Raw genomic sequence first — 72089 nt, 5'->3', positions numbered from 1 at the left:
TAGGACCCATGTGACAGAGTCTGGCTCCAGAGTCCACGTGCTGAATCACCACGCTTAGTCTCCGAAAGCCTATAGAAAGCGCCAGCCTTAATCGAAAAGTTTGGTTTTCCCCACCCTACAGTCCCTACGCGGCCCCAGTCTCCAGGGCATGCTTTCAGCTCCTCTGACAGGCCATCCTCCTCCCTTGCCCTGTCCCAACGCTCTCCCGCACAAGTCCTCCTTTGCTTTTAGGCATCTGCTCTCAGCTTAAACATCACTGCCTAAGTCACAAAGTCTAACAGTAAATGCCGTATTTCTCAGCACTCAACACAGAATGGCTTTTACGTATCTCCTAGGTAATTAGTTGCTGCCTATCTGTCCTTTCCAACTAGGCTGCGAGGTCCAGTACGTCAAACACCCTGTCAGTCTTGCCCACCAAGTGTCCAGACCACTGAACACGCACCGACCCGAGGAAAGGAAGTCCCTAAGTCAACTCTCCAGACTTTCTGTGGAAGGAGGGAACGAACGGAGCACCCTCCAGCCTCACGCTTTCTTTGCCAGACTTTCAAGTGTGGGACACACACCTGTGCTCACAATGCTCCCCGGACAGCCCCCACTGCACCCCTAACAGGTAGACTTCTGCCCAGTCAAGGCCTTTGGAAAGCACTGGCTCTGCACACGAATATTATGCGGCCCTCCACAGGCCACTTCCCCTGAACCGGCCTGAGCTTCAGGGCCACGACAGGCTTCGTGAAAACCCCAACGGAACGTAGCCTCGAAAAGAGGGAGACCTGCACCCCTCAGAACGCATCGAGACCAGTGTCGTTACCGACGTCGCGTCTGGCCTTCCAAGAAGCCAAGACCACGGGCGCCGCTTCAGCGCCCGACTCCCGGGCACCGCATCCCCAGGCTGGCCCCTGGGCAGGTGCCCGGCACACACCGCCCGTTCCACGAACGCGTGAAGCGCACGAAGAGACCCCCTCGCTGCCCGCGCCGCGCAGCTGTCCCGCGGCCTGACGGGCACCTCTCGGCGCACCAGCCTATTCCTCAGGGACACGCTCGCCTCCCACCAGCCCCCAGGCCCACGCCCCCAGGTACCTCTCCCAGATGGAATCCTCTTCGCAGGCGCCCTGGTCGTCCGTGTCCGGCGAGCAGGAAGAGCGGGAGCTGAAGGAGGGCCTCCTCAGGCTAGCGGCCGTGGCTGTGGAGGGCCCGGGCTGCTGTGCGCAGCGGGGACACGGAGCGGCGTCCAGGGACGCCGGGGGAACGGGCGAGCCCGGCCCAGGAGAGAGCAGCAGAGCGCGGCCGGACTCCGCCGGGCTCGGCTCTGGGCAGGCAGGCGCGGCTGGCCGACGCCTCCCCGGACGGCGGCCCAGCAGCCGTGCGCGCTCCCCGCGCGCGCGCGCGCGCGCCGCCGCCCAGAGGCTCCCTGGCCGCTGCCCCGCCCCACCCCCCCCCCCTCAGGCGGTGGACTGCGGACAGGGACAGGGACACCCTCCTGGGAGAACTGCTGGGGCCCCGCCCACACGCTCGCTCTCGGGGAACTGCAGCCTCCTCGGGTCTGACTGCAATGCCACACCCGAAACCATGCAACGTCTAGAAGAAAACATAGGCAGTATGCCCTTTGACAGCAGTCTTAGCAGCCTACTTTCAAGTACCATGTCTGACTGGGCAATGGAAACACAGTACAAAATGAACAAACGGGACTACATCAAAGTGAAAAAAAATCTTCTGCACGGCAAAGGAAACCATCCACAAAACCAAAACACAACCTAACAACTGGGAGAAGATACTTGCAAACCATATATCGGATAAGGGGTTTATATCCAAAACACAGAAAGAACTCCGACAGCTCAACAACAACAAAAAATCAACAACCCGATTAAAAAGACGGGCAAAAGATCTGAGCAGTGACTTCTCCAAAGAAGGTATACGGGTGGCCAACAGGCATATGGAAAGGGGCTCAACATCATTAGCGATCAGAGGAAGGCAAATCAAAACTACAAGGAGAGGTCACCTTCCTCTGGTCAGAATGGCTCTAATTAACAAGACAGGAGACAAGTGTCGGAGAGGATGTGGAGAGAAGGGAACTCTCCTACACTGCTGGTGGGAGTGCAGACTGGTGCAGCCACCATGGAAAGCCGTATGGAGTATCCTCAGAAAACTAAGAATACATCTACCATATGTATGATCCAGCTAGCCCACTGCTGGGTATTTATCCAAAGAACTGGAAAACACCAATGCAGAAAGACACATGCACCCCTAGGTTCACTGCAGCATTATTCACAACAGCCAAAACTTGGAAGCAACCTAGGTGCCCATCAAGGGAAGTATGGACAGAGAAGATGTGGTGTGTATACACAATGGAATGCTACTCGGCCCTAAGAAACGATGAGATCCGGCCATTTGTGACAACGTGGATGGACCTTGAGGGTATTATGCGAAGTGAAATAAATCAGAGGGAGAAAGTCAAACACCGTGTGATCTCACTCATGAGTACATGATAAAAACAATGACGAACACGCACAGAGCAACGGAGATTGGATTGGTGGTTACCGTAGGGGGAGGGGGGGAGGGGAGAGAGCCAAAGGGGCGATGAGGCTCACATGTGAGGTGACGGACTATAATTAGTTTTTGGGCGGTGAACACGACGTAATCTACACAGAATTCGAAATGTATTACAACGTACCTCTGGAAAGCTACGTGATGTTAGAATCCACTGTCACTGCAATAAAGTAAAATAAAATAAAATAAAACAAAATAAAATAAAGAAGTGTAGGAGCCTCAAGAGGCTAACAGGCTTTTGCAAAGTTATTCTAGGGATTTTTACGGCTTGGCTCAGGGCGGCAGACACCAGCCTGAGACACAGCTGTGACATAGCCACGAACTTCAACTCGACTATATTCCGACTGGAGGGAAGTCAAAACTACTGTAATCATAATTTATTGAAGGCTTCGCTTTGTGCCAGATCCTGCGCCGACTGCTTTGCACCAACTGTCTCGTTTAATCCTCACATCCAAAAGGTAGGTTACCGTTATTCTCCCCATTGTAAAGGTGAGGAGAGGAGGCGGAAGCAGAAAGATGGCAACCTGCCTGGAATTCACAGAAGGATTCTCTAGGTAATGACATGACTTTTGGACAAGACTTAAAGGTTTAACACATGACAGTGAAGACGCAGATCCCAGTATCACAGAACGTGAAAAACACTGAGTCCTGCCAAATGGATTAAAACACTAACTATGGATCCTCACAATCTCTTGGCCTGTTTTCTCAGGTGAGGGAAAACCCGGTGTGGAAAACCGTTGAGGAGATGTCTGCAGATGAGGACTATGGCTGGTCTTTAAAGCCGGGAACTATCCCAGTAGATTCTGAGTCAGTGGGTCCAGAGTAGGCCTCGAGCGTCTCCGTTCTTTGACAGAGCCCCACAGGCTACACTCCCGTGCCCTTGGAGTTGGGAAGTACCGTCAGGCGCTACATCAGGACGTTTCAGTCAACAACGGGGGTCCCAAAAGATTAGTCCCATAGAGCCAAGGTGTATAGGAGGCTCTGCCATCTAGGTTTATGAACTCCGTGGTGCTTGCACGCTCACGAGATTGCCTGACCGTGACGCACTCCTCAGAACCTAGCCCCACTGTTAAGCAAAGCATGACTGCACTGCCTTAGATTCTCCACGGTTCCGGACCCTGCACGGTTTAGATGACTGCACACGCAGAGGGCACCGCGTCTGAGGCAGAGAGCGGCTGGAGTCACAAAAGCTCTCGACAGAGAGTCAAGGAAAGGCGTGCTCTGCTTACACGACTCTCTACTTTTCCCTGGGTCTGAACTATTTTACAGCTAATCTACTTTTTTTAACCGAGCAGCTTTGCCAAGAAAAAGTTACCAACAAATACCAGCCAAACCAATATAAGCGATACCTATTAAATAAGCCTGACCCTACTAGGCTACTGACAAGGCTTTTATTTCCCTGGGATAATCTGGACAGCATTAGATTCTGTTACCAAGAGCAGCCAAGTCGAGGGAGATTATTTCTAATTCCACAGTGCCACAGATGCGGTCAGTAGCAACTGCAAGCTGGAAAGGAAACAAAGCCGGGTGTAATCCATTCCAGTTCACACGTTGCACGAGGGACAGCCTCCAAGCCTTGAATACTTATGTATGCATTTATCCATTTATTTAATCAACCACTACTAACGCCTACTGAAGGCCAGACACTGCTCTAAGTACTTTACGGACATGAAATAGCCTCTAACCTTTACACTCACCTATGGAGTGTGTGTTATAATCATCCCCGTTTTACAGATCAGGAAACTGACACACAGAATGGTACAGTAACTTGCCCAAGTTCACACAGCCCGTAGGTGGCAGAGCTAGGACCCATGTGACAGAGTCTGGCTCCAGAGTCCACGTGCTGAATCACCACGCTTAGTCTCCGAAAGCCTATAGAAAGCGCCAGCCTTAATCGAAAAGTTTGGTTTTCCCCACCCTACAGTCCCTACGCGGCCCCAGTCTCCAGGGCATGCTTTCAGCTCCTCTGACAGGCCATCCTCCTCCCTTGCCCTGTCCCAACGCTCTCCCGCACAAGTCCTCCTTTGCTTTTAGGCATCTGCTCTCAGCTTAAACATCACTGCCTAAGTCACAAAGTCTAACAGTAAATGCCGTATTTCTCAGCACTCAACACAGAATGGCTTTTACGTATCTCCTAGGTAATTAGTTGCTGCCTATCTGTCCTTTCCAACTAGGCTGCGAGGTCCAGTACGTCAAACACCCTGTCAGTCTTGCCCACCAAGTGTCCAGACCACTGAACACGCACCGACCCGAGGAAAGGAAGTCCCTAAGTCAACTCTCCAGACTTTCTGTGGAAGGAGGGAACGAACGGAGCACCCTCCAGCCTCACGCTTTCTTTGCCAGACTTTCAAGTGTGGGACACACACCTGTGCTCACAATGCTCCCCGGACAGCCCCCACTGCACCCCTAACAGGTAGACTTCTGCCCAGTCAAGGCCTTTGGAAAGCACTGGCTCTGCACACGAATATTATGCGGCCCTCCACAGGCCACTTCCCCTGAACCGGCCTGAGCTTCAGGGCCACGACAGGCTTCGTGAAAACCCCAACGGAACGTAGCCTCGAAAAGAGGGAGACCTGCACCCCTCAGAACGCATCGAGACCAGTGTCGTTACCGACGTCGCGTCTGGCCTTCCAAGAAGCCAAGACCACGGGCGCCGCTTCAGCGCCCGACTCCCGGGCACCGCATCCCCAGGCTGGCCCCTGGGCAGGTGCCCGGCACACACCGCCCGTTCCACGAACGCGTGAAGCGCACGAAGAGACCCCCTCGCTGCCCGCGCCGCGCAGCTGTCCCGCGGCCTGACGGGCACCTCTCGGCGCACCAGCCTATTCCTCAGGGACACGCTCGCCTCCCACCAGCCCCCAGGCCCACGCCCCCAGGTACCTCTCCCAGATGGAATCCTCTTCGCAGGCGCCCTGGTCGTCCGTGTCCGGCGAGCAGGAAGAGCGGGAGCTGAAGGAGGGCCTCCTCAGGCTAGCGGCCGTGGCTGTGGAGGGCCCGGGCTGCTGTGCGCAGCGGGGACACGGAGCGGCGTCCAGGGACGCCGGGGGAACGGGCGAGCCCGGCCCAGGAGAGAGCAGCAGAGCGCGGCCGGACTCCGCCGGGCTCGGCTCTGGGCAGGCAGGCGCGGCTGGCCGACGCCTCCCCGGACGGCGGCCCAGCAGCCGTGCGCGCTCCCCGCGCGCGCGCGCGCGCGCCGCCGCCCAGAGGCTCCCTGGCCGCTGCCCCGCCCCACCCCCCCCCCCCAGGCGGTGGACTGAGGACAGGGACAGGGACACCCTCCTGGGAGAACTGCTGGGGCCCCGCCCACACGCTCGCTCTCGGGGAACTGCAGCCTCCTCGGGTCTGACTGCAATGCCACACCCGAAACCATGCAACGTCTAGAAGAAAACATAGGCAGTATGCCCTTTGACAGCAGTCTTAGCAGCCTACTTTCAAGTACCATGTCTGACTGGGCAATGGAAACAAAGTACAAAATGAACAAACGGGACTACATCAAAGTGAAAAAAAAATCTTCTGCACGGCAAAGGAAACCATCCACAAAACCAAAACACAACCTAACAACTGGGAGAAGATACTTGCAAACCATATATCGGATAAGGGGTTTATATCCAAAACACAGAAAGAACTCCGACAGCTCAACAACAACAAAAAATCAACAACCCGATTAAAAAGACGGGCAAAAGATCTGAGCAGTGACTTCTCCAAAGAAGGTATACGGGTGGCCAACAGGCATATGGAAAGGGGCTCAACATCATTAGCGATCAGAGGAAGGCAAATCAAAACTACAAGGAGAGGTCACCTTCCTCTGGTCAGAATGGCTCTAATTAACAAGACAGGAGACAAGTGTCGGAGAGGATGTGGAGAGAAGGGAACTCTCCTACACTGCTGGTGGGAGTGCAGACTGGTGCAGCCACCATGGAAAGCCGTATGGAGTATCCTCAGAAAACTAAGAATACATCTACCATATGTATGATCCAGCTAGCCCACTGCTGGGTATTTATCCAAAGAACTGGAAAACACCAATGCAGAAAGACACATGCACCCCTAGGTTCACTGCAGCATTATTCACAACAGCCAAAACTTGGAAGCAACCTAGGTGCCCATCAAGGGAAGTATGGACAGAGAAGATGTGGTGTGTATACACAATGGAATGCTACTCGGCCCTAAGAAACGATGAGATCCGGCCATTTGTGACAACGTGGATGGACCTTGAGGGTATTATGCGAAGTGAAATAAATCAGAGGGAGAAAGTCAAACACCGTGTGATCTCACTCATGAGTACATGATAAAAACAATGACGAACACGCACAGAGCAACGGAGATTGGATTGGTGGTTACCGTAGGGGGAGGGGGGGAGGGGAGAGAGCCAAAGGGGCGATGAGGCTCACATGTGAGGCGACGGACTATAATTAGTTTTTGGGCGGTGAACACGACGTAATCTACACAGAATTCGAAATGTATTACAACGTACCTCTGGAAAGCTACGTGATGTTAGAATCCACTGTCACTGCAATAAAGTAAAATAAAATAAAATAAAACAAAATAAAATAAAGAAGTGTAGGAGCCTCAAGAGGCTAACAGGCTTTTGCAAAGTTATTCTAGGGATTTTTACGGCTTGGCTCAGGGCGGCAGACACCAGCCTGAGACACAGCTGTGACATAGCCACGAACTTCAACTCGACTATATTCCGACTGGAGGGAAGTCAAAACTACTGTAATCATAATTTATTGAAGGCTTCGCTTTGTGCCAGATCCTGCGCCGACTGCTTTGCACCAACTGTCTCGTTTAATCCTCACATCCAAAAGGTAGGTTACCGTTATTCTCCCCATTGTAAAGGTGAGGAGAGGAGGCGGAAGCAGAAAGATGGCAACCTGCCTGGAATTCACAGAAGGATTCTCTAGGTAATGACATGACTTTTGGACAAGACTTAAAGGTTTAACACATGACAGTGAAGACGCAGATCCCAGTATCACAGAACGTGAAAAACACTGAGTCCTGCCAAATGGATTAAAACACTAACTATGGATCCTCACAATCTCTTGGCCTGTTTTCTCAGGTGAGGGAAAACCCGGTGTGGAAAACCGTTGAGGAGATGTCTGCAGATGAGGACTATGGCTGGTCTTTAAAGCCGGGAACTATCCCAGTAGATTCTGAGTCAGTGGGTCCAGAGTAGGCCTCGAGCGTCTCCGTTCTTTGACAGAGCCCCACAGGCTACACTCCCGTGCCCTTGGAGTTGGGAAGTACCGTCAGGCGCTACATCAGGACGTTTCAGTCAACAACGGGGGTCCCAAAAGATTAGTCCCATAGAGCCAAGGTGTATAGGAGGCTCTGCCATCTAGGTTTATGAACTCCGTGGTGCTTGCACGCTCACGAGATTGCCTGACCGTGACGCACTCCTCAGAACCTAGCCCCACTGTTAAGCAAAGCATGACTGCACTGCCTTAGATTCTCCACGGTTCCGGACCCTGCACGGTTTAGATGACTGCACAGGCAGAGGGCACCGCGTCTGAGGCAGAGAGCGGCTGGAGTCACAAAAGCTCTCGACAGAGAGTCAAGGAAAGGCGTGCTCTGCTTACACGACTCTCTACTTTTCCCTGGGTCTGAACTATTTTACAGCTAATCTACTTTTTTTAACCGAGCAGCTTTGCCAAGAAAAAGTTACCAACAAATACCAGCCAAACCAATATAAGCGATACCTATTAAATAAGCCTGACCCTACTAGGCTACTGACAAGGCTTTTATTTCCCTGGGATAATCTGGACAGCATTAGATTCTGTTACCAAGAGCAGCCAAGTCGAGGGAGATTATTTCTAATTCCACAGTGCCACAGATGCGGTCAGTAGCAACTGCAAGCTGGAAAGGAAACAAAGCCGGGTGTAATCCATTCCAGTTCACACGTTGCACGAGGGACAGCCTCCAAGCCTTGAATACTTATGTATGCATTTATCCATTTATTTAATCAACCACTACTAACGCCTACTGAAGGCCAGACACTGCTCTAAGTACTTTACGGACATGAAATAGCCTCTAACCTTTACACTCACCTATGGAGTGTGTGTTATAATCATCCCCGTTTTACAGATCAGGAAACTGACACACAGAATGGTACAGTAACTTGCCCAAGTTCACACAGCCCGTAGGTGGCAGAGCTAGGACCCATGTGACAGAGTCTGGCTCCAGAGTCCACGTGCTGAATCACCACGCTTAGTCTCCGAAAGCCTATAGAAAGCGCCAGCCTTAATCGAAAAGTTTGGTTTTCCCCACCCTACAGTCCCTACGCGGCCCCAGTCTCCAGGGCATGCTTTCAGCTCCTCTGACAGGCCATCCTCCTCCCTTGCCCTGTCCCAACGCTCTCCCGCACAAGTCCTCCTTTGCTTTTAGGCATCTGCTCTCAGCTTAAACATCACTGCCTAAGTCACAAAGTCTAACAGTAAATGCCGTATTTCTCAGCACTCAACACAGAATGGCTTTTACGTATCTCCTAGGTAATTAGTTGCTGCCTATCTGTCCTTTCCAACTAGGCTGCGAGGTCCAGTACGTCAAACACCCTGTCAGTCTTGCCCACCAAGTGTCCAGACCACTGAACACGCACCGACCCGAGGAAAGGAAGTCCCTAAGTCAACTCTCCAGACTTTCTGTGGAAGGAGGGAACGAACGGAGCACCCTCCAGCCTCACGCTTTCTTTGCCAGACTTTCAAGTGTGGGACACACACCTGTGCTCACAATGCTCCCCGGACAGCCCCCACTGCACCCCTAACAGGTAGACTTCTGCCCAGTCAAGGCCTTTGGAAAGCACTGGCTCTGCACACGAATATTATGCGGCCCTCCACAGGCCACTTCCCCTGAACCGGCCTGAGCTTCAGGGCCACGACAGGCTTCGTGAAAACCCCAACGGAACGTAGCCTCGAAAAGAGGGAGACCTGCACCCCTCAGAACGCATCGAGACCAGTGTCGTTACCGACGTCGCGTCTGGCCTTCCAAGAAGCCAAGACCACGGGCGCCGCTTCAGCGCCCGACTCCCGGGCACCGCATCCCCAGGCTGGCCCCTGGGCAGGTGCCCGGCACACACCGCCCGTTCCACGAACGCGTGAAGCGCACGAAGAGACCCCCTCGCTGCCCGCGCCGCGCAGCTGTCCCGCGGCCTGACGGGCACCTCTCGGCGCACCAGCCTATTCCTCAGGGACACGCTCGCCTCCCACCAGCCCCCAGGCCCACGCCCCCAGGTACCTCTCCCAGATGGAATCCTCTTCGCAGGCGCCCTGGTCGTCCGTGTCCGGCGAGCAGGAAGAGCGGGAGCTGAAGGAGGGCCTCCTCAGGCTAGCGGCCGTGGCTGTGGAGGGCCCGGGCTGCTGTGCGCAGCGGGGACACGGAGCGGCGTCCAGGGACGCCGGGGGAACGGGCGAGCCCGGCCCAGGAGAGAGCAGCAGAGCGCGGCCGGACTCCGCCGGGCTCGGCTCTGGGCAGGCAGGCGCGGCTGGCCGACGCCTCCCCGGACGGCGGCCCAGCAGCCGTGCGCGCTCCCCGCGCGCGCGCGCGCGCGCCGCCGCCCAGAGGCTCCCTGGCCGCTGCCCCGCCCCACCCCCCCCCCCTCAGGCGGTGGACTGCGGACAGGGACAGGGACACCCTCCTGGGAGAACTGCTGGGGCCCCGCCCACACGCTCGCTCTCGGGGGAACTGCAGCCTCCTCGGGTCTGACTGCAATGCCACACCCGAAACCATGCAACGTCTAGAAGAAAACATAGGCAGTATGCCCTTTGACAGCAGTCTTAGCAGCCTACTTTCAAGTACCATGTCTGACTGGGCAATGGAAACAAAGTACAAAATGAACAAACGGGACTACATCAAAGTGAAAAAAAATCTTCTGCACGGCAAAGGAAACCATCCACAAAACCAAAACACAACCTAACAACTGGGAGAAGATACTTGCAAACCATATATCGGATAAGGGGTTTATATCCAAAACACAGAAAGAACTCCGACAGCTCAACAACAACAAAAAATCAACAACCCGATTAAAAAGACGGGCAAAAGATCTGAGCAGTGACTTCTCCAAAGAAGGTATACGGGTGGCCAACAGGCATATGGAAAGGGGCTCAACATCATTAGCGATCAGAGGAAGGCAAATCAAAACTACAAGGAGAGGTCACCTTCCTCTGGTCAGAATGGCTCTAATTAACAAGACAGGAGACAAGTGTCGGAGAGGATGTGGAGAGAAGGGAACTCTCCTACACTGCTGGTGGGAGTGCAGACTGGTGCAGCCACCATGGAAAGCCGTATGGAGTATCCTCAGAAAACTAAGAATACATCTACCATATGTATGATCCAGCTAGCCCACTGCTGGGTATTTATCCAAAGAACTGGAAAACACCAATGCAGAAAGACACATGCACCCCTAGGTTCACTGCAGCATTATTCACAACAGCCAAAACTTGGAAGCAACCTAGGTGCCCATCAAGGGAAGTATGGACAGAGAAGATGTGGTGTGTATACACAATGGAATGCTACTCGGCCCTAAGAAACGATGAGATCCGGCCATTTGTGACAACGTGGATGGACCTTGAGGGTATTATGCGAAGTGAAATAAATCAGAGGGAGAAAGTCAAACACCGTGTGATCTCACTCATGAGTACATGATAAAAACAATGACGAACACGCACAGAGCAACGGAGATTGGATTGGTGGTTACCGTAGGGGGAGGGGGGGAGGGGAGAGAGCCAAAGGGGCGATGAGGCTCACATGTGAGGTGACGGACTATAATTAGTTTTTGGGCGGTGAACACGACGTAATCTACACAGAATTCGAAATGTATTACAACGTACCTCTGGAAAGCTACGTGATGTTAGAATCCACTGTCACTGCAATAAAGTAAAATAAAACAAAATAAAACAAAATAAAATAAAGAAGTGTAGGAGCCTCAAGAGGCTAACAGGCTTTTGCAAAGTTATTCTAGGGATTTTTACGGCTTGGCTCAGGGCGGCAGACACCAGCCTGAGACACAGCTGTGACATAGCCACTAACTTCAACTCAACGATATTCCGACTGGAGGGAAGTCAAAACTACTGTAATCATAATTTATTGAAGGCTTCACTTTGTGCCAGATCCTGCGCCGACTGCTTTGCACCAACTGTCTCATTTGATCCTCACATCCAAAAGGCAGGTTACCGTTATTCTCCCCATTGTAAAGGTGAGGAGAGGAGGCGGAAGCAGAAAGATGGCAACCTGCCTGGAATTCACAGAAGGATTCTCTAGGTAATGACATGACTTTTGGACAAGACTTAAAGGTTTAACACATGACAGTGAAGACGCAGATCCCAGTATCACAGAACGTGAAAAACACTGAGTCCTGCCAAATGGATTAAAACGCTAATTATGGATCGTCACAATCTCTTGGCCTGTTTTTTCAGGTGAGGGAAAACGCAGTGTGAAAAACCGTTTGGGAACCTTGTATAGGCTCTCAGTGAACTGTAATTTTAATTTTCAACCTGGCAATAAAGCAGTAGACATCAAATTTCTCTTTCTTTCTGCTTTCTGAGGAATTAACTGCTTTTGTAATTCAGCCACTGTGCATACCTTCCTTGATTTCCCCTCCTTTCCATATGCTCCTCCATGTATTTAACAAATGTACATGAATTCTGTGTTGTTTTTTATTAGTGTGATGGCAACAATCAGAAGATTTTTGAATATCATCTTACTTTGAAGTTTAGCCTGGAAGCCACCACTTCTCCCATTGGTGTATGTATGGGAACATTTTCGCAAATAATTCCATGATCCACATCAATAACTTCTCCTATAAGTTAAGGAACGACTTAAGTTACAAAAGCTATCACACGTTATTCTTAACTACGTAAATAACTTAAAGTATAATGCAACATAGATAAATTCGTTATAAAGATAATTCACAGTAACAAATCAGAAAACCAAGTGAAATATAGATATCTATATCTAAAGAAAAGTTTAACGTAAATTTGGACGTTTTGACACATCTACTTGGAAAATCTTTCTCAGAAACATTACTTACCAATAACCTAATGTCAACATCATAATGAGAGCAAAGCTAAACTCTATCTGATATAACCCAGCCATACTCTTTACAACTACTTGTTTCTCTAAATTAACTTTTCTTACAGAAAAAACACGGTGCCCCAGAAAGGGAATTAAGACATTTATATATAATTTTTAAAAATATGATAACCAAATAAGTTTAAAAACATAGGATGATGAAGAACAATATGACATTAGTTCTAATTCTGTTATTTGATTTTTAAAAGCAAACAATTCATTCTGCCATATGTGCAGTTTCCAAAAATAATTCTAGAAATTTTGTTCTAAATAAAGGTAACAATTTTTTTTTAATGGTAATGTTAGTCACCACTCCTCACACTGCAATACTAAGTTTAGGAATAACTATTTAAATAAATAAATGTTGGTTTCTTTTATCTGTTAAAGACTAGCTTCTAAAAAACTTTAGTTCTGTTGATAAACACTTAAATACAGGAAAAATACAAAAAAATTTGAGTCTAATACCTTTGATTTCCAACGTATCACTGAGGGATAATTCTATGTTAGCTCCATTCTTGCTATGGTTTTCAGACTCTTGCATGACAGCAGTTCTCTTATAAATGCCTCTTTTCACTTCATCAAAGACCCAAAACATATTGTACACTCGAGCAGTATAGCCTGCTAATTCAGTGATCTAAAACCAACACAGAGAAATAAAATAGAGTTAATATACTCAAGACAGACTTAAAAAAATATGCAATCATATAAGCTTTTTGATTTAATATTAAAGATCCTATTTTATTATACATGAAAAATAAATAACATATCTGATAACTAAAACAAGTAACGGTAAAAAGTTTCTCAAGAGAGCAACATAGCAACGTGTCAATGTAAGTTTGATTGGGATTATAAAACACATAAAAAATTATTCATTCAAGTCACGGTTAAAAACAAAATGTAAAGATTTCAGAATATTAGTGAGACTTAAAAATCTTTGGTCAAGGGGCTGGCCCCATGGCCAAGTGGTTAAGTTTTCACGCTCCACTTCAGCGGCCCAGGGTTTTGCCGGTTTGGATCCTGGGTGCAGACCTAGCACCGCTCATCAAGTCGTGCTGAGGTAGCATCGCACATAGCAGAACCAGAAGGACCTACAACTAGAATATACACTGTGTACTGGGGGGCTTTGGAGAGAAGGGAAAAAAAAGATTGGCAGCAGATGTTGGCTCAGGTACCGATCTTAAAAAAAACAAATCTTTTGGGGCCAGCCCCGGGGCCGAGTGGTTAAGTTTGTACGCTCTGCTTCAGCGGCCTAGGGTTCACCAGTTGGAATCCTGGGCACAGACACGGCACTGCTCATGAAGCCATGCTGAGGCAGCGTTCCACATAGCACAACTAGAAGGACCCACAACTGAAAATACACAACTATGTACGGGGGGCTTTGGGCAGAAAAAGGAAAAAATAAAATCTTCATAAATAAATAAATCTTTAGTCAAATTTCTGATTTGACTCGTTCAAATGACAGATTTCATTTCCAGAAAATTAGAAATTTTGTGAAAAGCTTAAGTTCATTCAATGAAATTATGATCCTTTATTTTGATATCTTTTTTCAATTTAAAATAGGGTTTAAATAGAAGAAAAATACATATTTTTCTTATTAGAAATGAATGCTTCTGAGTCAAATTGATTGTCAAAATTCCTAAGCTTGGCAGAGAAAATATCCCTGCTAGAGGATACCAAAATTGGGAGTGAGCTCAATGTAAATCTTCAACTCCTTTTCAGTCCAAATTCCACAATTCAGCTTCTTTTCAAGCCAAACATGATTTATATGCCCAAAGAAAAACATTAAATATGACTGTTTTCTAGGTGAGATTAAAGATAAGATGAGATAAATCTCTGCTTTAGTCCATAAGGCTCAATAGAGTGGTACCTTGCTCCTATCCTGCCAGTGATCCAATTTAGGCTGAATCTCCTGCTGTTTTTCTATTAAAAGAACACCTTGTTGTCAGGGTACTGTGAAAGGTGACTCATCTCCTGTCAAGACCATCTTTCTCAGTGAAAAGGAAAGCACAAAAACCATTCCCTTACAGAAATGTTTACTAGGAAACTGGAACCAGTAAGCGAGGCAGGTCACTAGTAAATGTCTCTTAAACAATAAATTGTGGAATAATACAACAATGCTGACATTTGTGTAAGATTTTTGTGTGTGCAAAACAAGCAGTAAAAGAGTGCATATTACTGTCAAAAGCTTTCTACCGTGTTTCTACTGTGTGAGAGGTCTGTAGCTGGATTAGTATCGCATTTCTATATGTTAATGTTATAGCTATTTAAAGGGTAATTTCTCAAATGTTATCCACAAAAATCTCCTGAGTTCTCAAGCAGAGGAAAACAGAGCTAAGGATTAACAAAATATGGATTCAAAAGAAACCTGGCTAAATATATTTGCATAAAAAAATAAAAAGTCCAAAACCAAATGTAGAGGTCAATTAAAGAAAAGCAGGAGGCAAGGAGTTAGTAGACCAGGAGTCAGGGTGGAGCGGGCCAAGAGTGTCTGAAAAAACCTGAGAATGTGACTGTGGACAAATTACTTTGGGATATAAGACAGGGGGTTTGCCCTTGAACTCTAACTCTAAAAAGGACCCTTGCTCCCTCTGGAGCTAGCAGAGAATGCATGATGCTTTCATGTGCTGTCATAGCAGCAATAAGATTCTTTAGAAGTGAACATTCTGTGATTCAAAGCACAGTCAGCCAAAATAAAGCAAAATGCAATCAGTTTTTGTGTCGGAGACAATGTAGAAAAACTAATTGATATTCTTTCTGTGACTTAGATACCAAAGTATTTTAATGTGAGATGGCCAAAATTTTGATTTGTCATTTAATTTTAATAAGTAATTTATTAATCAAAAAACCTATCCTCAAAACTGTGTCTTCAGATTATCAAAATTACTATTTGAAAAATTTTTTAAAATTGAGTTGGTTTGGTACGTGGCCCTAAACAACTGGTTTTACTTTTATTTTTTTAACCCAATTCAAGAAATCAGTTGTTGAATGAGACTGAAAAGTTTTGTGGGTAAATCACAAACTTTGTAACTCTTTTATATGGCTTATTCGAGGCTTATTTAATAGGCAGCTAAATTTATAAAGATGCTCTGGCAATTTATATTGATACAAAAGCCACAAGAGTAATTAATAGTGAGAATGTCTGTCCATGGGAATATTATGTAACATCTGAACTGAATAAAATGATTTCCAGTCTTAACACTGTGATATTTGCAGGTCATTACCATTCTTTCAGCAAGTATTTATTGACCACGTACAACATTCCAAGCATTAAAATGGATATTAAGAATGTAAAGCTGAGTAAGACAGTTCCTGCTTTCCACTCAGGGCCTGGTGCAGGGGATAGTCAATTACAATGTGGTAAAGCACCAGGTGTACTGTGAACACAGAGAAGGTAGAGCCAGACTCTGCAACGAAGGCGGAAAGAAGGTGGAATCACAAGAGGGTTTTAGAGGTGGTTGGTGAGGCTTGACTTGTCAGGAAGGATGAGTAAAAGTTTGCAAGGTATATAAGTAATATTATTGGCTAACATTTAGTGACTGCTTAATATGTATTGTTTTAAACATTCTACATGTATTAACTCACAACAACCCTACAAAGTCAATGCTATCATTATCCTTATTTCACAGATGATGAAACAGACACAGACAGGTTAAGGAATTTGAGTAAGTTCATATAATTTGTAAATACTGGAGCAAGAATTTAAATTTAGGCACTCTGGCTCCAGAATCCACACCTAGGGGTGTGGGTTTTTTTTTTAATTAAAAACAAATACATCATACTATAGACAGAAAAAGAGGAGTTATAATTGAAAGTGTAAAAATTAAAGGTTATTAGCAGCAATATACTTGGGAGGGCTGCCTTACTCTTAGCAATGTTTGGTAGAGAAAAATGTTTCCAAAATACTAAGTATATCTTGTAATTTACATTTTGCTTGATTTTCATATATCTTATTTTAATCAAATTGATGATGAGAAATGCAAGTACCTCTTTGTATGAAGACATAATCCTTTCAATAGCATCAGCTCCAGAGGCCAATAAAGTTCGAGCAGTAGTAAAGGCTTCTGTCCGTTCACTAACCATAGCTTGTTTGGGGCCATCCTCTAGATCTAAAAGCAAACTACAAAACTATTGAGTTTTTTCAAGTAACTAAATGTTTTATTTTATACAGATGAAATTATGGCCAAAACAACCACATGTAAATTTTTCATTAGTACCAGCAATTTCTTAGAAATTTAATGAATTATTGAAAATACAATATTTGTACGAGATTTTATTTAAAGCTTTCTTTTGTTTCATTATTTTTTTAGAAGGAGACTTGGAACAAAAGTAAGTCTATAGGAATTATGACTATTTTCACTTAGCATTCTTTTAACTTTTTCCAAATTCAACTCCCTGCCCTTATTAGAGCTAGGCAATCAAATACTATGGATTTGGTCAATAAAATACTACTAATAGGAATACAAGCAAATATTTCTAGTGTAGTTCCTTTAATAGAAATGCAAGTTAGCTGACCCTCATAATCCAGCCTCTGTCTACCTGTTTCAACCAACCCTCACTCTACAGTCTAGCGGCAGCCCAAACATGCAACACTCTATTTATCCTCTGCTATTTGCATACATGATTTCTTCTGACTTCAATATACTTCTCTTCCTTCTTTGTCTAGCTCTTTCTTCAAGAGTTAACTCTTTAGTAAAGGTTTCCCTGGAAACTTTTGCTGGCCTTTCCAATGGACTTTAAGTTTCTTAAGGGTCAAGAATGTGTGTTTTATTCTTTATTCCTAGTACTCAGCAGAGTCTCCAGCACATAGTACTCCTTAATGTGTATTGAATGGATGCATGGATGCACGGATGGGATGGATAGATGAATGAACATCCTAAATTACTGTCAATGCAGAATTACAGTTAAGAGGAGTCAGACTAGGTTTGAATCCAGGCTTTACTACTTATTGGCAGGTAGTAAGGTAAGTAGAACTTGCCACTTATCCTCTCCATGCCTATTTTCTCATTTGTAAATGAGGGAGACAATAATACTATCTCAAACAATTCTATCTCAAAGAGTTGTTTTAAGGTGAAATACAAATGAAGTGTTAGTCTAATCTATGGCCTATAATAAGTTCTCTAAATGTTAGCTGTTATTATTTTCTCTAGTTATTATCGCATATCTATTTAATTTAGTCTCATTCTTCAAAATTGTTCTCTCCAAGTCATTATTTTAATCTTTCCAACAATTTGAGTCTCTATCTGGCCCGTCTATAGATTATTTCCAAAGTTCTAAATTAAATGCTGAAAATTAATGAAGAAATTAGAGTGATATAGATAGTCATAGTCTAACTTTGATATTTATTGTTCTCTGACTTATCTCAGTGCAAAGGTTTTTTTTCTCCATATCAGTGCAAATATTTAACTTATGCCCTATTATGACTACCAGATAATTTCATATTTACTTGCTCACAGACAGCTCAGCTGGGTTTGAAAGAGATCCACGCATAATATAAGGTAAAATGCACTCAGCAGATATTTACTGAACACCTAGATATGCAAGAAATTAGGCAAGGTGCTATAGGACATGCAAGGATAAATGTGATTTTCAGACTCTTTCCTTAGGGAGCCTACAGTTTGGTAGGAGAGAGAAGATAAGTTCCCAAATAACTATGCAGGGCAGCCTATGAAGAGAGTTAATGGGAGGTGTTTAGAGGAGGCAAAGATCATTTCTTGCTGCAAGAGACAGGAAATGCTTCATGGAGGAGTAGACTGTGAGTGAGGCCTTGAAGACCACATATAATTTCAATAGATCATAAGTATAGTATAAGCAACAGGACAGAGAAGGGAAACTTCAAGCAATGCCAACTGAATGATAAACAGCTTGATCAAGTTACAGCATGGGTTGGTGTCAGGCACTGATTTCACCCGAGTATGAGAATCACCATGAGTTCATGGGGCCCTTTTACAATAGTCTAGGGGCCACCCGGTGGCCGAGTGGTTAAGTTCCTGAGCTCCACTTTGGCAGCCCAGGGTTTCGCTGGTTGGGATCCTGGGCGCGGACACGGCACCGCTCAGCAGGCCACGCTGAGGTGGTGTCCCACATAGCACAGCCAGAGTCACTCACAACTAGAATATACAACTATGTACTGGGGGGTTTTGTGGAGGAGAAGAAGAAGAAGGAAAAAAAGAAGATTGGCAACAGTTGTTAGCTCAGGTGCCAATCTTTAAAAAAAAAAAAGAGGACAAATAGTCCAATGTGGTTCCTCCTAGCCCTACTATTGTCACTGCTCTAGAGGACTCCTGTTAGCCCCCTTGAAGTGAGTGAGTTTCCCTGAGGAATGAAAAAAGAAAGGCTTTGAGTGCTGGTATAAGTGAGGAGTGAAAAATGTGATTGAATAAATAGACTGGAAACAGAATGTAGATATTCTTACATTTAAATGTGTGACAAAATTTAGATAGACACAAAAAAATTACCGAAAGATTCTCAGCAAGCTACCAAAATAGTGAATTGCTGAATCAGTTAAAGCACTAAGAATAGTTTTGGCTCATAGAGAATCTGGCTGGTGATCTAAAATAATCATGGGATTTTATGAATTTGGGTTAAAAGCGGTTTAAATAGTAGCTTTTACTGACAGTCTCTGTTAAGAAGTAAAAACACTAGCACAGATGAACTGGTGTTTGACATGGCATGGTACTTTCCACGTCGCTTTAGCAGATTAATGCCTATTGGGTTTTCTTCGTGCTTTTAGCAACAAAATTACAAATAGCTCTGGACAGATTTCATTTGACTTTTATTCTACGGATTGTTCTTTGGAAAGTACTGTGAGAGCAGTGCCAGTAGTATTTTGCCATGCTCATAACAGCCAACTGCATAGCCTCTGTGAGAAGGGTACATTCCTCAGTGTCAGAGATATAAATTCATGACCTAAAGCACTCACCTATTTTGTATCCCAGATCAACACATTTTATCTTCCTCACCAAATATTTTGAATACGTTGTCAAAAGTGCCTCACTTAAGGATTTAATATTTAACATTATATCTTCTCATTTTACTGCTATTTTCAGCTCTGCTAATAAAAGGATATATTGAAACACGGTCACATCTGTTGCTATTTCACTGAAAAGGTGAGAAAGGATTTAAAACTAAGGTTATGTAATACATTTGTGAAAACCCATAGAACTGTATAATACAAAGAGTGAATCCTAATGTAAACTATGGACTTCAGTTACTAATGTATAAATATTGGTTCATCAGTTATAACAAAGGTATCACATTAATACAAGATGTAAATAACAAGGGAAATTATGGGAGGAGGGGAAATTTGGGAACTGAACACTTTCTGCTCAATTTTTCTGTAAACCTAAAACTATTCTAAAGAAAATTGTCTATTAATTTTTTAAAAATTAAAAAAGCAGGCTACCCTTCTGTACTTTTTTCTTTGGACTTACAATCTGAGTTTATTTCTTGTCATTTATGTTTTATCTTTGCCACCTTGACAAATCTGAATCTTACCCTACCTCATACCATATATAAACATCAATTCTAACTGATGATCTTAATGTGAAATGAAAAACCAATAAATTTCTAGAAGATAAAATAGGAGAGGGCCGGCCCAGTGGTGCAGCGGTTAAGTTGGCACGTTCTGCTTCTCGATGGCCTGGGGTTCGCTGGCTCAGATCCCGGGTACAGACATGGCACCGCATGGCAAACGCCATGCTGTGGTAGGCGTCCCATGTATAAAGTAGAGGAAGGTGGGCATGGATGTTAGCTCAGGGCTAGTCTTCCTCAGAAAAAAAAAGAGGAGGATTGGCAGTAGTTAGCTCAGGGCTAATCTTCCTCAAAAAAAAAAAAAAAAAAAAAATAGGAGAATAACTCTATGACCTTGGGTGACACAAATATTTCTTAAACAGGACAAAAAAAGCACTAACAACAAAGAAAATGATTGATAAATTGAACTATATTAAAATTATGAACTTCTCTTAGACACTTAAGAGACTGAAAAGGCAAGAATAGAGTGGGAAAAGAGATTTGAGTGTGTGTGTGTGTGTGTGTGTATCTGACAAACTACTCATTACAGAATACACAAGAGCTTTACAAATGAACAAGCAAAAACCAGATAAGCCAGTTTAAAAATGAAGAAAAAACTTATCGGTACTTCATAAAAAAGGCTATCCAAGTAGCCAATAAACAAATGAAAAGTGCTTAACCTCCTCAGTCATCAGAGAAATGCAAATTAAGACTACAATGAAGCACGCTTATACACTCATAAGAATGCCTAAAAGGAAAAAGACTCACATCAAACATTGACAAAGATGTGGAGCAACTAAAACTCTCATACGTACTGCATGATACTATTTATATAAGGCTCAAAACCCAGCAAATACTAATGAATGATCGGTAAAATGCCTGCCTTTGCTGTGGCATGGGGGCAGGGGCAGGAGGAAGTGGGGATGGGGGTAGGAGGCTGAAGATGAGGATAAGACTGGGAAGGGGTTTCTGGGATGGGAGCTTCTAGGATGAAGGTAAGGTTCTGTTTCTTCTCAGTGGTGCTTACGTGTATGGGTTGACTTTGTGACAGTTCACCGAGTGGTACACTAATGATTGTGCCGTTGTGGGCATGTATGTTATACTTTAAAAATTATAGCTCCTGACACGAATAGCTAATTACAGCTACAAAGTATGTCTTTGATATGTACTGATAATTACTGTGACAATAATTGGTCAACAAGAGAGTAGTCATATGTAAACTGACCCAAATACAAAATTATATTTCAACAATTTGGCATTTGAATATGAGACATACTCCTGCAGCAGGAGCTATGGAGATCATCTTGTTGGAAGTACATTTTAGGAATAAAATATCACCCATGTTATGAGGGTTATGGTAGAGTTCAGTTCCATTCCTAAGAGTGCTTTCAGTTGCTACTTCTGAGGTGCCACCTCACGTTAGCAGATCACCAACATGTGGACGCTACTGGCAGTGCTAGTGGCTTAGGTGCACTGTTCACTGCCTGTCAGGTGTCTGTGATAAGGTCCGGCAGAAGGGACCTATAAGTAGCTTTCCCTGGCCTTGCCCAGAACTGCTTTTGATATGAAGAGAAGAAAAGTGGCCTATAATATTAAAAAATTGAGATACAGCTCCCAGGTAACTATTTTCTTGACATAATTTCAGTCTTTCTCTTAATACAAAGCAAAGAAAGGGGTAATGTCCTCTAAGAAAATATAACAGAAACTATATATAATTAACTATTTCAATGCCTCTATTTCAAGCATTAGCTCCCACGATTGCTTGGTCTCAAACTAAGTTAAGTCCCTTATAGACTAAGTTCCAATATAGCTAAACGGAGGTAGCGTGATGAAGGTAAGAAAAGTAACACACTAGGAATCACATAATGTCTTCTATCCTTAGTGCTTCCACTAACCATCTGTGTGCCCTGAGGCAAATCTGGGGCTCCAGACTGGATGACCTCTAAGCTCCTCGTCTGAGTGAAAATGGCATGATTCCACATGCAATTTTGTAATGTGAACTTGAATATAAACATAATCCTGTCCTAACCATAAGATTTCACTTGAAGTTGTAGGTGGGTGGTATAACAAATCTACTACAAAACTATTTTTCTTTTCTCCTCCAAAAAAACTATGCAGGCTCTTCCTCCTATCTGCACTTTTACCTCTGACTTCCTAATCACTTTTAAATATCTTGCTCTCTTAACAACAATAATCGTGCCAGCAAATGTCTATTGAGCATTTTCGATGAAGCAGGCATTGTTCTAAGTTTTACACATGTACTCTTCTTTAATCCTCCTAACAACCCTGCTATAATTTCTCCCATTTCAGAAATGAGGAAATTGAAGCACAAGAAGGTTAAATGACTTGCCCATAGTCATAGCCTAGTAAGCAAAAGAGTAAGCATTTGAACCCAGGCAATCTGATGCCAGAGCCCACATGGTAAGAATAGAATAAATATTAACAATGATCCACCTAAATTCTTACTACTTGCTGAGAACTGTTTCAAAGCACATTAAATACATTATATACAATTTCATAATTCTGTAAGATATATATTACTATACCTATGGTTAAGAGAGGAAAACTGAGGCATATAAAGTTTATGCAAATTTCTCAAGGATGGATAACTACTAAATAGCTGAGTCAAGATCTGAACAGTGGCCTGCTTCTTTATTGTATTGTCTTTTTTTCCTCTATCCTACTTTTTCTCCCTTTTCTCTTTGCCATTCTTCTCTCATTCACCCACTTTTTCCACCTATTTTTGCTTTAAAATATACAGTATCATGTATTTAATTCATCTCTAACATAAGGGACAACTCAGGGCATAAGTGTAAATTAAGACTGAAGATTAGATTAGAATATATGATATGTAATTCCAAGACCTAAAGCCTCAAAGATATATCATTATTTAGAAAAAATAATTTTGTATGAGTAAAATGCTAACAATATTTTCATGTGTTAAATCATTGTAGGTCAAATGTCTTTAGTAAATACGTACAAACGTTATAAGCGTATATATAGTAACATTAGAAATTACAGAAGATATTGAAGCACCTTCTCATAATAATGCTGTCATACGAATTTATTTTTTTCTTCTATGACATTCTTATACTGCTTCTCTTTGTATAAAATCCTCTTTTGAAAAGAAGCTTTAAGAATTACTTTATTTTACTTGCATCACTGTGATTATCATAATTTCAATGTGAAATTTTAATGTTGTTTCTTTAATTTAATATGATATTTTCAGGATTTATTTTTAAATATCTTATTACATCACCCATAGAAATAAGATTGTTAGATTCTTTGCATATACTGTTTACTTCTTACTGGTCTCTGTGGGGTTAATTTGTCACCATTAATAGCTGCATTTTCTCTGCTCTATGTTGAATACTCTGGGGTTTTGTAATAAGACCCGTGCTTCCAAGCACTAAGAGAACTACACCATGATCTTGTCATTGGTGTTGTCTCTATACGTTATATACGAACCTTTTAAAACATCCATATACTTAGACCCACTATGAATATCTGATAATTTTGTTGTGTCTTACTAAAACTAATCTCAAGACCATAAATTTTTGTGTCATTTTTTTCTCCAATACTTTTTTGAAAAAGCAATTTATTTTATCTTATAATGAAAGGATTATGTCTAAAAATACTATTACCAACAACACCTTATTCAATATAAACTTTTTAAATGATTTTTTGAAAAATAAAACTTTGAAAACATAAAAATAGATAAAATTCAGTTTCCCAGTGGTCTAAACACAGTATTAGACAGTTGAGTTGTGGAGTATATTTGGTATATCTACAGTCTTATCACATGGGATTGACAAATTCCAATTTACTAAAATGAACAATTTTAGGTTAAGAATGACTCAAATTTGACAAGTTTTTTTGTAATAATTGGTTAAAGCATTGAAGCACTGTTTCAAAATATTAAAGTATAGGGTAATTCTTTTACTTGTTTTTATTAGATGACTTCAAACAAATAACTTAATTCTTAATTCTACACCAAAAATAGCCGTAAAATAGTGTGAATTCTGTTACCTTATTCTCAGTGTTGCCTTTTGTTTCCTAGGTAATAATTGTCACTCTATATCAAGAACGTCAAGAGCATGCTCTGTACTTTATAAACATTATTCTGTTAAATCCTCCCAACAGTCCTCTGAAGTAGCCTTTCCAATTCTCCTTTTACAGATGAGGAAATGGAGGTTCAGAGTTTAATTAACATGACTGAGAGGATACAGGCAGGAAGAGGGAAAGCCAAGAGTTGAGCTAAGCTCTGTCTTACTACAAAGCCCATGCTTTTATTTAGTTACTTCAACACTAAGGCCAATTTTGACCAAGTGGTTTTTAAAGAGAAGGGGGAACGTTTTATTTTGGAGGAAGAGCAGAAAATGCTGCTAATTTAATTAACTCCCCTTTGTCTCTGCCCATTAAGACCCAAACTCCCATCTCAAGTATTACAGAACGTTTTAATATTGTTCTTGTTGTCCTTATCTTTCTTAGTTATCCCAAAGATGAAAAATGTTGGTAAAAACCACTGGGGTGGTGATAGCTAGAATTAGACAGGGGCAGCTTGACAACCCCTACCCCCACAATGCCACCAAATCATGCTACATAGGAGCTTTATCTATGTTACCTACAAGTAGAGGAGATCTCCTTCCATGGTGTGAAGCACTTCCTAAAACAATATTCCTAGTTGCCTAATGTAGTCAACCAACTCTTCAAATCACAAAACAGGGCAGATCCAGTTATAGAATATTTATAGACTAAATACATGGGATGTGCAGAACTGAAGTTTAAAACACATGGAGAGAACTTACACTGCTTTTCAAGATATTAATTTGAAATATCTCACAACTGGAAAGGACTTTTGAGCCACTTATCTCCTTTCACATTGCAGGTATTATTATTGGATGTTGCAAAGTCTGCCTTTGTTTCTGACCATTAATGACCACAGAAAAATGGCTACATATTCAGTTTCACTCACACAAAACCAGCAGTGACACCTTCAAGAGAAATAATCCTAAACATATATTGAAGATTAAGCATAAATGTCATTACCACCATCTGCAAAGCCAGTTGCAGTGATAATAGGTACAGCCACCATAATCAGTCCACTGCTGCTCCAAACATACTTCATCAAGAACTGCTCTATCATGATGCACCACAAACGTTTGGATAAAATGAGGTTCATCTGATCGGCTAAAGCTTTGTAACTTTTCTGGAGTTGCTTCATTTCCACCTATAGAGGGAAAAAGAGGCAAGAACCCAGCATGAGTTACAAAAGTAAATACTGTATGTCTGAAGGCTTTCTTTAAAGATAGGTACACATTATTTTGTTTTACTTAGTATAGTATGATCTATGATTCTAACAACTAAAAAATACAGATTAATATAAGAATGAGTCATTATTGTTTAATTTGGTCACACCTATATTATTGAAAAAAACCCATGATACTTAGTAAATATAAAGTACATGTCAGTGATTTATAATTTTTATTTCAAAATTACATGCATGAGGTTAAAATTAAACGATATTCTATAAGACATGAGTAAACAATGTTAGAACTTTATCCTTCTTGATCACACCAAAAATATTTGAAAATAAACACATGACACACATATGTGTAATTAGATTCCATTTTCGAACTAACTCAATTTGCTGGATTTTGTCTTAAATGCCGGAAGCCTACAGCATGGTATAATTTAAATCACTGAGTTCAATGATTCAAGAAGAATCACAAGTCAATATGACTAATACAACATATAAGGACAATTTTCAAGGGGGAGTAGAAGTCCTAAATTTGCTTTAAATTTTCTTCTTCAGATTCCTACTACTGTAAACGTTTGTCTTGATAACTAATGATGCTTCAAAAAGTAAATAATTCTGCTTGGGAATTAAAATACCATTTCAACTTAAGAATACCTGAATATTTCATTTGTACTAAGTCATTTGTATTAAGATTTCAGATGCATCACCTTAAAAAATTTGGTCGTATTTAATATTCTGAGGTTACTTCAATGCTCTGGAAGTTTATGTAATTAGGCTAACTATTTTAGGGATCTGCTTAATGTCGAAAATCTTTAGTATTCAGAAATAACGTTCTGAAATTCCTTTTCTCCTCCTCATTTCTTCTCTAATCTTAGCTTTTCTCTCAAAGCCAGACAAAATTTCATTTCACTGCCTCTTTTTATTTGTGTCAAACATGGTGCTGAACATTAACTAAGAGTTGGAAATGCCATTTGTGAGACACACTCTCCTGCACTTCTTAGGACTGAGGACCCTCCATTGCTGACCAGGCATGCAAAATTGTTAAACTTGTCTTTCATGTAAAAGGACAGGGTCTTTTTTCCTCTTAAAAACAAAGGGCCCTCAATAGTAACACCAAGAGAATACCATCCTAAATTTTCCATCTCAATGGACATGTGTTTACTCAGTTTCCAAACACATTTTCTTCTAATGTTCTACAACCAATTAGGATTTAAGTTTTAAGAAAATGCTTCAGAGATAATTCTGAGCATGTTTGGGTAACTGAGGCTAAGTAGACTGAGTGCTGAAAATTTTATTCTCATGAAACTTTAGAAAAGTTTGCACTCTATAATTCTTTAACAACTTGTGAGTAAAAAGGGTAAGGAAGCATACATTCTAGTACAGGTTTAGATGTCATCGGAGTCTAAAACGCTAAAGAAGTGGGTCCATCAACAGTACAACAGATGGTATCTAGCACTGCAGTGGCAGCTCGAACAGTCTCACATTTCACCCATCATCTTAATTTCTATCTTACCTTATGTCCTCTGTAAAAGGCAATTTCTTCAACCTTGGCTATAATTCTGGAGTGCACATACTGCAAACAGCCTTTTCTATGAGCTTCTTCAGCCACCAATTTACCAAATTTGGGAGAGCAGGCTTTCAACACTGTAGCAGTGGCATATACCACAAGCCCTGCTAATAGGGTGGGCCCAATTGGGCTAGCTCCTCTGGATGTAGCAGTCTGGATGAGCGTATAGGAGGTCAGGATTACATCTAAAATAGGTTTGGTCAGATTAGAATACAAGTGAGCCACAGATTGGGAGAACATCATAATATCCTCAGTAAGAGACTGGTCAGGGTTTGCCAGCCTCCCATCCATATTGATCACCTTATAATAAGTCTGATTTGTAAAATAGGTTTCACAGGCATGGTCTACTAGGCGAGTTCTGAAGGCCAAAGCCAGTTTGCACTCCAGGTACCTTATCGCACTGTTCACAGAGGCAGCAGGGATGGCAATCATAAGCCACTTGAGTAATTTGATGATGAAAGCCAGTTTGCACTCCAGGTACCTTATCGCACTGTTCACAGAGGCAGCAGGGATGGCAATCATAAGCCACTTGAGTAATTTGATGATGAAAGCCAGTTTGCACTCCAGGTACCTTATCACACTGTTCACAGAGGCAGCAGGGATGGCAATCATAAGCCACTTGAGTAATTTGATGATGAAAGCCAGTTTGCACTCCAGGTACCTTATCGCACTGTTCACAGAGGCAGCAGGGATGGCAATCATAAGCCACTTGAGTAATTTGATGATGAAAGCCAGTTTGCACTCCAGGTACCTTATCGCACTGTTCACAGAGGCAGCAGGGATGGCAATCATAAGCCACTTGATTAATATGATGATGAAAGCCCGAGGCTTCTTTTCCACAATGCTTTTCACGATTTGTCCATCCAGACCAGCCACATAGATAGACAGAAATGTTCTCGAGATCAGAGCCACCGAGTGGAGGCAGAGCCACCCTGTTTCAGTGGTCACAAGTTTTGGAAAGAGAATTTTCCGAAGTTCTAGTAGCTGTTTGAAAAAATCTGCATTCACTCCAGGCGAAGAATTTTTACAAGTGGTCTCGGTGCAATGCAGTATTTCTCTGTTCTCTGCAGTCGGGTAAGCTGCTTCTTTTCTCTTCCTGTGGCCAGATTGCTTTAAACGCCTGCTAATGATGGGATAGAGGGTTTTCAGAGCATATGCCGCAGCCACCAGGCAGGCAGCCCTTTTAGCAGCGCTAGATCTGGTCCATTTCATTAGATCAGCTGCTGCATTTAGCATATGTGTCATTTTCCCAATTACCCAAACCGGCTTCAAAAAGAATTGGTTTTAAAAGATCATGATCCACCAGAATCCCCAGCAAATGTTTCAGAAAGTCCTACAGGGTTCCATAGTCCGCAGCATTTCTTCTCTTCTTTTCTTAAATTTTGCTTTTGTTTTTTTCAATTTTGTTCTGCTGTGACAGGTGCAGCGGAGCTCAGACTCCACTGCACCTACTGAGGATGATTCCCTCAGAAGCTCAAGCTGCACTAAGCTGCCCCAAGCTCCTCCCTCACAGGCCCCTCATTGGCTGTGAGGATGGTGGGACCTTGGAATCCTCGCCACTTCCCTTTGAACCTTGAAAATGAGGAGAAAGCAAAGCGAATTACATCCTTAGGCAGGAGTCCAAAGAGTTAAATGTCTATTTTGGGAAAGGTCGAATCAGGGCAGCTGCGGGCGACAAAACCTGCCCCAGCTACTGAGCATGCTCAGCGTCACTTAGAAACGCACAGAAGTTTCAGAATATACATCACTCCTCTAAGGTTTTAGTAGATACCACAAGGGGAAGAGCAGAAAGAAAAGGAAATTTCCAAGCGCTATAAAACGAGATGAGGCAGAAGGAGCTAGGGAGATGAGGGAGGAGGGGCAAGAGGACCAACATGAAATGAATGTGAAAAGGATATGGAATGAATGTGAAAGGGTATGGACTGAATCTGAAAGGGAGAGAGAGGAAAGAGACAAGCGGGAGGGACACTGGAGAAAGCAAACTATCAAATACTTAGATCTGTTTTTCAGTCCCATTTTATTTTATTTTTTCTGCCTGTGTTTCTCATGAAGTCCCAGAATCTATCAGACAAGTCGTAATTGAGGGCATATTTTGTAAATAAATAGGAGAGAAGTCTTCTGCATTATAGAAAATAGTTCTTTGCTATATCTCCATCTCTATGTTTACTTGTCCTTACAATAAAAATCTTCCAGCCCCACAACTGCTATTTTTAGCAATGGAGATCTGATGCACTGGTATTTATTTACAAGGTGACTATTGAATAAAAAAGAGCAGTGTTTCACTTCTACCACCCTCTTGCGTCCTTTAGATAGTTGTTACTTGGAGGTGTGTGACTTTATAACCTAAAGTTAACCATTTGGGAATCCAACTGGAGTTAGATGGTGGAAATAGCTTCTCTGGGACCTTTTTTGAGAGTTCTTTGTCTTTTGCAAACTTTTGTTTTGCTTGTTTTGTTTAGGCTTAGAGATAATCTATTGGCTACTTCCCACTTTGGTTATTTGATTCAAACAAAGAGTGTTAAAAAAATTTTCCCTACATCCCTAATAGAGGACTTAAACTGCTAAACAGTCAAGCAAAATTCTGCATACTTTTAAATATGTAAAATGTTTAGGTAAGGATGAGTGTGTTTTCGAATATGCAAAAGCATTTTTGCTTCCCCACACCCACCACCCCCCACAACATACATACACATTTCTAGTCAACTGGAAGCCTGGGAAGATATGCATTAAATTAGAACAGAGGTTGGCAAATTATAACCCAACCAGTGGGCCAAATTTGGCCTGCCACCTATTTTTTTATGGCCCTTGAGATAAGAACAGTTTTTACATTTTAAAATGGTTGAAAACACATCACAAGAATAATAATATTTTGTGGTGCATGAAAATTACATGAAATTTTTATTTCAGTGTCCATAAATAAAGTTTTATTGGAACACAGCCACACCCATTTATTTATTTACTTATTTTCTATGGCTTGCAAGCCACAGAGCCAGAGCTGGATAGATGAAACAGAGCCTAAAATATTCACTATCTGGCCCTCTTCAGAAGAAGTTTGCCAACCCTTGTGCTAGAATATAAAACCTGTTTCAGTGTTGAATGATCTTCATTATTCAGTTTACTGTGAATAAAGAACTATTCTCCTTTTCATAAGTAACAATAGCCTTAAACTTTTAAAACTCCTTTCCCATGTACCTATATGAATTTCAAGAATCATCACAGGTCTCTTTTCATTTGTTTGCATTCAATTCAGCAGACTGACTAATACATGAGTGGCAAATTCATGCAAATTTCTTTTATAGCTGACCATATTAGCAGCACAATCTATCATTCATTCCATTGAGACTTTCTAAGTCTGTATGTAGAGATCATAGTGTTATAGTGGTTATTTTCAAAATCTTTTATTCCTAATCTCACGTTTCTCACGTGTCAAAGTAAGGATCTCTTACCCTTATAAACTTTAATTCTTTATGTCACATCTCCTGACTGTGATAAGACAGGTGGAGGGCCAGGGTAAACTTAGCTGGGGGTGATAGGAGGATGTTCAGCCAGGCAGAACACTTACACAGAGGGTTACGCCGGTCAGCAAGCAGCTGGCAGTCGAGGCAAGTGGCCTGCATCACTGGCATAGGACAGCCACATCAGGGGAGGAGCAGGGCAGTGGGAAATCTAGAAGCAAAGAAGGTTAGAGATCAAATCAGGCCTGCACTTAGTTGTAGGTAGGTCAGTTTATCAACTGATAATGAAGCTAGGGTATAGGAACAAGCTTTTATTGGCTTGAGTGAAAGACTTGTTAGAATGAGGAAAATAATCAAGATAGAAAGACAGAAATTTGGTTACCGGAATTGTGGTGCAGGGAAGGTTGGAGGCCAGTTACTAGAACTGGGGAAAAGGTTAATGTGAGATTTGACCTAATGATGAGCCACTTAAGTACAGATGTAACTATCACCATTTTAATTCCACTCCCACCCTTCACTCTACCCTACCCCCAAGAGTCAGGGTTGGTCCTAGCATCTGAGACCAAGCTCAAGACTTCAGGGAAGGCAGAGGAAGAATTCAAGATGATAGGAAAACAGATACATAATTCCAGTTGGAAATATATGGTATTTAAGTAAGAAACTAAGAATGTCAAGATACTTCTTTCATTTTTTATATTGCCATGCAATTAAAGCAGAAAGAATGCTAATTTAGTTTGAATTTCAAACTAGGTGAGAAAAAAAGAGTGAAAAAAAGTCACTTGTTACTATAGTAAACATAATTCAGCCTAATTTCCACTCAATCTTCTCAACTTTACATGTGTTTACATGGGAAAGCATTAAAATTTTTCTTAAGAGAGGAGAAATAATCTTAAAAAAAGATCTTGAAAATGAATGAAAGTTAAAAAATAAGCAATAATTATCAAATTACTCTGTTCTCAAGTGTGATACTCTCAATGTCAGTGTCACAGTGGACATTACCAACAACCATGGAAGAGCAGGATTAAATAGACTTTATATATATATTAGAGACTATATATATACACATATATTAGGAAAACTACATGCTTTCTAAACAGTAAAACATCAGAAATAAATTTTTATAATAAAGAGACCTACATATATAAGTATATGAATAAAAATGTATAATGTAGATAATATGTATTATGTGTTTAGATAGTAAATCACCAGAGAGTAAATAATTTTTAGCAGTAAAGACAAATTAAGGTTTAAGATTTGGGATGCATTTCCTTCTCAGCAAATGCTAAGTAGTATTTTATCTGTGCTGTATTCCTTTCTTGAACTGTTTCCTGACCCGAGATTACCTAATTGCCCTACTGGCCCTAAAATAGCACAGCATTTGACTCATTATCTACCAGTCATGCTAGCCTTATTCATGTGAGCCACAAACACAATGAAGATGAGATCTTAGGTCAATATTTCATCTGTTACAAATAACCACCTAATAACTGGTTCATAATGAAATGTCTTTTGCTGTGAAGGAAAACCCAGCAAATATCTTGTCTGAGGATGTATCTCATAGATTAATCTTTCCTTAGCCTAATTGACCACTTCCACTGCCTCTCTGTGACTGGAAGGAAAGCAGTGACTCTAGTCAGAGAGAAGACACGGTTCTATCCAGCTCCCACTTCTTGACTCTTCTCAACAGATTGGTCAACCTGTCCTTTATGTCTCTACCTATAGAATATATTTTAAAAGGTCAGTCAATCCTCTATAAAATTATTTTCCCCTTCTAGTTAATTTAGTTAATTTGTACCTGTTTCAAAATGTTGAAAGTAGGAAAGGCTAACGCACTGGGCCATTGCTTCTGACTCGACTGTATGGTTTAGTTACTGAAAAACGATGAGCTACTCCATGACGAAGACTAATTTGTTCTGAAATGCTATACTCACTTGGTTTAATTCAAACCAATGATAGATATACTTTGGTGAATTTTTGTGACAAAAATCAGTATTTCTATGATTAAACGATGTCTACCAGGGCACATAATCCTATTTTAGGCAACTATATTTTAGGCACTATTTCCCAATGAGTTAACAGAAAATGTATCATATTTGAAAATGAGAGGTTGCCCAGATTAAAAATCTGGAAAACAATCATGACAATTGGGGAAAAAAAACCATTTTGTGCATTTGTTTGGTACAGGAGATTTCTAGTTTCTAACCAAAATATCATAGAACAGTGTGTAAGATAAACATTTTGTGAGGATATACAAACATAACACAGAAACGATCACTAAAATCCAACTTTCGTTTTGAGATTTTTTTCGGTAAGGTGTTTAAAGTCTTTGGGTCTTTACAGCTAAACCCAGTTTTGATCAAGCTCTCTAAGAAACCCACAAAATGGTAAGTTACTACAGCGCAATATTTCTAATAAACAACTGTGTACTGAATATTGAAACTGCACGTGAAAGATATTTAAAGGATTTGGATGTGGAGTGATGTGGGAATGGAAACATCATCTTGAGGATTACGGATCCATATCTTTGTTCTTGCCTTCTTTTTCTCCCCTCAGTCTGTTCTTTGACCTAAAAAGAAAAAGGCTGAGACCTACACCAAAGTAAATAAAACTATGGTGGGGGTGGTTTGAAACACTAACCCTGCGGCCACAGCCCGACACTTGATTTCTTGAGGGTTCCTTCGCCCGACCGGTTGAAACTGCTGTGTTCTTCCTCCTTCGGACGCGCTGCTTTCCCACGGCGTCCCCTGCGGCCCTATCAGGACAGCGTCGCCGCAGAAACCGCAGAGGCTGCCGGGAGACGCGGAAGGAGCCTAACCAGGCCGCAAAGGCTGTAGGGAGGCTGGGCTATAGGTCCGTGGGCCGGAGAGGAGCGGGCTGAAACCGAGGAAGCTGTGGCTTAGCCCTGAACGGAGCCGTCTGAAGTGCAGCTGTCAGAACCCCAGTGTCTTCTCAGAAGTTTTGGGGAGATGAACTGGGTCGGGGGCTCCAGGTGAGTCGTGCTGCTGGAGCTTGAGACTGTAGCCTTGCGTCCCTGGACGTGCATTCCCGTCATGGCGCCTCTTTCCTAGGCCTCGGAGGGGAGGGCACAGCCTTGCCTGGGGGCAACTTGCTAGGAGAGGTCTTTTAATCTTCCCCAAGCCGGGGGACCCTAGCGCCATGTCTCTGCTCTTAAACCGAAAGCAGCTCAGCTTTTCCCCCACTGTCTTTCCAAAAGCTTCACATGTGGGGCCCGCCGTGGGTGAGGTTCTCTGCTCTCCCTCCCCCGCCTCCCGGGTCCTCCTCCTCTAATGAGACCTCTGAGCAGCTGAGCCCTCTTCTCGCCCCTGCTTCTCCCTTTTTGAAGGGATTTCTTTGCGTCAATATATCGTCTTTGCACAAATTTGTAAGGCGTTATGGAAGAGGCCATTCCCTGCTGCCCTTAAATCCATTGGTGGGGGCTCGTATCCACCATAAATCCAATTTAGTTTGTTTTTGCAAGGGAGGGAAAGTGAAGCGTTTTTTGCTTTAACTTACAAGAGAATTTGCAATTTGTTTTGTATTTAGAATTGATCACATAAAGGAGGATGAGTTGACAATTTAGCTTTATGTAACCTGTTCATTGCTGTTGACCTTCAAGTCCACTAGGATGGAAATCATGTGGGCCTGTAATTTCGTTTGATCAAATTCCCTGACGAAAAGAATTGTTTTGATTGAAACATTAAGCCGTTAAATACAATTTTTGTCACAAGTAGACCCAGGACAGTGATGATATGGTTAGAATATAACACATTTAAATTATTAGGAATTTTATAAGAGGAAAGACAGCTTTTGTGTTCAAGTATTGTAACGATGTCTGATAATTTTAGCAATAGCATTTATCCTGTTGAAGATATGTTAGCATCGTATTTTAGAAGTTTATCTGATTTATTCCTAGCTAATGTTCTAGCATCATGCTTCCACTTTGGAGAAAAGTGAAAACTCACTTACAAACGTCACACAATTTAGTTGATACATGATTATAATTTGATGCTTTTGAATTCTTTAAAATGTGAATATTAAATGAGATAGAAAATCATCTTACAAACGCTTAAGCAGTATTAAAATATAGGTGCTATTATTATTCTGTCATATAACTTCTGGTTATTCAGGGAGTAGTATTTTGGTTGCTAGTGGGAGGATGCAAAAGCAATGTACTGCAGGAAACGTGTAGTCTAGGATTGTGTTTCTCAAAATGAGGTAGTGCTGCACCTGGAGATATTAGGTACCAGGGGGTTAAGAAACCACAGAAGAAACGTGACACATCTCCCTGGAGCATCAGTTTTATTCACAGATCGGAGGAAAATATATTTTTTAATTTAAGTAAACATGGATATGTTATAGAGTAAAAGGCAAAACTTGTGTGAAGTTGTAAGAGAAAATATGGAATTTTAAATAAATTTTCTTGGGGAGGTTGGGCTCGTTAGGGTCAAACTCCAGATTGGTAATGAAAAAATGAGTGTCTCCACTTTGTACTATCCCAGCAAACAAAGGTAGACAAGATTAGTTGATCATGGCGCTCTGACCATGAGGCCGTAAGGGCCTCAGAATCTGAGACAGTGCTTAGTAATCACTAGCAGTTGATTGGAGCTGCTATAGAGTAGAAGTTTTAATCCTTGTCTCAGACCATCCTTGAGTACTTGTTTATTTCCCTCTGTTGTAGGATTAGTTTTTGTTTGAAAATTTTGAGAACTGTTAGGAACTTAAAATACAGACGAGTAACTAGAGAACATTTACAAAGCTCTCTCAGAGCTGCTCCATCAGAGAATTCGGCATTAATTAATTCAACAAATACGTTTTTACTTGCCTCCCTGTTTAGGGCATTGTCAAGCTGTATAGTGGGATTCAAAAGAGAAAAAGATAAAACTTTGGACCACAAAAAGAATTTATGGTAGAATGGTGAGATTTGAATTAGGTGAATGATTTTAAGACTAGATAGTTAAATGGTACTTAATATATAACAAGTGCTGTTCTAAGAACTTTTTGTATATTAGCTCATTTACTCTTAAGAAGAACCCTATGAGGTATGTACAAATGTTATCCTCATTTTACTGATAGGGAAACTGAGGCACTGTTAATGTTAAGTGGCTTGCCCAAGGTCACCCAGCTAATCAATGACAGTTATTTGAGAACCATATGCTTAATGGCTATGCTGTGCTATGCAGTGTAGAAATACGAGTATTGTGAAAGTGGCACATGTAGAGGGCTATGGATATTTAGAGAACAGAGAAATTACCTTAAACCTTGAAGGATAACAGTGTTGCACAGAACAAGCGCTACAGAGAAACAATGAAACACAGGTTCTTAAAAGCTGAAAAGGAAGTGAGATAAATAATTATCAAATTGGAGACCTAGTTTTTACCAAGGCTTCTTAGAAGAGATGGGTTGGGAGGGCAGTATTAAAGAACCTGAAAGGATTATTTGGCAGACAGTAGATTGGTCTGCATTAAGACAGGAAAACACTTGCAAAGAGGCTTTATACCTTTTTTCCAAGGAAATGAATGAAGCAGGCTACAGCAAGTTTATATTTTGGTTGTAGCAACCTGATTGTATACACTAAATCAAACCAGGGTATTCTTGTTGTGTATTATAGGGACCTGATATACAGTTTAATTGCGGAATCATTTGATAGGAGCGTCTTTACAATTGCAAAGGTCTTTGCAAGTTTTCTTGGCATAAAAGAAACTTGGCATTTAACTTTTTGCTGCTCTTCTGTTTGGGGAGTCTACCAGTCACATGTAAGATTTTTTTTTGTGAGGGAAGGGACTGGTGGCTAGGGAAGAAATAAGCTTTCCTTATTTTGATTTTTAAATTACTTGGTTTGGCTTCAGTGTTATGCTTTGTGGACGTCTTTGAAGATATAACATTTCATTTCAAACAAAGTCTCATTTAGGGTAAAGAGATTTGGTCTAAGCTGAAACTAATTGACATATCTATGATAGCAGTTCCCAGTCTACTGTCCCTGAAACTTGCTAATCAGCCATAATGTCAGATTTTCCAATTTAATGGGTTCTTTCTTTTTTTCCTAAAATTATATTCTTTTTTTGACTTAAAATGCCCCTCCCATTTTAAGTCCTTTCTTTTTTTCTCCCCCTGCTTTTTCTTCCCAAATCCCCCCAGTACATATTTTAGTTGGGGCATGTGGGACGCCACCTCAGTGTGACCTGATGAGCGGTGCCATGTCCACGCCCGGGATCTGAACCAGTGAAACGCTGGGCCACCTAAGCAGAGGACGCGAACTTAACCACTCGGCCACGGGGCTGGTCCCAAGTCCTTTCTTGACAAAATTAAAAATATGAATCATTTGTCAGTCTTACCAATTAAATAATTTTTTTTTTTTTAGTTGTCTGGGAATCATTGACCTAGAACTCTAATCTTTGTTTTGTACTTTTACATCAGCACTGAGACCCTGTGTTTTCCTAGTCACATTGAGTTGTAAATTTGAAAGAGGACAGGTATAAGCACTGATCTTTTTAATTTGGAAAAGATTCTCTTTTATTTTCAGTATTTGGTGATTGACGACTTGTTTCACCAAATTCATAGCCACCTCAGACATGAAGGTGGTAGTAAGAGAAGAGAGAAAGGAGAAGATAAAGATGTGACCAGTCTTTGGGCCTCGATATGCTATTCAGAATGGGATCAACTATAGATCTGAAATACAGCACTATACATTCAGTGTAAGAAGACTTTTTGTTTTAATTGGAGGAGGTTTATTTCTATAACTTAGATTGAAGAATGCAACCCGTGTCATAAGAAGGCACAGATAAAATCCTGTTTGAATTTAGGTGAAGGAGAGGTTTGCATTTGTAAATGTAGGCCTAGAATATTCACCTGTGCAAAGTATTTAGTGCGTGCTATGTACCAGGCACTGTGCCAGGTCAGAGTATAAAGTAACTGAAATTTAGTCTCTTTCTGAGAGATTTATAGCTTATTGGGGGGGGGGGGAATATGACATTCCATAAAGTTTGAAAATGTTGAAAGATCAGGGGCCAGAATATATGATTTAAAAAAAACAGTGTGAACAATAGTAGAACATAGGAAAGTTTTAGCTGAGAGTTTGGCAAATCAGAAACAAGGCTAAAGGAAAGTTTGATGGAGAAAAAGAATAAAATAAATGTTATGTAAATAGTTGGAGATAAGATTACTTATTTAAATACTTAAAAATGTGTATATGTGTCTGCGTGATGGTGAGGTTGAAAACCAGACTGAGAAGTTGAAATTTGATCTGTTGGATATTGAGGAGTCATTCAAATTCAGAAGTACCACAGTGAAAGTAGTATTCTATGACTGTTTGTTTGTGGTGCTAGTGGTGTGTAGTTTGGAATATAGTGGTGAAAGACTCCAAGACAGTGATACCAGTTAGGATTCTTCTGGGGAAAAATAATGAATACTATTTTTCCATTTTCTTGTATGACTATATATTTTCCAGATCAAATCAAAACCAGTCCTAGGGCTGGCGCGGTGGCCGAGTGGTTAAGTTCGTGCGCTCTGCTTCGGCGGCCCGGGGTTTCGCCAGTTCGAATCCTGGGCGCGGACATAGCACTGCTCATCAGACTATGCTGAGGTGGTGTCCCACATGCCACAGCTGGAAGGACCCACAACTAAAAATACACAACGATGTACTGGGGGTCTTTGGGAGAAAAAGGAAAAATAAAATCTTTAAAAGCAAAACAACCCCCCAAAAAGCAAGCAAAAACACCAGTCCTATGTGAATTTGGGTTAATTATTAAACCTCTCTGTATAGGAGCAGATCAGGTTGTGAGGGACCTTCATAATGGAAAAAAGAATACAAAATTGTGACTACAAAATTAGGTATAGGGCTTGGAAGGGGAATATGCAGATGAAGGGCTCTGAACTTAAGTTTAATTAGCTTTACAATAAATTCTCTTTACTGTGAATTAGCCTCTGTCCCTGCATCTCTTTCTTCATCTGTTAAATGGGGATAACACTTAAATGTACGGTGAACATCATCCCAGTTTGCCTAGGACAGTCATGGTTTATGCCTGTGATCCTAGTGGCACGCCCAGTTTAGCATTTGTTTTCGGAGTTTTTGTTTTTTAATTAAATATAAGCTACCATTAATGGTTCCGTTAAAATGAACCCAGATAGATTCAGTGAACATCCTTTTTTTTATTTTAACCTCTGCCATGGTCTGTATTAGTGCATGAGCAACGTGTGCGGTGAAGAACGTTCTCACTTTAACATGTGGTTAAATCTGAAGACATCCAATGATGACCCAGGCCTGGCACTTTCCAGATAGAAAGTAACTAACAGCTTCTTTTAAAGATAGCATGAAGGGCACTTGCTGATAAAGTGTGCTGAGACATGAGTGGCTGGGTACAACTAACTTGCTGGATGGGATGGGAGAAGTATTTAATGCTGCTGTCTCTGCTAGCCACTTGTACCAGCTAGTTGTAACATTGCATTCTAAGGTCTGAGAGATTTGTATAGCCGCCATGCCTGGGAGTGGGGTCAATAGGAAACATGGAAAATTTTAGATTAGGTGTAAGTGAAATATTTGCTAGGAATAGAGGCTAATCAGTCCTGTCAGAGTGCCTACAAAGAGTAGTAGGAATGTTGTTGCTACAGTGGTTTTGTCAACAACCGTTTCCTTTTTCATAGTGTTTAGTAATGCTTTTGTAACCTTTTGGCAGCAGGGAGCTCAAATAAAGGAAAATTAATGCTTAATGATAAATACTGATGTTTTGTTTTTCATTTGAGTTGATGAATCTATAACTAGTACACAAAATGTTTGCCAGCATTTAGCATCTCTCATGGTCACATGACAATCTGAATGCCCAAATCTGCTGAAAAAGCATCAGGAGTTACTTTCAGATTTGGTAGTTATTTTAAGGAGATTATAGCTGCAGACAATAGTTTGACGCATGTAACTGCAGAACATTAAAGATAAAATTATTTCTGCAATGATAATATAAATAGAAATTTGATGGATCATAGCATCTTGGGTAAAACAGGACTCTTACTAAATTATGTAACCTGTGTAGCCAAGATACACTTGGAATTGGTTGTAGTTCATGTATATTTCACAGTTGTAGTCAAAGAGGCTTGATATTTTACTGAACAAAGCTACAGTTGTCAAAATTTTCATTTTTTTATATGCACAGTTAATGTAACTGAATTACACTGTTTTTGAGACAATACTGATGTTGAATCCAAAAAAGAATACTTTGGCGTGTTGTTATAAGCTTGCTTTCTTTGTTGCCTTTTATTAATTGGATTTCATAAACATTTGACTCTTTGAAGAGTTACTTGATAAATCAATCTATGTATCCTGCATTGTTATTGAACATTTTTGCAAGCAAGTCCTCTAAATTTTGATGACATTTTATTCAAAAACAGTTGAAAATATTTATTCAAAATATCCCATAAATGGAGTGAAAAACTTCAACTTTAGAAGCTTTTAGTGAATTATAATTGTTGAAATAAAGTTTTTAAGATTTAATTGTGAATAACCTGAAATACACATCTGTGTTGGGCTATCATTCACAATCTAAGATCTCTTCCATTGTATGACCCAGGAGATGGCTGTTCATGTTTATCATTACAGCCTGTAACTATGAAACAATATTTTCCATGTGAAAGTACTATAAGAATTCAATCTCTAAGAACTTATTTTAATTAGGCTCTGTATTCTGAATATTAGGTGGATTTCTGCCTCATCGATTGACACTTTTTTTCTCAATACCATACCTTTTGTAATTCATATTACTCTAAAAACTTTTTCTTGTATTGCAAGAGAAGAATTTATATGAAAGCCATAGCATTCTAATGTATATCATTACTATTCCTGACACATCAGGTGGACCTGCTTTAGTTTTGTGGAAAACCAACCTAAGTACTTTTTCTAGGCTAGTTACTGTCCTGAATCTTAATAAGTCTGCTAGCTAACAATGTTAACATTATGATGTCTTAGGTTAATATTAATTTCACTGTGACACAAGCCATAAAATAATTTTTTCAATTGTTAGTTATTGCTTTATTAATTTTGTTTACATTTTTCACTTTGAATCACACTTAAGATGTTATTACAAGATTGTAACAATCTGGAAACGGTTTCTTTTGCATGGCACCTCGCCACTAAAAAGATAAACTAAGCAGAAAAATAAAAAGCAAAACAAAATAAACAAAAAAGAAAATTCAAGACTAGCTGACAGTTAAGATATGTGACACCCATAGTATTTAATCCCTAATGTAGTTTCAACATCTCCTGCGTACTCCATGTAAAATGTACGTTCGTGTTGTTCTTGATGTTTCCTTGACCACATTACTGCCTGTCTTTTTTTTTTTTAAAGAAAGTATTTCTTTAGCGTTTTCCTTTAAATCTTTGCTTACTAGAAAGAATGGCAAGGGGCAGAATGCCCTGTTATATTTTTGTAGTCAGTATGGTTTTATTTCTTCCTTTCTCTCTCTCTTCTTTCCTTCTCCCCTTCCCTCCCTTCTCTTCTCTTCTTTCCCTTTCTTAACCTCTTTACACTTCTCTATTTTACTTTATTCTTTCTATCTTAATGAAGAATAAGGTAGTGTAATCTATATCCCTGCTTCCCACAATTGATAACTTGTGGAGTGTTCTATGAAGAAGTTATGGCCTTTTGATTTTATTTTCAGTATGTAGCTATAATGGCAACTAATATTGTTCACTTAAACTTTTACTGAAAGAGATGGTTGCAATATATTTCTTTAAAAATCCATTTTCTAGAATAACATAGTAATTACTGTTAAAGAGATGAGCTTCATTCCCACCTCCCCACACCTAAATCTCTGGTAATTTAAATTTCCGGACAAAAATTAGAGAAACTCTTAAAATTGTTTTTTATAAAGTGCATATAAATTTCATGAAGAAACTGATGTTTGAATGGGGTCTTGAAGGTATTGAAAGTTTTCAGTACAAAATATGGTGGGAGGAGTCTCCATATATGGAGAAGAAAAACTATATTTTCATTTGGTCGGGTGTTGGAATACATGAAACGCAGGAATGGAAAACAAAGTTGAAATCTAAGTTGGGGCAGGCAATGGAAGTCACGTCCCTAAGTGATAATCAGAGCTGTGTTTTATTGCTATTACCAATGTAGTAAGAAATATAGGAGAACATTTGCATAAAATCAAGGAGACTCTTTAATGTATAATTATGGTAGCTAGCTACATACTTAATATTGCAGTAGTCAAAGTAGCAAATGACTTCTGAGGATTCACATTTTATATATAGCAAGCTATTTTAATTATCTGCACGTTTTTCTTTTTCTCAGATATAAAATTCCATCTAGTTTACCCCATTATTTGGGGATATATTCATTTGTTCTCCCGTCTTTTCTATCTTATTTTTTTCTACCTTTATTGAGGTATAATGGACAAATAAAATTGTAAGATATTTAAAGTATACCATGTGATGGTTTCATATATGCATACATTGTGAAAGTTAATTAACACATCCATCACCTCAGATATTTCTCTTTTTTGGTGAGAACATTTAAGTTCTACTCTCTTAACAGATTTCAATTATACAATACAATGTTATTTTGTATTAACAAATGGTATGGTTACCATGTTATCCTCAGAACTTATTCATCTTATAACTTAAAGTTTGTATGCTTTTACCAACCTCTCCCTATTTACCTGACCCCCCAGCAACCACTTGTCTGTTATCTGTTTCTATGATTTTAACTTTTTTTTAGATTCCACATATAAGTGGTACCATGTCCTATTTGTCTCTGTCTGCCTTAATTATCTAATGCCTTCCAGGTTCATCCATGTTATCACAAATGACAGGATTTCTTTCTTTTTTTTGTGAGGAAGATTGGCCCAGAGCTAACATCTGTTGCCAATCTCTCTCTTTTTGCTTGAGAAGATTGTTGCTGAGTTAATATCTGTGCCAGTCTTCTTCTACTTTTTGTGTGGGATGCAGCCACAGCATGGCTTGACACGTGGTGCTAGGTCTGTGCCTGGGATCTGAACCTGTGAACCCCGGGCTCCCAAAGTACAGCATGCGAACTTGACCACTATGCTGCTGGGCTGGCCCAGGATTTCTTTCTTTTAAAAGGGTGAATGATATTCCATGGTGCATATATATACCAAATTTTCTTGATCCATTCATCCATTGATGTACTCTTAATCTGCTTCATACCTTGGTTGTTGTGAATAAGGCTCCTATGAACATGGGAGTACAGATATCTGTTTGAGATGTTGATTTCTCTTTGGATATATACCCAGAATTGGTGCTGCTCGATCAAATGGTAGTTCTTTTAATTTCTTGAAGAACCTCCATGCTGTTTTCCATAATGGCTGCACCAATTTATATTCCCACCAATAGTGCACAAGGGTTCCCTTTTCTCCACATCCTAATATTTGTTCTCTCTTTTCTTTTTGATGCATGTCATCCTAAAGGACATGAGGTGATAAATCATTGTGGTTTTGATTTGCATTTCCCTGAGCGTTAGTGATATTGAGCACCTTTTCCTGTACCTGTTGATCATTTGCATGTCTCTTTTGAAAAATGCCTATTTACGTCCTTTGCCCATTTTTTAACTAGGTTATTTGTTTTTTGCTGTTGAGTAGTATGAGTTCCTCATATTGTGGATATTAAACTCTTATCAGATATAAGATTTGCAAATATTTTCTCCAATTCCATAGGTTCCCTTTTCATTTTGTTGATGGTTTCCTTTGCTGTGCAGAAGCTTTGTAGTTTGATGTAGTCCCACTTTTTAATTTTTGCTTTTGGTGTCAAATCCAAAAAATCATTGCCGAAACCAATTTCAAGGAGCTTACCCCCTGTGTTTGCTTCTAGGAATTTTATGGTTTCAGGTCTTATATTCAAGTCTTTAATCCATTTAGAGTTGATGTTTGTGTACAGTGTAAGATAACGGTTACAGTTTCATTCTTTTGCATGTGACTGTCTAGTTTTCCCAACACTATTTATTGAAGAAACGGTCCTTTCCCCACTGTGTATTCTTGGTTCCTTTGTGATAAATTGAATGACCATATATTTCTGGCTTATTTCTGGATATTCTATTCCGTTGGTCTGTCTGGCTGTTTCTATGCCAATACCATACAGTTTGATTACTGTCACTTTGTAATATAGTTTGAAATCAGGAAGTATGATGCCTCCAGCTTTCTTCTTTCTCAATTATGCCTTGGCTATTTGGGATCTTTTGTGGTTCCATACAAATAATAGGGTTGTCTGTTTTATTTTTGTGAAAAATGCCACTAGAATTTTGATAGGGATTGCATTAAATCTGATATGTCATTTGATTTCTGGGCTTTCAATTCTGTTCCATTGATCTGTAGGTCTGTTTTTTCACCAGTACCATCCTGTTTTGATTACTATAGCTTTGTAGTATATTTTGAAATCAGGGATTGTGATGCCTCCAGCTTTATTCTTTTTTCTCAGTATTGCTTTAGCTGTTTGGGGTCTTTTGTTGCCCCATATGAATTTTAGGATTCTTTGTTCTATTTCTGTGAAGAATGTCATTGGGATTCTGATTGGGATTGTATTGAATCTGCAGATTGCTTTAGGGAGTATGGACATTTTAACTGTATTTATTCTTCCGATCCATGTGCACGGAATATCTTTCCATTTCTTTATGTCTTTATCAATTTCTTTCAATAAAGCCTTAATAGTTTTCATTGTATAGGTCTTTCACCTTCTTGGTTAAATTTATTCCTAGAAATTTTATTCTTTTTGTTGTGATTGCAAATAGTATTGTATTCTTGAGTTCTCTTTCTCTTAGTTTGTAATTAGAGTACAGAAATGCAAATGATTTTTGCAAGTTCATTTTGTACCCTGCCATTTTTCTGTTATTGTTGATTATTTCTAATAGCTTTCCAATGGATTCTTTAGGGTTTTCTATATATAAAATCATGTCATTTGCAAACAGTGAGCATTTCACTTCTTCATTACCTATTTGGATACCCTTTACTTCTTTTTCTTGCCTAATTGCTCTGGCTATACCTCCAGTACTATTTTGAATACGAGTGGTGAGGGTGCGCACCCTTGTCCTGTTTCTGTTCTCAGAGGGATGGCTTTTAGTTTTTCCCCGTTGAGTATGATGTTGGCTTGGGTTTGTCATATATGGCCTGTATTATGTTGAGATACTTTCCTTCTATACCCATTTTATTGAGAGTTTTCATCATAAATGGATGTTAGATCTTGTGAAATGCTTTCTCTGCATCTGAGATGATCACGTTTTTTATTCCTCATTTTGTTAATTTGGTGTATCGCATTGATCGATTTGTGGATGTTGAACCATCCCTGTGTCCCTGGTATAAATCCCACTTGATCATGGTGTATGGTCCTTTTAAGATTTTGCTGTATTCGGTTTGCCAGTATTTTGTTGAGGAGTTTTGTATCTCTGTTCATCAGCAAAATTGGCCCGTAATTTTCTTTTTTTGTGTTATCCTTGTCTGGCTTTGGTATCAGCTTGATGTTGGCCTTGTAGAATGACTTACGAAGTATGCAGTCTTTTTCAATTTTTTGAAATAGTTTGAGAAGGATAGGTATTAAATCTTTGAATGTTTGGTGGAATTCTTAAGAGAAGCCACCTGGTCCTGGACTTTTATTTTTTGGGAGGATTTTGATTACTGTTTCAATCTCTTTACTTGTGATTGGTCTTTTTAATTCTCTATATCTTCTTGATTCAGCTTTGGCAGATTGTATGAGTCTAAGAATTTATCCATTTCTTCTGGATTTTGCAATTTGTTGGCATATAGTTTTCATAGTATTCTCTTATGATCCTTTGTATTTCTGTGGTATCGGTTAATTTCTCCTCTTTCATTTCTAATTTTATTTGAGCCTCCTCTCTTTTTTCCTTAGTGAGTCTGGCTAAGGGTTTGTCAATTTTATCTTCTCAAGGAACCAGCACTTGGTCGTTGATCCTTTCTACCATTTTTGTGGCTTCAATTTCATTTATTTTTGCTCTAATTGTTATTATTTCCCTCCTTCTGCTAACTTTGGGTTTTGTTTGTTCTTCTTTTTCTATTTCTGTTACGTGCAGTTTAAAAGTGCTTACTTGAGATTTTTCTTGTTTTTTAAGGTGAGCCTGTGTTGCTATGATTTTCCCTCCTAGGACCACTTTTGCTGCGTCCCATGAGTTGGTGTGGTATAATGTATTTTCATTTTCATTTGTCTCCAGATATCTTTTGATTTCTCCTGTAATTTCTTCAATGATCCATTGGTTGTGCAGTACTATGTTGTTTAGCCTCCACATATCTGTCACTTTCGTAGCTTTTTTCTTGTAGTTGGTTTCTAGTTTCATAGCATTATGGTCACAAAAGATGCTTGATATGATTTCAGTCTTCTTAAATTTATTAAGGCTTGCCTTCTTTCCCAACATATGGTCTATCTTTGAGAATGTTCCATGTGCACTTGAGAAGAATGTGTATTCTGCTGTTTTTATATATGTTCTATTAAGTCCATCTGGTCTAGTTTTTCATTTAATTCCATTATTTCCTTGTTGACTTTCTGTCTAGATGATCTATCCATTGATCTAAGTGGGGTTTAGGTCCCCTACTATTATTATGTAGTAGTTCACTTCTCCTTTTAGGTTTGTTAATAGTTACTTTATGTACTTTGGTGCTCCTATGTTGGTTGCATCCAAATGTGTATTTCTTATTGTAAATTACAATATCACAATGATCAATCTGTTGTTCAAAGTGGGGTTTTGAAGTCCCCTGCTATTGTTTATTGCTGCCTATTTCTCCTTTTAGTTCTGTTTATATTTGCTTTATATATTTAGGTGCTCCAATGTTGGGTGCATAAATATTTACAGTTTTTGTATCCTTTTGATGAATTGACTCCTTTATCATTTTGTAATGGCCTTTGCTGTCTCTTGTTACAGTCTTTGTCTTCAAGTCTATTTTGTCTGAGAATTATGCTACCATAGCTTTTGGTTTCCCTTTGCATGTAATATCTTTTTCCATCCCTTTACTTTCAGTCTGTTTGTGTCCGTAATGCTGAGATGAGTCTCTTGTAGGCAACATATATTTGGGTCATGTTTTTTACTCCTTTCAGCCAAAAAATATTTACATTTAAAGTAATTATTTACATGGATGGACTTACCATGGCCGTTTTGTTGTTTTCTGGTTGTTTTGTAATTCTTCTATTCCTTTCTTCCTCTCTTGTTCTCTTCCTGTGTGATTTGATGATTTTCTCTATGGTATACTTTGATAACTTTCTCTTTGTCTTGTATATCTCCTCTAGCCTTTTACTTTGTGGTTACCATGAGGCTTACTTAAAACATACTTGCCTGCTCACTCCATGTTGAACCCTGAGGGGATAGCTCTGGTGAGTGCTGCATTCCTGTTAAGAATGCTTATTTATTTGCCATAGTCTTGTGGGTCCTGTGGACACAAGCCCATTGGCTTTCAGAGCTAGGTGTTTTGGGAGTCTGTCTGTTTGGTGAGAGTCTTAAAATTTGGAGCACTAGATGTGGAGGTCAAACCCTTTGCTTCTCAGGGAGAAGGTGGAGTTGGGGATTCCCTTCTGACTGTATGGCATTGTGGCAGGGGTGGGGATTATGATGAGAGTGTGTCTCAGCCTTTCCTACCTGTTTCAACCTGGGTATTTTTGCATTTGTCCCGTGTGTACGAGTCGCTAGTCTAGTTTCTGGATCTCTTTCAGAGAGAATGCTCCAAGTGTAGCTGTACATTTGGTGTGTCTGTGGGAAGAGGGGAGCTCAAGATCCTCCTATATCATCATCTTGGTCAACACTTGGGGGAGAAAAAAAAACAATTTTACAGTTTTATTTTAAGTTAGCCTAAGCAAAACTGTTAGAAGCAACTATTAGGACTATATATATATATATTTTTTTTTTCCACTGACATAGCCAAGTAAAAAGTCACTTGGATTGTCAACTAGTTTAATTTTAATCTGCATCTCTTTAGTGGACATTTGTACTAACTGGCAGCCAAGCATCTGAGCCCCTTATCTATGTGTGGGGGTATTTCCTACCTTATGAGTTTTGGTGATAGGCACAGACCACCTCCCTATGTGGAATCTTGGGGAAAAAACCCAGACATTTGTTTCACTATGCTTTGCAGCTAGCAAATAGGCATGTGACCTAAGCTGAGACTTAGATGCTCTTGTCCTGTACTTTGAATTAGAAGCTAGTAACACAAAGAAGTAGGGACTACAGAGCTTCTATTGTAGTTGGAAGCAGTTGCAAGAGCTGCAGCAGGATTGAATTTTAATGCCAGTGATGCCAGGGGGTGGTGTTCACTGTCCAGGAGTGGAACTGGTGCAGTCAGTGGTGTTTAGTGTTCACCAGTGCTGGCAGTGGTGTTCTTAGGAGGCTAATTATGGCTTGATTTTGACTATGATGCCACAGCTCCCTAGACTTCCTTGTTCTTGCCAGGTGCCAAACGTGCTTCCTCAGCCTTGTTGACATGTTTGTTGGTTACCTGATTTTCTTTTAATAAATTTATTTTCTGTTTAAATTAACCAAAGGAGCTTTCAATTTCTTGTAACTTAAGAATCCTAACTGATGCAGTTTTCTTTTCTAGTGCAGGTAATTGAGAGTGACTATATTTGGTAAAACATTTAGACATATAGTACTATTTAGTAGCATTGGTTGCCTTAATAATAATTTAAAATGTTCTTTTTATGAAATTGCCTTTGACTTATATGTTAGGATCTTTTTTCACTTTCACTGTGGTCTAGTATTAGTAGGCTAATCTAGCAATTGGTCTTGAAATCCTAATTAATTTTTCCTTAGGCACATAGGAATAGGGATTATGGAGTACATAGAATTTGGTGAGAGCCATAAGAGCGTCCTGGATAATGGAAAATCAGCCTGGAGTAAAATCACTTGATTTATACATATATGAAGACTGTGTTTAGGCTTTGGCTAGTCCCTAATTCTATTGATCTTTATAATGTGGGAACTTCTTATAGAATTGATTTTTCTTCCTACTGTCTCTGTAATCTGGATTGTTTAATACTGCTGGCTCTGTCATACTTCTTATATTTCAGGACTTTGAAAAGTCACTTTGCTTTCTCTTTTTTTGAGGAAGATTAGCTCTGAGCTAACTGCTGCCAGTCCTCCTCTTTTTGCTGAGGAAGACTGGCCCTGAGTTAACATCCGTGCCCATCTTCCTCTACTTTATATGTGGTACACCCACCACAGCATGGCTTGCCAAGCAGTGCCATGTCAGCACCCAGGACCCAAACTGGCGAACCCTGGGCCACCAAAGAGGGTAATACTTTTCAAATGCATGTATGTTTATTTTATTTTGTTTTGTTTTAAATAATTCATTTTTCCCAACAACAGTATCAACATCTTCCCCAACAAAAACACAGCAGCCAACTTTAGGTCCTATAAGTTAAAGTTAAAAATGTGAAATATAAATACCAGCTGAAGTGCAAAATTCTAACAAGTATGATTAAATTAACAAGACATGTTTCTGTTGTGTGCTGTGCAGATACCCACAATACTACTACTGTCCATACAAGACTCACAAAGCTAGTCAAGAGACTATGATTATGGCACTTCTCAGCTTGAATCTAAACACCACAGGCAAGGAATACACAATTTACCAGCTACTCAGAAATGATTCAGAAGTGATTGTATTATCGTGAAAAGAAGACTATACTGTGAATCCTTCTGTTTTCACTGATTTTAATAGGTGCAATATTTTTATATTTTCGTATCTGAAATCCAGAAGTACCTTATAATTGCTGTTGAACAGGTGCTAGTGGTGAGTAGTCATGCTCGTGCCAATACACAGGCACATAGGATAGGTTTCAACAGCTTGGAAGAAAATCCTGGAACCATCGTAAACCAATTTGTACTGGCCCTATTGTATCAATAACGACATGTCAAGGTCATCTTGCAGGGGCAATGACCAAGAACTGCAAAACATGCAGCTGGAATGTGCTCAGAAGATGGAAACCTTGCCCTCAGATGACCTCAAGCCACAGGGAACCACAAGTTCCCTGACTATGGAACTCAGTGTGAGAAGAAAGTGGTGAGGGGAACCTAATAAGAAGCAAAGGGTCCCTTGATTTGTAGCACACTGGACTTATAAGAGTGTTACACTCCCACCCTCCAATCAGATTCCAACAAGCTAGTGTTATGCATAATTACTCCTACTCCCAACTCCTTAAAAGTCTGTCCCAGCTTCAGCTCAGGGAGACAGATTTGAGCCTTGCCTCCTATCTCCTTGCTGGTTGACGTTGCAATAAAGCTCTTTCTTCTCTCAAAAGCCAGTGCCCTTGTATTGGCTTCTATGCATATCAGGCAACAAGCTCTTGCTCAGTAACAATCTCAGCCACAATAGTGGAGCATACTTAAGAATTGCTGTGGTACTAATACTCTTGGCGGCAAGGAAAACAATACTGGGTGGAAAAACATAGGCACAGACAATACTGAATGGAAAAATGATTCAGAATAATAGGATTCTGGGGGCTGGCCTGGTGGTTAAGTTCACACACTCTTCTTCAGCTGCCCAGGGTTCACAGGTTCAGATCCTGGGCATAGACCTACACACTACTCATCAAGCCATGCTGTGGCAGCATCCCATACACAAAATGGAAGAAGATTGGCACAGATATTAGCTCAGGGTCAATCTTCCTCACCACAAAAAGAATAGGATTCTGAACACGAAAAGTTTAGCAATGCCTTAACCATTTTATTTTCCTTTTTACATGAGTACGAGAGTCATATCTCATTTTAAAATGTATGATTAAAAGTAGGTCTAAATAAGTCTAAAAGGGATCTATTAATAATGTGAAATAAAAGGTCAAAACAAGAAAGTATTACGTCATAATTCAGTTGGCAGTGTTTTTTCTTTATTGGTAACACAGAAAACAATGGTGCATCTTGTCACTCCACAGTGCCTTAGAATCTACAGAATGCTTCATGTTGTTTATACTTATTTGGGGAAATGTAAAATGAAAAATTCTAAAATAAATCCTCTCTAATACCTCTTCTTGTTCTGTAGTTCTGTGCTTTTCTGTGTTGGAGCCTGGATCTCAGAGCTGATGGACAGTGTCCAGGGACTCAGGTCCACTTTTTAAGGGCCATGATTCCACTTTGCTGCCCAAGGTAAGGAAATAATTTTGAACCTTCAGATCCAAGCTGACTAAACTAAGACCATACTATGCATACAGAATAAATAAGGTAAGTACCTGAAAAACAGACTTAGAGGCAACAAGAGCCTAGAGCACAGGAAAGAATGTTCTGGAGCATCTTAGTGATTCTCTCATTTTCCTCTCCAGCTAGGGTTATGGGACTACGTTTTTCTCTCTTTCCCCAGGAGTTTCATTCATAGGGCAAACACCATGCTGCTCTGGGAAGGAGTTTGTTTGCCTCAATCCTTGAAATGTCCAGAATTCGTTCCAATTAACCCAGTGAGGGGTCTTAAGGGATCCTGAAGTCCTAAGCCAGGGAACCTGATGAAATTACAGGAGTGCGAGTGGGAACTCTCCTGAGCTCAGATTGCTCCAGGTATAGAGCTCCTTTAAGATTTCCAGAGGAACCAGCAAGTAAGCAGGACTATTTTCAAAGCTATTTATATAGATAATCAGAAAGCATAAAGTAGGTATCTTAGGGGAAGACCAGGTGAATTGGATCTTTTAATGTTTCAGGAACAGATGGGCCCTATGACTTCTAGCCCCAAACCATTTCCAATTCAGTCCCACTGTCTGGACTGCCAAGACCTTTCTATGCCTCCTATTGTGACCAGAAACCAGGCAAGGAAAGGGTTACTGAGAATTTGATCCGTAATTAACATGGTCTGTCAAATGTTTTCCAGACAAGGAGAAAAATAAATGAGCAGTTTTTCAGAGGTTGATGTCCCCCTTTTTGCAGACATTGCCATCCTACAATGAAACTTACACAATTGCTGCAAGACTCCTACAAATTACTCCAGCTCTAAGTGACCAAAAGTTACCATGGACCCATTATGTAATGACATGTTCCTTGAATTCAGTATGTAATGGCATGTTCCATTGAACTTGCTATGTCATGGTACCCTGACTTTGTTATGTAAATGGTGCCTTGAACTCATTATGTAATGATCTGTACCTGTGCCCTGATTGAGCCCAGTTGTTACACAGTTGTAACATATCCTGTGCACTCTGATGTACAAAGTCTCCACCAGCACTAAGCTCGGAGAGACACTGTTTGGGGAGCTACCCCCAGTGTTCTCCATTGCTTCAGCAAGCAATAAACCTTTTTCTCCACCCACTTCATCCTTGGTAGTGTTTTTAGCTCCACACTCGCCAAGAGGCGAACCCAGTGAGTTTGGTTACACTATGAGCTGCAGAGGATCCATCAATGTAAAAGCGATGCCTTCAGATGTGTTCCCCTATTCTCCAAGGAGCTCATCCAGGAGGATACACATTATGTAAGGATGTAAGGGGCAGAGGACACTTCAATGATAACCTCCCCCTCATCTCCACAAAGAGGTTCTGTAAAAATCATTAGCAGTTCTGCCCTATCTGATTCTCTGCATCAGCTTCTCTCCAAATGGAAAAGTGACCCTGTGCTCTTTTATTTCCTCTCCCTGAATGTTTTGCATCTATTAAACCAAAGCAAGGAAGCACAAACTCAAAGATGGAAGGTCCAAAGTCGGAAAGGGCAGGTGAGCTGATCAATGGGAGCGTCTTCACATCCGGCACAGAAATTCTTCTTTCCTAACAAATTCCACTGTTCAACTTGTTTCAAACTCCAGAATGAGTAACTGCATACGTTAAAAAGTGCATTTATATCCAGAGGGGAGTGTTTGTATATATGTTTTAGTTAATAAATAAAAAAGTATCCTGACCTCTGAGAGTCACTCAATAAATCACGTCTATTATTTACATTTATCATCATTATCCTTAACTTTTCCACATATCCTTTATTAGGGAACAGTTTGTTCTGCTACACTATTGCTGCTATGAGTCTTTCTTTCACGACAAAACAGACTCCTGAGTCTTTTTTATTCACATTTTCTCAATTACTATTAAAAAGTTAATTTTAAATTTCTCAGTATTTGAGGTTTTATTTTTTGTGTATATAAGTTGACTCAGTATTAATTATAAATTTTATTGTCTTATAATCACAAAATTGACCTATAAATTTTCCTTCTTTCCATTTATTTGCATTTTTATCAGGCCAAGTAAATTATAATTTTAAAATAAGTTTTCAAGGTAAACTTGACTGTTAATATTTAAGGTGTAGCATCACTTATGTTTTTAAAATAAATTTTAGTGTTCACATATTCTAGATTCATACTTATTTTTGGTCATTTTGCTCATAAAAATGAATAAAATCTTATTATATTTCTATTGAATCATTTTAAAATACGAGTCTACCATGTCGAGACTCATGAAAGAAAGCCAAACAAATATTCAGGGGAAAAATAATATCATTTAAATATTTTCATTATTAGAAAAGAAAGTGAAAAGATAAACTGTTTGAATATTTCAGATTTCAGGAAAACAAAACAAAAATGTTAAAGAATCTAGGTGAAAGAAAACAATGCAAATATAATCAATTCAAAAGTAAACTTAAGAGCAAATAAAAATATTCAAAATAAATTAGATAAATTTTGGAAACTTTTAAAAAGCAAATAGTAAGTGAAAGTATATATGAGAAATCATGAAATATGTGGAAAAATTAAAATATCACTGACAACACCAAATTCAGTGATAATCAATAAATTAGAAGTTAAAAATGAAATGGTAAAAATGACATAATGAGAAATAGACAATCAAGGTTCGAGCTGGACTTCCGTCCTGGAGAGGTCTGGTCTATGTCTCGTTCACCCTGTTTACGCTCCAGCCCCTCAGTGGTCCGAGTGAAAAGCCCGCACTGTTCACCAGGTCTCATCCTCCACGGTGAGCCCTGGACTCTGATTTTTGTCCCTCCAGCCCTGAGAAGTTGCTGAAAGCTCTTTTCAGTGTCTCAGCCTCTTAGCTACCACTTTAGGTTTTGTAATTAGCAATCCTCTTAAAGAGAAATGTGGCCCCAAATGTTGAGCTCAACCTCCTTTGGCTCCTCTAGATCTTGTCTCTGCAAATTTTCATTGCCTGGGTAGCTCTCTGATGGCTTCAACCATCTGTTTTGTTTTATTTAGCTTGTACTCCATGGGAGGGTTGGTCCAAACCTCTGGTCAACCATAAATAGAACTCAATTTAATCATCTTTGAAGATAAACAGATCTTTCAGGGTCCACTCTTTATATAAAATGCTTGCTTTGGTGCGTTCCCTTTGACTCATCTTGTTTATCTGAGCACTATTTATATAGTGAGGGAATTCTTCTCTTAAAGTGAGTGGAGGTCATGGTATTTGTTTGCATTCACTGTAGAGTCTTTTAGCTTCCCGAGCAGGTTGGGAATGATGCATGGCCTTGAGTAGTTGTAGGTGAAGGATTCTTTCTCCCCTGCCTGTCAACCTCTAATTTTGTTGAGGCTCTAAACCCATGCATCAGCTTCGCTGAGTGAAGGACATATACTGTGCTCTGAAGGCTGAGTTTGAGCCTGTGCTGCTTCTCCTCGGTGAGGTGATTTTTGTCAGCAGTTCCCCCATTCACTCTTTTTGTTTAGTGTGTTCAAACTTTCTTCCAGTTGATTGTTTCTTTCCTCCAGCTGGGTCCCAACCAAAGCAATGATTTCTGTGACATTATTTACCACACCTCTTCTGCCTTCTTAGCGAAGTGCTAGTAATCTTTCAGAGAGAATGGTTAAGTGCTTTGTTGCTAAGCCAGATTCCAGGATTCAAATCCCAATTCCAAAGCCCACTGGCATGTGCCATTGAAAGAGTGATTTAACCTGAGTTACAGTTTTGTTATGTGCAAAATAGGCATAATAATTGTACCTACCTCATGGGTTATTGTGAAGACTAAATGAGAGAAGAAGAACTTAATAAATATTGGCTATTAGTAGTTGTTACTATCTTGAGGGAGTAAGTGCTTCCCTTTTTTCCTCCGGGTGTACAAACCCCTTAACGTCTTTTTCAGCATATTGGGGAATGTCAGCCACTGCTTTAGAATTTCCTCCTGAGAAGGATACATTATCCTGTGCATTTTCGCTAGCAAAAAAAATCCTGTATAACCTAAATCTTATCGTGAAGAAACAATCAGATAAACCCCAATTGAGGATCATTCTGAAAAACGGTGAGCCTGTATTCTTCAAAAACATCAATGTAGTAAAAAACAATGGCAGGCTGAAAATATACCAGGTTAAAGGAAACTAAAGAGACATGAAAACTAAATGCAATGCATAATCCTGGATTGGATGCTGAATTAGGGAAAAAATCTGTATAAGACATTATTCGGCCAATTTTTAAAATCTAAGTATGTTGTATATATTAGATATTGTTGTTGTATTAATGTTACATTTCCAAGATTTGATCATTGTGCTGTGATTATATAAGAGAATGCCTCTGTTCTTTAGCATAATACATGCTAAAATTTATCATGATACATGCTAAAACGTCTAGGGCTTAAGTGTCATGAGGTCTGCAACTTACTCTCAAATGATTCACAACAATGACAATAATACAAATAATATGTATATATGTTTGCATATAAATATATGTATATGTGTGTATATGTGTATGAATTTATATACCTACAAAGCAAATACAACAAAATGTTAAAAACTAGTAAGTCTAGATGGGGAGAATATGGGAATTCATTTACTATTACAATTTTTCTCTAGGCTTGAATTGCAGCTTTATTTTATTTATTTATTCTTATGATGAGGAAGATTGGCCCAGAGCTAACATCTGTTGCCAATCTTCCTTTTTTTGCTTGAGGAAGAGTGTTCCTGAGCTAACATCTGTGCCAATCTTCCTCTATTTTGTATATGGGACATTGCCACAGTATGACCTGATGGGCGATGCCAATGTCTGCGCCTGGGATCCGAACCAGCAAACCCCAGGCCGCTGAAGCAAAGCAATGTGAACTTAATCGCTAAGCCACCAGGCCAGCCCCTGAATTACAATTTTAAAAATTAAAAAGTTAGAAATTCTGGCTCCAGTATATCCCTATAATTATAGAGTAAAATAAAGCTTCTACACTCAGGCTCATCAAGAATTTCTGTTGATTTATATGAATGGATCATCTTTCTTATTTCTTTGCATGCTTCACAACATTTTGCTGAAAATGAATTTTTTTAATAGTAGAATGTGGTAACCCTGAAAATCTGATTCATCCCCCGTTCAGGGTTTTTCTGTTGCTTGCTGTAGGCTGCAGATGATTGTTTAGTGTCTTTTCTAAACTATTTTTGTAAAGTCTGTATTCTTTGTCCTGGGTAGTCTCTGAAGTCTCTGTTCCTTTAGCTTGCATTCAGCTAGTGTTTTGATAGAGATTTCTTGAACGTCAGGAGGCAAAAAGAGAGAGAGAGAAACTCTCATTCTTTGCAGGTTAGCTCTATGCCTGGGTCTTCATTGAATACTCCGTTCATTTACAATTCTGCCTCCACTTCCTTCACTTTGCTTCACTTGCACTGAGCCTGGAGATCAGCCAAAGATGAAATTCTAGGGCCTTCTCAGGACTTTTGTGAGCATGTATCTAAAGTAGCACCTAGAGCAGCCAAACAGAGACAGAAAGTAGAAGCGTGGTTGCCAGGGGCTAGGGCCGAGGGGAATGGAGAGTTCGTTTCAGTTTTGCAAAATGCAAAGAGTTGTGTGGATGGATGGTAGTGGTGGTTGCATGACAGTATGAATGTACTTAATGCCACTGAACCGTACACTTGAAAATGGTCCCAGTGGAAAATTTTATGTTGCGTGTATTTCATCACAACTAAAATATTATTGATGTTGATTACTGAGGTTTTAGACACACCCTTAAATTTTGCTCCCAAGGCTCATCCTAGTGGGTTGGCATCCTCACTCAGTCCCATCTCAACTGGAAGAACAGGAGACTCTGGGCCAGAACCCTGAATCCCACCCCTAGTTTCATTTCTTGTCTGTGAGTTGCTGGACAGTTCCAGAGGATCCAGGAGCCCCTTACGTAGCTAAAGAGGATCAAGGACCCGTGTCTCAGTCCCAGAAACCAAAGATTTCTGCATCTCGGTTCTGCAGAGGCAAGAACTGAGGGTCAGGTGGCCCATGGCCCTGATGTAGAAAGCAGCAGTGTGTCCCAAATTGTGCCCCACTGGGTTGGAGAAAATGCTGCAGACGCTCCACCTGTGCAGAGCTGAAACTAGCAGAGCTTAAAGGACACCTTGGAACCTGCTCTCAGCCTGACGATTCCGAGGCTAGTGGGTAACCAAGGGCCCAGGAAATCAGTTGGTCACTCCTAGAAGCCCTTGCAACCATGGGCAATTTCACATTCTTCTTGGCTAGAGTTGAGTTGCTTTCCTTCCTCTCTAAGTAGCTTCAATGTCTTCTCAGTCCCTACAGTGTGCAGGGCTTTTGGCTCGAAGCAGAAGAGGAAGAAGAACTGGATTTCACTAGGGGGAGGAGCCACAACCAGCACAGCTTATGGACTCCCCGATAAGGCCCAGCCGCCTCTTTCCAGGGGTTTTAATGAGAGAAGCTTCTACATGCTTCACACCAGAAATCTCTTTTCTTGGGGGTAAAAAAAAAAAGTTGTGTAACTTAATTGTTTTGGAAATTTCCATTTTTCAAATGATCTAATACCCAAATGACTAAAATGAGGAATCTTTCAGATTTTCTGGAAAAGAAACCAATTCAATGTCCCGCACCCAGAAATGTGGAATGAATGGACCATATTCAATGTAAGCCAAGAACCCTGGGAAGGCAACACTGGTTGCGGTTCCTGGCTATCTGGCTGTACAGGATTTTGCGATGGGAAGTGTACTGGGCTCTCCACTGGGGTAGCCAGTTGGAAACCTTTTTCTTTCTCTCTTGAGTTTCTTTCCTCCCTCCTTGCCTCCCTCCCTCCTTCCTTTCATAAAGCTGTTTTGAAAATACGCATTAAATGTATAGGTAATACCTGTCAGTATAGTACTACTGGGGAAATTGTTGTACAACAAAATTTTTTATAAGAAAGCAATGTTTCAGGATATACAGATATAGAAAAATACGAGGGAAGCTGCACATCACCACAACAGCCTTGATTTCTCTGAGATGTTTGATTATGGGTAATTTTAACTTTTCTCCTCCAAATTTCCTGTATTTAAAAAAATCATATTTTACTCTTTAAGAGGAAAAGAAAGTAGCAATCATCCTCTTTTTAAAATAGAGAGAGGGGCCGGCCAGTGACATAGTGGTTAAGTTCGAGCACTCTGCTTCGGTGGCCTGGGCTTCACCTGTTCGGATCCTGGGCGTGGACCTGCCCACCACCTGTCAAGCCATGCTGTGGCAGCATCCTACGTAGAAAAACTGGACTAACTTACAAGTAGGATATACAACTATGTACTGGGGCTTTGGGGAGAAAAAAAAAAGAGGAAGATTGGCAACAGATCTTAGCTCAGGGCCAATCTTCCTCACTCACACACACGCTAAAATAAAATAAAATAAAATAGAGAAAAACCAAAGTCATCTTCATAGGTGCGACTCTAGTACACTCTTGTATGAAGGGCTAGAAGGAAGAGAAGCCCTATCCAGACATCATCGTCTCCTCAGGCTTCCCTATGTGTTGTGCCTGTCAGGTGTCAAATATCTTCAGGTACATTCTGAGACTGATGCCTCCCTGAAAGCTGGGTCTCGTTTGTTCTCTGACCTGTTGCCAGCAACTAAAACGGTGCTTGGACATCCTAGAACATGGTGTGTGTGTGTGTGTGTCTGTGTGTGTGTATGTGAGACTTATTAGGATTATGGAAATGTTTGGGAATCAAATTAGGAAAACTGCTCTTAGGGTCACTCTAAAGAGAAGAAAACCTTCAGAAGCGGAGCCACCACACAGAGAGCCCATTCCCACAGCAGCGCCCACGTTTCTCTTTACAGAAGACCTGGGACGCTCAGAGCTCCAGCTAAATTCCAGGCATCTGAACATAGGGATGGGAGGGAGGGAGGGAGGGTCAAGCATGACCGTCCCTGGGCAGATGACATGGGGAGTCAGTCCTGCAGGCCATTCTCAGGAACGTGAAGGTAGGAAGGGAGGGAGTGGACAGGTTGGGTCCCCAGGCCACTTTGTGTCCCCCAAATAGGACAGGGCTCCAGCTAAGAACCCAGGCTGCTCCCAAACACCCGCTCCCGGGAAGACAAACGACTCCAAGCGTTTGCTTCCATTGGCTCCTCTCCCATTTCCCCCATGGGTAGAAATTCCCCCAGGCGCCTGCTGGTCCTTAGGATGCTCCCTTGCCAAAGGGAACTCTCCCCATCCCACCTCACATTCCTTCTGAGTAAACCTCAATGGCAGCTGGAACCAGAAGTCCTGGAAAAAGGGCGGGACCAGCTCAGAGCGTAGCCAGAGCCTCAAAAGCCCCAGGAAGAGCTTGTTGTTTGCGGTTGCTAAAGGCAAGTATTCCCTGAGCCCCCATCCACAAGTCTGCTCTAAGTTTTTCTCTACTTTTCCCACCTTTTCATCTTGCTTTTGTACATCCTCCTGATGAAAGGACAAGGAGCCTAGAAGGAATCCCAAACTGTCCGGACACATAGATAGTAAACACCGAACTTGGCAACTGAGAAATTAGCATACGTTAAATATATGAAAAGGGTTGGTGTCTGTGACTTCCTGGCACAGTGTTAGCACATCTGACTTTGGACCCGAAGGTTGGGTGTTCAAATCACTTGGACCTCAAAGCAAGTGCTATGCTGTCGATTTGAAGATTTCATCAATTGTGCCTTTTAAAAACCGTACCTAGAAGAGCCTTTATATTATTTCTTTAAGCTCAGCAAAGGACAGGTTTTAAACTGAATGGGGAGTGAGGCTGACGCAGTGAAAGCTTAATCCTGACAAAGCCACAAAGATCTCCATTTCTGCAAACTTGGGTTTTTCCTCGTTCTCAGGTTACGACAACTGGTTTGTATCTGGAACTTGATTGTTTCATAGTCCTATTGGAGAGACGCAATTAGATGAATCCTAAGTAAAAAGGAGGTAAACGTCAGGATAATTTTCCACTCTCAGAGAGTTCAAGGACCGCACCCTCAACATAAATTGTTCATCAGCTTCACGGTATTTTCCCTTTAACCACAGTGTTCAGGGGCTTTTGACAAAGGAAGCTCAAAGTGTGAAAAATGTGTGTGTGTGTTTTTGTGTGTGTGTGAGGGGTGGGAGGAGGAGAAGAGAATTGGGAAACTAACTTCTTCGTCAAGGTGACAAAAATATCCACTCAGGGACACCATGCCATATCCATTTGGGGACCCAATAAAACCACTTTCACACCAGGGTAAATTCATTAACAAAGTCTCCTCATGCCCTGTTTCCATGTCATATCTGAAGCACAGCCAAGATAAGGAAATGAACATAACAATCTAAATTTCAGATCGTCTGGGTTTTTCTTCCCTTCTAGGTCATCCTTACCGTCGAGCTTAGGTGCCTGTCCATCGCAGAGTTGTTCACAAGAACTCCCTTGGGAGTAAAGAAAAGGTAAGAGACAGTCCGACGTTGGGAGGTGCCAGACAAAATTTACATCGGTTGCCAAAGAGAAGTCACAACCTTGACCCCGACGTGATTTGAACTTGCAACCTTCTGACTACCAGAAAACTAATTATAGTCCGTCACCTCACACGTGAGCCTCATCGCCCCTTTGGCTCTCTCCCCTCCCCCTTCCCCTCTGGTAACCACCAATCCAATCTCCGATGTTCTGTGTGTGGTTGTCATTGTTTTTCACTTCTACTTATGAGTGAGATCACACGGTGTTTGACTTTCTCCCTCTGATTTATTTCACTTCACATAATACCCTCAAGGTCCATCCACGTTGTCACAAATGGCCGGATCTCATCATTTCTTAGGGCTGAGTAGATTGTGTATACATACCACGTCTTCTTTCTCCATTCTTCCCTTGGTGGGCACCTAGGTTGCTTCCAAGTTCTGGCTGTTGTGAATAATGCTGCAGTGAACCTAGGGGTGCAGGTGTCTTTCTGCATTGGTGTTTTCGAGTGCTTTGGATAAATACCCAGCCGTGGGCTAGCTGGATCATATATATGGTAGATGGATTCTTAGTTTTTCCGAGGATGCTCCATACTGCTTTCCATAGTGGCTGCACCAGTCTGCACTCCCAGCAGCAGTGTAGGAGAGTTGCCGTCTCTCCCCATCCTCTCCCACACTTGTCTCTTGTGTCGTTAATTAGAGCCGTTCTGAGCAGAGGAAGGTGACCTCTCCTTGTAGTTTTGATCTGCCTTTCTCTGATGGCTAATGATGTTGAGCACCTTTCCATTTGCCTGTTGGCCATCCGCATGTCTTCTTTGGAGAGATCACTGCTCAGATCTTTTGCCCGTCTTTTTAATTGGGTTGTTGATTTTTGTTGTTGTTGAGCTGTGTGAGTTCTTTCTGTATTTGGGCTAGAAACCCCTTATCCGATATATGGTTTGCAAGTCTCTTCTGCCAGCTGTTAGGTTGTGTTTTGGTTTTGTGGAGGGTTTCCTTTGCCGTGCAGAAGATTTCTTTTACTTTGACGTAGTCCCATTTGTTCCTTTTGTGTTTTGTTTGCATTGCCCAGTCAGACGTGGTACTTGAAACTAGGCTGCTAAGACTGATGTCAAAGAGCATACTGCCTATGCTTTCTTGTGGGCGTTGCATGGTTTCGGGTGTGACATTCAAGTCAAACCCGAGGAGGCTGCAGTTCCCCCGAGAGCCAGCGTAGCGGGGCCCCTGCGTCCCTGTCAGCGCACCTGGCCGCTCCGCGGAGGGCCGAAGCAGCGTGTGGGCGGGGCCCCAGGAGTTCTCCCAGGAGGGTGTCCCTGTGGCTGTCCGCAGTCCACCGCCGGAGGGGGGGCGGGGCAGCGGCCGGGGAGCGTGGGGGCGGCGGCGCGCGCGGGGAGCGCGCGGCTGCTGGGCCGCCGTCCGGGGAGGCGTCGGCCAGCCGCGCCTGCCTGCCCAGAGCCGAGCCCGGCGGAGTCCGGCCGCGCTCTGCTGCTCTCTCCCGGGCCGGGCTCGTCCGTTGCCCCGGCGTCCGTGGACGCCGCTCCGTGTCCCCGCTGGGCACAGCAGCCCGGGCCTTCCACAGCCACGGCCGGCCGCTAGCCTGAGGAGGCCGTCCTTCAGCTCCCGCTCTTCCTGCCTGCCGGACACGGACGACCAGGGCGCCTGCGAAGAGGATTCCGTCTGGGAGAGGTACCTGGGGGCGTGGGCCTGGGGGCTGGTGGGAGGCGAGCGTGTCCCTGAGGAATAGGCTTGTGCGCCGAGAGGTGCCCGTCAGGTGGCGGGACAGCTGTGCGGCGCGGGGAGCGAGGGGGTCTCTTCGTGCCCTTCACGCGTTCGTGGAACGGGCGGTGTGTGCCGGGCACCTGCCCAGGGGCCAGCCTGGGGATGCGGTGCCCGGGAGTCGGGCGCTGAAGCGGCACCCGTGGTCTTGGCTTCTTGGAAGGACAGACGCGACGTCGGTAACGACACTGGTCTCCATGCGTTCTGAGGAGTGCAGGTCTCCCTCTTTTCGAGGCTACGTTCCGTTGGGGTCTTCACGAAGCCTCTTGTGGCCCTGAAGCTCAGGCCGGTTCAGGGGAAGTGGCCTGTCGAGGGCCACATAATATTTGTGTGCAGAGCCGGTGCTTTCCAAAGGCCTTGCCTGTGCAGAGGTCTACCTGATAGGGGTGCAGTGGGGTCTGTCCGGGGAGCATTGTGAGCACAGGTATGTGTCCCACACTTGAAAGTCTGGCAAAGAAAGCGTGAGGCTCGAGGGTGCTCCGTTCGTTCCCTCCTTCCACAGAAAGTCTGGAGAGTTGACTTGGGGACCGGTCCTTCCTTTCCTCTGGTCGGTGCGTGTCCAGTGGTCTGGACACTTGGTGAGCAAGACTGACAGGCTGTTTGACGTACGGGACCTCACAGCCTAGTTGGAAAGGACAGACAGGCAGCAACTAATTACCTAGGAGGTACGTAAAAGCAATTTTGTGTTGAGTGCTGAGAAATGCAGCATTTACTGTTAGACCTTGTGACTTAGGCAGTGATGTGGAAGCCGAGAGCGGATGCCTAAAAGAAAAGGAGGACTTGTGCGGGAGAGTGTTGGGACAGGGCAAGGGAGGAGCATGGCCTGTCAGAGGAGCTGAAAGAATGCCCTGGAGACTGGGGCCGCGTAGGGACTGTAGGCTGGGGTGGGGAAAACAAAACTTTTCGATTAAGCCTGGCGCTTTCTACAGGTTTTTGGAGACTAAGCGTGGTGATTCAGCACGTGGACTCTGGGGCCAGACTCTGTCAAATGGGTCCTGGCTCTGCCGCCTACGGGCTGTGTGAACTTGGGCAAGTTACTGTACCATTCTGCGTGTCAGTTTCCTGATCTGTAGAACGGGGATGATTATCATACACACTCCGTAGGCGAGCGTAAAGGTTAGAGGATATTTCACATCCGTAAAGTACTTCGAGCAGTGTCTGGCCTTTGGTAGGCGTTAGTAGTGGTTGGTTAAAGAAATGGATAAATGCGTACATAAGTATTCAAGGCTTGGAGGCTGTCCCTGGTGAAACGTGTGAACTGGAATGGATTACACCCAACTTTGTTTCCTTTCCAGCTTGCGGTTGCTACTGACCGCATCTGCAGCACTGTGGACTTAGAAATAATCTCCCTCGACTTGGCTGCTCTTGGTAAAAGAATCTAATGCTGTCCAAATTATCCCAGGGAAATAAAAGCCTTTTCCGTAGCCTAGTAGGGTTAGGCTTATTTAATATGTATGGTTGATATTGGTTTGTTTAGTATTGCTTGGTAACATTCTTTTGGCACAGCTGCTTGGTTAAAAAAAGTAGATTAGCTGTAAAATAGTTCAGACACAGAGAAAAGTAGAGAGTCGTGTAAGCAGAGCACGCCTTTCCTTGACTCTCCGTCGAGAGCTGTTGTGATTCCAGCCGCTCTCTGCCTCAGACACGGTGCCCTCTGCGTGTGCAGTCATCTAAACAGCGCAGGGTCTGGAACCGTGGAGAATCTAAGGCAGTGCAGTCATGCTTTGCTTAACAGTGGGGCTAAGCTGTGAGGAGTGCGTCACGGTCAGGCAATCGCGTGATCGTGCAAGCACCACGGAGTTCATAAACCTACACGGCAGAGCCTCCTACACACCTAGGCTCTATGGGACTAATCTTATGGGACCCCCGTTGTTGACTGAAACGTCCCGATGTAGGGCCTGACTGTACTTCCCAACTCCAAGGGCACGGAAGTGTAGCCTGTGGGGCTTTTTCAAAGAACGGAGACGCTCGACGCCTACTCTGGACCCACTGACTCCGAATCTACTGGGATAGTTCCCGGCTTTAAAGACCAGACCTAGTCCTCATCTGCAGACATCTCCTCAACGGGTTTTCACCCTGGGTTTTCCCTCCTCTGAAAAAACAGGCCAAGAGATTGTGAGGATCCATAGTTAGTGTTTTAATACATGTGGCAGGACTCAGTGTTTTTCACGTTCTGTGATACTGGGATCTGCGTCTTCACTGGAATGTGTTAAACCTTTAAATCTTGTCCAAAAGTCGTGTCATTACCTAGAGAAGCCTTGTGTGAATTCCAGGCAGATGGCCATCTTTCTGCTTCCGCCTCCTCACCTTGAAAATGGGGAGAATAACGGTAACCTGCCTTTTGGATGTGAGGATTAAATGAGACAGTTGGTGCAAAGCAGTCGGCACAGGATCTGGCACAAAGTGAAGCCTTCAATCAATTATGATTACAGTAGTTTTGATTTCCCTCCAGGCGGAATAGAGTTTAGTTGAAGTTAGGGGCTATGTCACAGCTGTGTCTCAGGCTGGTGTGTGCCGCCCTGAGCTAAGCCATACAAATCCCTAGAATAACTTTTCAAAAGCCTGTTAGCCTCTTGAGGCTCCAACACTTCTCTATTTTATTTTATTTTATTTTATTGCAGTAACAGCGGATTCTAACATTATGTAGCTTTCAGAGGTACGTTGTAATGTATTTCGAATTCTGTGTGGATTACATCGTGTTCACCACCCGAAAACTAATGATAGTCCGTCACCTCACATGTGAGCCTCATCACCCCTTTGGCTCTCTCCCCTCCCCCCTCCCCCTCTGGTGACCACCAATCCAGTCTCCGTGGCTCTGTGTGCGTTTGTCATTGTTTTTATCTTCTACTTATGAGTGAGATCACAAACACCGTGTGGTGTTTGACTTTCTCCCTCTGGTTTATTTCACTTCACATAATACCCTCCAGGTCCATCCACGTTGTCACAAATGGCCGGAGCTCACCATTTCTTAGGGCTGAGTAGCATTCCATTGTGTATACATACCACGTCTTCTTTCTCCATTCTTCCCTTGGTGGGCACCTAGGTTGCTTCCAAGTTCTGGCTGTTGTGAATAATGCTGCAGTGAACCTAGGGGTGCAGGTGTCTTTCTGCATTGGTGTTTTCGAGTGCTTTGGATAAATACCCGGCCGTGGGCTAGCTGGATCATATATATGGTAGACGGATTCTTAGTTTTTCCGAGGATGCTCCATACTGCTTTCCATAGTGGCTGCACCAGTCTGCACTCCCGGCAGCAGTGTAGGAGAGTTGCCGTCTCTCCCCATCCTCTCCCACACTTGTCTCTTGTGTCGTTAATTAGAGCCGTTCTGAGCAGAGGAAGGTGACCTCTCCTTGTAGTTTTGATCTGCCTTTCTCTGATGGCTAATGATGTTGAGCACCTTTCCATTTGCCTGTTGGCCATCCGCATGTCTTCTTTGGAGAGATCACTGCTCAGATCTTTTGCCCGTCTTTTTAATTGGGTTGTTGATTTTTGTTGTTGTTGAGCTGTGTGAGTTCTTTCTGTATTTGGGCTAGAAACCCCTTATCCGATATATGGTTTGCAAGTCTCTTCTGCCAGCTGTTAGGTTGTGTTTTGGTTTTGTGGAGGGTTTCCTTTGCCGTGCAGAAGATTTCTTTTACTTTGACGTAGTCCCATTTGTTCCTTTTGTGTTTTGTTTGCATTGCCCAGTCAGACGTGGTACTTGAAACTAGGCTGCTAAGACTGATGTCAAAGAGCATACTGCCTATGCTTTCTTGTGGGCGTTGCATGGTTTCGGGTGTGACATTCAAGTCAAACCCGAGGAGGCTGCAGTTCCCCCGAGAGCCAGCGTAGCGGGGCCCCTGCGTCCCTGTCAGCGCACCTGGCCGCTCCGCGGAGGGCCGAAGCAGCGTGTGGGCGGGGCCCCAGGAGTTCTCCCAGGAGGGTGTCCCTGTGGCTGTCCGCAGTCCACCGCCGGAGGGGGGGCGGGGCAGCGGCCGGGGAGCGTGGGGGCGGCGGCGCGCGCGGGGAGCGCGCGGCTGCTGGGCCGCCGTCCGGGGAGGCGTCGGCCAGCCGCGCCTGCCTGCCCAGAGCCGAGCCCGGCGGAGTCCGGCCGCGCTCTGCTGCTCTCTCCCGGGCCGGGCTCGTCCGTTGCCCCGGCGTCCGTGGACGCCGCTCCGTGTCCCCGCTGGGCACAGCAGCCCGGGCCTTCCACAGCCACGGCCGGCCGCTAGCCTGAGGAGGCCGTCCTTCAGCTCCCGCTCTTCCTGCCTGCCGGACACGGACGACCAGGGCGCCTGCGAAGAGGATTCCGTCTGGGAGAGGTACCTGGGGGCGTGGGCCTGGGGGCTGGTGGGAGGCGAGCGTGTCCCTGAGGAATAGGCTTGTGCGCCGAGAGGTGCCCGTCAGGTGGCGGGACAGCTGTGCGGCGCGGGGAGCGAGGGGGTCTCTTCGTGCCCTTCACGCGTTCGTGGAACGGGCGGTGTGTGCCGGGCACCTGCCCAGGGGCCAGCCTGGGGATGCGGTGCCCGGGAGTCGGGCGCTGAAGCGGCACCCGTGGTCTTGGCTTCTTGGAAGGACAGACGCGACGTCGGTAACGACACTGGTCTCCATGCGTTCTGAGGAGTGCAGGTCTCCCTCTTTTCGAGGCTACGTTCCGTTGGGGTCTTCACGAAGCCTCTTGTGGCCCTGAAGCTCAGGCCGGTTCAGGGGAAGTGGCCTGTCGAGGGCCACATAATATTTGTGTGCAGAGCCGGTGCTTTCCAAAGGCCTTGCCTGTGCAGAGGTCTACCTGATAGGGGTGCAGTGGGGTCTGTCCGGGGAGCATTGTGAGCACAGGTATGTGTCCCACACTTGAAAGTCTGGCAAAGAAAGCGTGAGGCTCGAGGGTGCTCCGTTCGTTCCCTCCTTCCACAGAAAGTCTGGAGAGTTGACTTGGGGACCGGTCCTTCCTTTCCTCTGGTCGGTGCGTGTCCAGTGGTCTGGACACTTGGTGAGCAAGACTGACAGGCTGTTTGACGTACGGGACCTCACAGCCTAGTTGGAAAGGACAGACAGGCAGCAACTAATTACCTAGGAGGTACGTAAAAGCAATTTTGTGTTGAGTGCTGAGAAATGCAGCATTTACTGTTAGACCTTGTGACTTAGGCAGTGATGTGGAAGCCGAGAGCGGATGCCTAAAAGAAAAGGAGGACTTGTGCGGGAGAGTGTTGGGACAGGGCAAGGGAGGAGCATGGCCTGTCAGAGGAGCTGAAAGAATGCCCTGGAGACTGGGGCCGCGTAGGGACTGTAGGCTGGGGTGGGGAAAACAAAACTTTTCGATTAAGCCTGGCGCTTTCTACAGGTTTTTGGAGACTAAGCGTGGTGATTCAGCACGTGGACTCTGGGGCCAGACTCTGTCAAATGGGTCCTGGCTCTGCCGCCTACGGGCTGTGTGAACTTGGGCAAGTTACTGTACCATTCTGCGTGTCAGTTTCCTGATCTGTAGAACGGGGATGATTATCATACACACTCCGTAGGCGAGCGTAAAGGTTAGAGGATATTTCACATCCGTAAAGTACTTCGAGCAGTGTCTGGCCTTTGGTAGGCGTTAGTAGTGGTTGGTTAAAGAAATGGATAAATGCGTACATAAGTATTCAAGGCTTGGAGGCTGTCCCTGGTGAAACGTGTGAACTGGAATGGATTACACCCAACTTTGTTTCCTTTCCAGCTTGCGGTTGCTACTGACCGCATCTGCAGCACTGTGGACTTAGAAATAATCTCCCTCGACTTGGCTGCTCTTGGTAAAAGAATCTAATGCTGTCCAAATTATCCCAGGGAAATAAAAGCCTTTTCCGTAGCCTAGTAGGGTTAGGCTTATTTAATATGTATGGTTGATATTGGTTTGTTTAGTATTGCTTGGTAACATTCTTTTGGCACAGCTGCTTGGTTAAAAAAAGTAGATTAGCTGTAAAATAGTTCAGACACAGAGAAAAGTAGAGAGTCGTGTAAGCAGAGCACGCCTTTCCTTGACTCTCCGTCGAGAGCTGTTGTGATTCCAGCCGCTCTCTGCCTCAGACACGGTGCCCTCTGCGTGTGCAGTCATCTAAACAGCGCAGGGTCTGGAACCGTGGAGAATCTAAGGCAGTGCAGTCATGCTTTGCTTAACAGTGGGGCTAAGCTGTGAGGAGTGCGTCACGGTCAGGCAATCGCGTGATCGTGCAAGCACCACGGAGTTCATAAACCTACACGGCAGAGCCTCCTACACACCTAGGCTCTATGGGACTAATCTTATGGGACCCCCGTTGTTGACTGAAACGTCCCGATGTAGGGCCTGACTGTACTTCCCAACTCCAAGGGCACGGAAGTGTAGCCTGTGGGGCTTTTTCAAAGAACGGAGACGCTCGACGCCTACTCTGGACCCACTGACTCCGAATCTACTGGGATAGTTCCCGGCTTTAAAGACCAGACCTAGTCCTCATCTGCAGACATCTCCTCAACGGGTTTTCACCCTGGGTTTTCCCTCCTCTGAAAAAACAGGCCAAGAGATTGTGAGGATCCATAGTTAGTGTTTTAATACATGTGGCAGGACTCAGTGTTTTTCACGTTCTGTGATACTGGGATCTGCGTCTTCACTGGAATGTGTTAAACCTTTAAATCTTGTCCAAAAGTCGTGTCATTACCTAGAGAAGCCTTGTGTGAATTCCAGGCAGATGGCCATCTTTCTGCTTCCGCCTCCTCACCTTGAAAATGGGGAGAATAACGGTAACCTGCCTTTTGGATGTGAGGATTAAATGAGACAGTTGGTGCAAAGCAGTCGGCACAGGATCTGGCACAAAGTGAAGCCTTCAATCAATTATGATTACAGTAGTTTTGATTTCCCTCCAGGCGGAATAGAGTTTAGTTGAAGTTAGGGGCTATGTCACAGCTGTGTCTCAGGCTGGTGTGTGCCGCCCTGAGCTAAGCCATACAAATCCCTAGAATAACTTTTCAAAAGCCTGTTAGCCTCTTGAGGCTCCAACACTTCTCTATTTTATTTTATTTTATTTTATTGCAGTAACAGCGGATTCTAACATTATGTAGCTTTCAGAGGTACGTTGTAATGTATTTCGAATTCTGTGTGGATTACATCGTGTTCACCACCCGAAAACTAATGATAGTCCGTCACCTCACATGTGAGCCTCATCACCCCTTTGGCTCTCTCCCCTCCCCCCTCCCCCTCTGGTGACCACCAATCCAGTCTCCGTGGCTCTGTGTGCGTTTGTCATTGTTTTTATCTTCTACTTATGAGTGAGATCACAAACACCGTGTGGTGTTTGACTTTCTCCCTCTGGTTTATTTCACTTCACATAATACCCTCCAGGTCCATCCACGTTGTCACAAATGGCCGGAGCTCACCATTTCTTAGGGCTGAGTAGCATTCCATTGTGTATACATACCACGTCTTCTTTCTCCATTCTTCCCTTGGTGGGCACCTAGGTTGCTTCCAAGTTCTGGCTGTTGTGAATAATGCTGCAGTGAACCTAGGGGTGCAGGTGTCTTTCTGCATTGGTGTTTTCGAGTGCTTTGGATAAATACCCGGCCGTGGGCTAGCTGGATCATATATATGGTAGACGGATTCTTAGTTTTTCCGAGGATGCTCCATACTGCTTTCCATAGTGGCTGCACCAGTCTGCACTCCCGGCAGCAGTGTAGGAGAGTTGCCGTCTCTCCCCATCCTCTCCCACACTTGTCTCTTGTGTCGTTAATTAGAGCCGTTCTGAGCAGAGGAAGGTGACCTCTCCTTGTAGTTTTGATCTGCCTTTCTCTGATGGCTAATGATGTTGAGCACCTTTCCATTTGCCTGTTGGCCATCCGCATGTCTTCTTTGGAGAGATCACTGCTCAGATCTTTTGCCCGTCTTTTTAATTGGGTTGTTGATTTTTGTTGTTGTTGAGCTGTGTGAGTTCTTTCTGTATTTGGGCTAGAAACCCCTTATCCGATATATGGTTTGCAAGTCTCTTCTGCCAGCTGTTAGGTTGTGTTTTGGTTTTGTGGAGGGTTTCCTTTGCCGTGCAGAAGATTTCTTTTACTTTGACGTAGTCCCATTTGTTCCTTTTGTGTTTTGTTTGCATTGCCCAGTCAGACGTGGTACTTGAAACTAGGCTGCTAAGACTGATGTCAAAGAGCATACTGCCTATGCTTTCTTGTGGGCGTTGCATGGTTTCGGGTGTGACATTCAAGTCAAACCCGAGGAGGCTGCAGTTCCCCCGAGAGCCAGCGTAGCGGGGCCCCTGCGTCCCTGTCAGCGCACCTGGCCGCTCCGCGGAGGGCCGAAGCAGCGTGTGGGCGGGGCCCCAGGAGTTCTCCCAGGAGGGTGTCCCTGTGGCTGTCCGCAGTCCACCGCCGGAGGGGGGGCGGGGCAGCGGCCGGGGAGCGTGGGGGCGGCGGCGCGCGCGGGGAGCGCGCGGCTGCTGGGCCGCCGTCCGGGGAGGCGTCGGCCAGCCGCGCCTGCCTGCCCAGAGCCGAGCCCGGCGGAGTCCGGCCGCGCTCTGCTGCTCTCTCCCGGGCCGGGCTCGTCCGTTGCCCCGGCGTCCGTGGACGCCGCTCCGTGTCCCCGCTGGGCACAGCAGCCCGGGCCTTCCACAGCCACGGCCGGCCGCTAGCCTGAGGAGGCCGTCCTTCAGCTCCCGCTCTTCCTGCCTGCCGGACACGGACGACCAGGGCGCCTGCGAAGAGGATTCCGTCTGGGAGAGGTACCTGGGGGCGTGGGCCTGGGGGCTGGTGGGAGGCGAGCGTGTCCCTGAGGAATAGGCTTGTGCGCCGAGAGGTGCCCGTCAGGTGGCGGGACAGCTGTGCGGCGCGGGGAGCGAGGGGGTCTCTTCGTGCCCTTCACGCGTTCGTGGAACGGGCGGTGTGTGCCGGGCACCTGCCCAGGGGCCAGCCTGGGGATGCGGTGCCCGGGAGTCGGGCGCTGAAGCGGCACCCGTGGTCTTGGCTTCTTGGAAGGACAGACGCGACGTCGGTAACGACACTGGTCTCCATGCGTTCTGAGGAGTGCAGGTCTCCCTCTTTTCGAGGCTACGTTCCGTTGGGGTCTTCACGAAGCCTCTTGTGGCCCTGAAGCTCAGGCCGGTTCAGGGGAAGTGGCCTGTCGAGGGCCACATAATATTTGTGTGCAGAGCCGGTGCTTTCCAAAGGCCTTGCCTGTGCAGAGGTCTACCTGATAGGGGTGCAGTGGGGTCTGTCCGGGGAGCATTGTGAGCACAGGTATGTGTCCCACACTTGAAAGTCTGGCAAAGAAAGCGTGAGGCTCGAGGGTGCTCCGTTCGTTCCCTCCTTCCACAGAAAGTCTGGAGAGTTGACTTGGGGACCGGTCCTTCCTTTCCTCTGGTCGGTGCGTGTCCAGTGGTCTGGACACTTGGTGAGCAAGACTGACAGGCTGTTTGACGTACGGGACCTCACAGCCTAGTTGGAAAGGACAGACAGGCAGCAACTAATTACCTAGGAGGTACGTAAAAGCAATTTTGTGTTGAGTGCTGAGAAATGCAGCATTTACTGTTAGACCTTGTGACTTAGGCAGTGATGTGGAAGCCGAGAGCGGATGCCTAAAAGAAAAGGAGGACTTGTGCGGGAGAGTGTTGGGACAGGGCAAGGGAGGAGCATGGCCTGTCAGAGGAGCTGAAAGAATGCCCTGGAGACTGGGGCCGCGTAGGGACTGTAGGCTGGGGTGGGGAAAACAAAACTTTTCGATTAAGCCTGGCGCTTTCTACAGGTTTTTGGAGACTAAGCGTGGTGATTCAGCACGTGGACTCTGGGGCCAGACTCTGTCAAATGGGTCCTGGCTCTGCCGCCTACGGGCTGTGTGAACTTGGGCAAGTTACTGTACCATTCTGCGTGTCAGTTTCCTGATCTGTAGAACGGGGATGATTATCATACACACTCCGTAGGCGAGCGTAAAGGTTAGAGGATATTTCACATCCGTAAAGTACTTCGAGCAGTGTCTGGCCTTTGGTAGGCGTTAGTAGTGGTTGGTTAAAGAAATGGATAAATGCGTACATAAGTATTCAAGGCTTGGAGGCTGTCCCTGGTGAAACGTGTGAACTGGAATGGATTACACCCAACTTTGTTTCCTTTCCAGCTTGCGGTTGCTACTGACCGCATCTGCAGCACTGTGGACTTAGAAATAATCTCCCTCGACTTGGCTGCTCTTGGTAAAAGAATCTAATGCTGTCCAAATTATCCCAGGGAAATAAAAGCCTTTTCCGTAGCCTAGTAGGGTTAGGCTTATTTAATATGTATGGTTGATATTGGTTTGTTTAGTATTGCTTGGTAACATTCTTTTGGCACAGCTGCTTGGTTAAAAAAAGTAGATTAGCTGTAAAATAGTTCAGACACAGAGAAAAGTAGAGAGTCGTGTAAGCAGAGCACGCCTTTCCTTGACTCTCCGTCGAGAGCTGTTGTGATTCCAGCCGCTCTCTGCCTCAGACACGGTGCCCTCTGCGTGTGCAGTCATCTAAACAGCGCAGGGTCT

At 42.9% G+C, this 72089-nt stretch overlaps 1 protein-coding gene across 1 annotated transcript; it reads right to left on the bottom strand.

Annotated features, from left to right (window-relative positions):
- Window positions 1-12212: 12212 nt before the first annotated feature.
- LOC138923052 (ATP-binding cassette sub-family D member 2-like) lies at window positions 12213-33183 on the bottom strand. The gene is made up of 7 exons (XM_070259598.1): window positions 33032-33183; window positions 30502-30605; window positions 26886-28511; window positions 25162-25342; window positions 16588-16709; window positions 13069-13237; window positions 12213-12331 (listed from the first exon to the last, which is right to left on the bottom strand). Exons 3-7 carry the CDS (start codon window positions 28182-28184, stop codon window positions 12228-12230), a joined length of 1875 nt encoding a protein of 624 aa, XP_070115699.1. The 5' UTR covers window positions 28185-28511; window positions 30502-30605; window positions 33032-33183; the 3' UTR covers window positions 12213-12227.
- Window positions 33184-72089: the final 38906 nt, after the last annotated feature.

This window comes from Equus caballus, unplaced genomic scaffold (genome assembly GCF_041296265.1).
Source record: "Equus caballus isolate H_3958 breed thoroughbred unplaced genomic scaffold, TB-T2T haplotype2-0000440, whole genome shotgun sequence".
NCBI classification, from domain to species: domain Eukaryota; kingdom Metazoa; phylum Chordata; class Mammalia; order Perissodactyla; family Equidae; genus Equus; species Equus caballus.
The sequence above is the reverse complement of the archived record's forward strand: the minus strand, read 5'-3'. Positions and strand labels throughout refer to the sequence as shown.

What these genes read in the sequence shown, in the direction of transcription:
- LOC138923052 (XM_070259598.1), bottom strand. Translation starts at nt 28,184, where the DNA reads ATGACACATATGCTAAATGCAGCAGCTGATCTAATGAAATGGACCAGA. An exon ending in AACTGGCTTTGCAGATGGTG is followed by an intron (nt 16,710 to 25,161) that starts GTAATGACATTT and finishes GTTTGCTTTTAG; the next exon opens with ATCTAGAGGATGGCCCCAAA. An exon ending in TTATGTCTTCATACAAAGAG is followed by an intron (nt 13,238 to 16,587) that starts GTACTTGCATTT and finishes TGTTGGTTTTAG; the next exon opens with ATCACTGAATTAGCAGGCTA.